Source organism: Balaenoptera physalus (assembly GCF_965194825.1).
Source record: "Balaenoptera physalus genome assembly, chromosome: 10".
NCBI classification, from domain to species: domain Eukaryota; kingdom Metazoa; phylum Chordata; class Mammalia; order Artiodactyla; family Balaenopteridae; genus Balaenoptera; species Balaenoptera physalus.
This window is the reverse complement of record NC_138889.1, coordinates 110,361,495-110,430,477: the sequence shown is the minus strand read 5'-3', so window position 1 is coordinate 110,430,477 and position 68,983 is coordinate 110,361,495. Positions and strand designations below refer to the sequence as shown.

Below are 68,983 nucleotides of genomic sequence, written 5' to 3'. Positions count from 1 at the left end.
CCGAGTGACCATCTCAGAAACAGCCGATTCAATAGCTTCTGTGTTGCGATTATAGAGAAGACCCATTTCCAGTGTAGAAAACGGAGGGAAAAGCAGAGACATATGCAAATAGAAATACAATGGGTGGATTATTTCTTTTAATGGACCTCGATGCATGTTCTTGTTCTTTTTTTTTTTTCCTTCTGGCTTTTACAGAAGCAGGATGTTGCTGTGCACCCAGCCGATGCCCTGCTCTGCGCACTCAGCATCCCACGGTGGCGATCTCAGCCGGGGGCTCCCTCGCTCACCTAACTGCTGCCTTAGCACTGAGCACGTAGCTTTCCCCACTGTTTCAGGCTCATGGATTCTCTCCCCAGGCCTCGCCTGCTACGGGAAGCCCAGGCCCAGCTTCCAGTCGTGGGGTTTGGCCTGGTGGGACTATGCCCGCGGTGTGCTGGGGCCAAGGGTGGAGGGGGTCTGGGGAGGGTGCATTTTGAACCTGCCAGGCCAGAGGGAAGCCAGGCCAATGAGCCCATGGGCCCCCAGGGTGCCTGGAGGGGAGCCCCTTAGTGAGCTAGTGTCGAGAAGCATCGCTGGCCCTCCGCCGGGACGATCAGCCCCCGGTCTTGGGGGCGTCTCTGCTGGCTCTCGCCATGTCTTCTCCAGCAGACCCCCTTGACCAACCCCCGCTGCACGCACACAGGTGTGTGTGTCCCCTGTCTCTGCTGGAGGACACTCTGAGACCAGCCACCCACTGCCTGTCTCTCGGGGCAAAGGAGGAGCCATCCCGGTTGGGTGGGACAGTTGGGACAGCATTGACCAAGGGGCCTGCCGATGGGCGGCTGAATGGTGTCCCCCAAGCGAATGTCCAGCTGGAAGCTGTGGATGTGAACTTACTTAGAAAAAGGGTCTTTGCAGATGTAATTAAAGATCTTGAAATGAGATCATCCTGGATTATCCAGGTGGGCGCTAAATCCAGGGACAAGTGTCCTTACAGGAGAGAGGCAGAGGGACATTTGAGACAGAGAAAAGAGGAGACAGAAGCCACGTGAGGACAAAGGCAGAGGCCGGAGAAAGGCGGCCACAGGCCCAGGGATGCCTGGAGCCCCCAAAGCTAGAAGAGGTAGGAAGGACCCTCCCTCAGACTCTCGGGAAGGAACCAGCCCTGCTCACATCTGGATCTGGGGCTTCTGGCCCCCAGACGGTGGGAGAACAGACTTGTGTGTGTAGGCCGCCCACTTTGTGGTCATTTGTTACGGGCGCCCCAGGACACTGATGCGGAGTCCCGGGCTGTTGCTTGGAAGTGGCATGGCCCCGGCAGGGATACCCGTGTCCTCGAGTAAGGGGTCTCGGTAGAGCCTGGCACGGCAGAGGTGCCTGGAAATGGCCGTTGGGGGCTGCAGCGACTTGTAGTCAAAGAGGACAGGAGGCCAAGGGCCACCCCTCGGAAACGTCTCGTGTGACCTGGTAGGAGGCAGGCTGCCGCTTAGCTGCATTCAGGTCCAGAGCAGCCCTGGACGGGGCTTTGGAAAAAGGCCCCTTCTTGTCGCAGCCTAAGTGCAGCAAAAGGTCGGGATTGGGGCCGACGGGACCAGCCCTCCAGACGTGCTCAGTGCCTGCATCCCGCCCTGGGGCCCTGGGAGCCACCAGCAGCCCCTCCGTTCTCACGCATCCACTGCAGCTGAGTCTTGTCCCATTTCCTAGATGGGGAAACCAGGTCCAGTGCTGGTCCCCAGCACACAGCGGGAGCCTTTGGAAGGAATCTCCAACCCCCTTGATCTGTGGTATGTGCAGCCAGAAACCCTAGCCAGAACTGAGCTGGGAGCATCTGTTTAAATGCCTCAAAACAGAAATACCTCTGGTCTCTGCTGACCTGCCAGAAAGGCAGCGCTGGAGGCCTGGGAGCTGAGGACGCCGCTCTCATCCGTCCTCCTCCTCACCCGCCTCCCTCTCTCCTCTTTCACTTAACAGACGTTTATCAGGCCAGGTACATGCCAGGGCTATGCTGGGCCCTGGGGGTACGGTACTGACCAAGATCTCCACAGCCCCGCCATGGAGCTTATAGACACTGGACAAAGGGAAATACAGAACCAATGGCAGAAACCATCATTTGATGACGATTATGGTAAGTTCTGTAAAGGAGGCAAGGGTCCTTTCTGAGCTTCATTTCCTCGGCTGTGAATGGGGATGGCACCCTCAGGGCTGCCATGGCCAGAGCCATAGGCCACAGGCGCACGCCCACACGAGCACATGCACACGCTCACACACGAGCACGCACACTCATGCACACACACACACACGTGCACGTTCACGGGTACGCACATGGCGCATGCATGCACACAGCGCCTGACCCAGAGCTGGCACTCCGCTCCACGGTGACTACCATCAGTAGTAAACGGTGCAGAATGCTCTGGAACGCTCGGCCCAAGTTGGACTTCTCACCATCTTCTGATTCCTAAAACGGCTGTTCCCTGTGCCCTGGGCTCGGGTTTGCTTCTCAGGTAACCCTTCAAAGAGGAGGCTGACACCCCCATATGGAACGAGACCCAGCCCCCAAGTTTGTAAACATGATCTCCCACTTTTAAAAACGGCATTGCTCATGACCGAAAGGAAGCTACCGATCGAAGAGAGAACTGAGCCACTGTCTGCTGGCAGGGAGGGGGTGGGGGAAGAGCTTCGGAGGGACTGGAGAGCTTTTGGGGTCATTCCCTAGGGAACGGCTGCCTCGGAAAATATATCCTGTGACATCAGGGAGACAACGTGACTCCCGTTTATCCAGGAGACACGCCCCTGGAAGGCCCAAAATAGCCCGACTTCTCTACGCCCTACTTGGTGCTGCGCTGTGGCACCGTGGGTCGGCCCCATGGCCTCCCGGGCCTCAGTTTCCTGCTCTGGAAAATGTGGTGATGACAGCGATCTTGATGAACCCACGGTGCTCTTGCTGTGCTTCAACAGGAACAAATCTGGGAACCTGGTTTGGGGCTGGAAATCCCTCCCGATGCACCAGCCACTGGCTCTACAATAAGCCACGAGTGGGTACCAGGCAGGTGGGTGGGGCTTTCTCCTCTATTTTTTTTTTTGCATTTTATTTTATTTATTTTTTATACAGCAGGTTCTTATTAGTTATCTATTTTATACATATTAGTGTATATGTGTCTATTTTTTATTTTGAAAAATTCCAAACCTCCAGAGAAGTTTCCAGAACAGCATAAGAAACCCCCATACTCCCTTCCCCCGCATCACCAACATTTGCCATGTTTGCATCCTTACTCTCTCCTACATACATGTTTTTCTGAATCATTTGAAAGTTGTGGATATGACAGTTTTATTTCTAAATACTTCACAAGCAAGGACATTTTCTACAGAACCACGAGACAAGGAGAAACCCAGGAAATTTAACCACCACAGACTGTTAACCAGCAGACAGTCTGCATTTACATTTCTCCAAGGGTTCCGGTAATGTCCTTTATAGTGGTTTACTTTCTCTTGACATTTTTTTTTAAGATTTAAAAAATTTTTTTTATTTCTAAAAAACTTTTATTTTCTATTGGAGTATAGTTGACTTGCAATGTTGTGTTAGCTTCAGGTGTACAGCAAAGTGATTTATTTATACATATACGTATATCCATTCTTTTTCAGATTCTTTTCCCATGTAGCTTATTACAGAGTATTGAGTAGAGTTCCCTGTGCTATACAGTAGGTCCTTGACGATCATCTATTTGATCAATACATATAGTAGTGTGTATCTGTTAATCCCAAACTCCTAATTTATACCCCCCCTTTCCCCTTTGGTAACCATCAGTTTGTTTTCTAAATCTGTGAGTCTTTTGTAAATAAGTTCATTTGTATCTTTTTTTTTTTTTGGCTGTGCAGCGCAGCTTGCAGGATTTTAGTTCCCTGATCAGGGATTGAACCCGGGCCCTGGAAGTGAAAGCGCTGAGCCCTAACCCCTGGACCACCAGGGAATTCCCTCATTTGTATCATTTTTTAGATTCTACATATAAGTGATATATGATATTTGTCTTTCTCTTTCTGACTTACTTCGCTTAGTATGATAAACTCTAGGTCCATCCGTGTTGCTGCAAATGTCATTATTTCATGTTTCATGGCTGAGTAATATTCCATTGTGTATATATAATATATACCACATCTTCTTTATCCATTCATCTGTCGATGGACACTTAGGTTGCTTCCATGTCCTGGCTATTGTAAATCGTGCTGCTATGAACATTGGGGTGCATGTATCTTTTCGAAGTATGGTTTTCTCTGAATATATGATTGGGCAGGTGTTTTTAATAAGGGACCTTCAGAGTGTAGGGGGGTTTCTTTTTCAAAAGACTTTATCACAAATCCAATGTTGTACTGGAGTGTGTGTGTGTGTGCGTGTGTGTGTGTTTTGGGACGGAAGGAATGTCGTTACAATAGAGTGTGTTCCTGTCCCCTCTCTGCTGCCCACAGGCTGGATGTCTTTGGGCCCATCCTTTCCCCTCCCTGGTTCTTATTTTGTTCATTTAGGCATGAGGGGTTTCTAGGAAATCGTCTTTGCAGGTCCTGTCCAGCCCCAGAATTCTGAGCCCATCCATTCCAAATGAGCTGGAACAGCGCGTTCAGTGTCCATAGAAGCTTAGCCTCGGGGAACATCTACCTGTCCTTCCTGACGGTCTCTGCCCGGGCCAGGTGGGAGGAGACCGCCCCTGAGCCCTGCTCCCTGGGTGACCTCATTCGGTTCCTTTCCCAGAAGCTGCTCGCTGTTCCCTTACGCATCAGCGGGTCTCTACTGCCAGCCTGGCTTTGAGCCTCAGTCTCTCATCTGTCAAATGGGTCAACAGCTGGCTCTCAGTGCTGCTGCAGGAATTCTGTGTGATAACGGCCTTGACTGCAGAGCAGAGACGAGGTCTTACACGTGAGCTGAGGCAAAGGAACCGGATCTGATCGTGGGTGAAAGTCGCTGCCCCTCCTCCCCCAATGCTGGTGGGTTTCTCTCTTTATCAACTTCACTCCAAGAGGAATTCCAGCATTCCGAGGGTCACGATGAAAATGACAGCGGGCATCTCAGAGTCCAGCAGTGCTCCCTGAAATGTAATTACGGTACAGGGGGCTATCGTTCCAGACTTCTGGAGAAGTTCTCATTTATGCTACCTGGCTGGCCCAAAGCATCCTGCAACTGAAATGCCAACCACACCTGCGTGGGGCCTCCCTGCCTGCATCTCTGGATGCCTCAAGTACACCCCCCAGCTGCGGGCGAGGAGCCCTGCTTCTGGGGAACCATAGGGCAGGCAGAGGCTCTGGCACATGAGGTCTGACCCATCAGAAGTGCTCAGAAAGGTTGGCAGATCAACAAAAAATCAATACGGTAATGAAAGCCAGGGAAGGGTGGAAGGAAGGATGGATGGAATGAACAAGGAAAGGATAGACAAACCGTCGAACCCAGTGAATTTGCGGCCACATCAACACCTCCTGGTTCCTTTAAATGATTCACGCAATATTTCTTGACCACCCACTACGTGTCAGGATCTGCACGAGGCGCTGAGGGCTCGGCTGTCAACTGTGCAGATGCATCCCCCACCTCTGCGGAGATGTGTCCAGGAGGAGACAGATGACAGAGCAATAATGGCACCAAGAAATAACAGCCAGGTGTGACTGAACCAGGGCTGCTCTGAAGGGGGCGGAGGAACCTCTCTTGCTGTATTATAGGGAATCAACCCAGGGGCTCAGATGACCACTCTAGGAAAATACCCAGGCAGGTGATGGGGCTGAGAAATCGGAAGGCAGGGTCCTGGCCCCGGCTGAGCCTCTGAATTTGGGCAGGCCTCTCAACTTTCTGAGAGAGTCTGTTTTGGTTTTCCCTTCTTTCCTTCTTCTTCTTCTTCTTCTTTTTTTTAATATAGTGCAATAATTAAGAGTTTTATGACTTGAATTCAGACAGAACTGGATTCAAACCCAAATTTTGCTTTTATTAGCTTTGTGCCTCTGGGCAGAGTACAGTTTCTGAGCCTCACTTTCTGCATCTTTAAAATGGGTGCTGGGACTTCCTTGGCGGTCCACTGGTTAGGACTCCGCACTTCCACTGCAGGGGGAGTGGGTATGATCCCTGGTCAGGGAACTAAGATCCCGCATGCCCCAAGGCACAGACAAATAAATAAATAAAAATAAAATAAAATAAAATGGGTGCTGTGTATTCACAAACGCCAAGACATGGAAGCGACCTAAGTGTCAATTGACAGATAAATGGGTAAAGAAGATGTGAGATATATATATTATATATACACATTGGAATATTACTCAGCCATGAAAAATGACAGAATGCCATTTGCAGCAACATGGATGGACCTAGAGATTATCATACTAAGTGAAGTAAGTCAGAAAGAGAAAGACAAATATCATATGATATCACTGATATGCGGAATCTAAAAAAATGATACAAATGAACTTGTTAACAAAACAGAAACAGACTTACAGGCATAGAAAAGAAACTTATGGTTAGTTTGGGGAGGAGGTGGGAGGTAGGGATAAATTAGGAGTTTGGGATTAACATATACACACTACTATATATAAAATAGATAAATCAATAAGGACCTACTGCATAGCACAGGGAACTCTATTCAGTACTCTGTAATAACCTATATGGGAAAAGAATCTGAAAAAGAATGGATATATGTATAACTGAATCACTTTGCTGTATACCTGAAACTAACACAACATTGTAAATCAACTACACTTCAATAAAAATATAATCGGTGCCGTGAAAATTAAATGTAAAAACATAAAATGCCTAGCACACTTCTTGGCACGTACTAAGGGCTTAACAAATGTCAGCCATCCCCATCCCCATGCCCATGCCCATGCCCATGCCCATCCCCATCCTCACCCCCATCATCATCATCATGACCAGCACAGCGTCTGGTATATAGCAGGCATACAGCAAACTGAGCCCACTTTGTGTATGAAGTTTGAAGAAGAGTCAATTGGTGGAGGCTGGGTTGGCAATTATAGGTCTGGGGTCCCAGTACTTTCCAACTTCAATATTTTAATTTTATCTGAAGGACATCACTACCAGCACAGTTAATGTTTTCTCATCAAGCTACCTTTTGTTTTCTTTCGCTGGGTCACATTTACGCCACTGCTGCATTCTTACATCGCTACACTGATGGGTCCAAATCTTTTCCGCTGGAACATATTTCTGTTTTGATGATGGAGGCAGTGGGAAAACAGAATTCATGGGCAGGAATCAATCCCAGGAAAAACGTGCCAGTTCCTATCATCACAAATGACAAAAGTCAGGCACAACCACACCCAGGCCCCGCCCGATGGGGGTGCGGGAGGAGCTGGCCAACTGCGGGGGTGGGGGGGGTCCTCAGGCCCTGGGGGAGTCGGTGGGGTGGGTGTCTGAATCAACAGCAAGAGAGGCTGCCGGTCCCAGCTGCTGTGCCACCTGGGTGATGGCTGGTGGTGGCCGTGACTTAAACATCACGTCAGACTCGCCCGATGATGTGTGGAGGAAGCTGTACCTCCCTCAGTGTAGACAGGACAGGGTAGTTCCCGAATTCCAGGAGAACACCGCTCCAGCCTGCCCTGATCTAGTGGCCTCACGCTGATGGAACGCACATGGGAAGAGAGACCACGGGCCCAGTAACTCCCCTTCTGAGAGTGGGCAGGTGTGAGATGTGCCTCCACAGATGTCCTCCCCTGGTTGATGTGGATGGGGAAATTGGAAACAAGATAAATATACAGCAACAGGGGACAGACTGCACACCCCAGGGTACACCACTCGGATCTGCTGGCACCGAGAGAGGCCGCCTGCAGGATATTTAATGCCACGGGAAATGTTTACAGTAAGTGGGGCAACAGGAGGATACAATTCAAATACTTAAAAAAATATATATGAACACACTTTCAAAAGTCTGAGGAAGAAATTCACCCAAATAGAAACAGCGACTTATGATGCAGTCATGATATTCCAGGTCTCAGAATTGTCCTTTGTGCTTTCCTGTATTTTCCAAATTTTCAACCAGGAACAAGGACGACTTTTGCACTGAAAGTGTTCAAAATCAACTTTATTGAGGCATAATTTACAATAAAATGCCGCCTAATTTCAAGGGCACCGTTCAAGGAGTTTGGACAAATGTCATTGCCTGTTATTCACAGCAATCAAGAAAAAGAACATTCCTATCATCCCAGAAAGCATCCTCTGGGCCTTTCCAGTAGACCCCCACCCCCTCTCCCGCCTTGGGCAACCACCGGCCAGGTTTTGTCACTGTAGGTTAGACTGGTCTTTTCTTTAATGTTACCATTATATTTTTTTTTGGATTTTTAAAATAATATTTTAATTTCAATTCTTCAATACCATTACATTTTAAAATAAATAACAGGGACTTCCCTGGTGGCGCAATGGTTAAGAATCCGCCTGCCAATTCAGGGGACACGGGTTCAATCCCTGGTCGGGGAAGATCTAAGCCCGTGCGCCACAACTACCGAGCCCATGCGCCACAACTACCGAGCCCGTGCACCACAACTACCGAGCCCATGTGCCACAACTCCTGAAGCCCACGCACCTAGAGCCCGTGCTCCGCAACAAGAGAAGCCACCACGATGATCAGCCCACGCACCGCAACGAAGAGCAGCCCCCGCTCGCCGCAACTAGAGAAAGCCCGCGTGCATCAGCGAAGACCCAACACAGTCCCCCAAAATAATTAATTAATTAATTTAAAAATAAAAATAAAATAAAATAAATAATAAATGTAGCAAATATAGCCCGTCTGTTATACACCTACATTTGCCAGGCAGTCTCTGTGTAAATATGGATCCCGTGTTTGATAGAGATATCTTTTATCTCTAATGTGAGTTAATTCTCACATGAACTCTTTTGGAGTTTAAAAACTTTCCTTTTTCTGTTTCACAAATAAGAAAACTGAGGCTCAGAGAAGACTTCCCTTTTCTAGGCTAGCAGGATGCCCTGTTTTTAGAATAATGATGTTAATAGGGGAAAAAAAGGGCTTTGGTGAAGCAGAACGCTTTGGGGGAAAGGATGCATGTTCTAGTAGATTCTAGCAAAAATACGAGGCTGAGACTCAGGTGCCCCCCTCCCACCCTGAGTTCCAGTCTCGGAGAGGCCAAGAACTCGCTGTGTGGCTTGTCCCCCACCCCTGCCACCCCCATCCAAGTCTTCAGCATCCTTTCTGCCCCCAAAGTTCTTATTTTTTTCTGATGAAGGTTTTTACCAACACCCAGAAGTTTCTGTAATTACAAAGTACTTCTCAACTAAGGGGCGGGGGCGGGGATTTGGGATGGGCACAGAGAAGTGCTTGTGTATTTAAGAAGGCACTTTTGACATTGTAACGTAAATTTCTAACTGTAAAGTGAAAAGAAAAGGGATTACTTCCACAATGCAAAGCCTGGAAGTCAAGCTAAAGAGATTTTCTTAGCTGTTGGGATGTGGGTTTAGAAACAATGGAAACTGACCACGATCAGAACACCACCACCAAGCTCAGATGCAGGAGGGAGACCCCAGGAGAAGGGTTTAGGGCAGTTAAAAAAGATCCCAGCTAACATCAGATCCAGAACAAAGCCTCCACGCCAAGCCCTTCTGGCCATCTGGGCCTGAGACCCCTGGGGCCCTGCGTGGGTTGAGAGAGTGTGGGGATGATTGGACCTTGCTTGCATTGCCCGCTCCCCTCACCAGGGTGAGTCACATGGCTCAGCCACCTGGACCAAATCAAATGCAGCCCGAACGCTGGAAATCAGCCCCACCCAGCACACTGGGGGTTGCAGGGGTCGGGGTGTGCCCTGAGCAGCTCGGGAGCTGGCTGGTCCTCACCTCCTGGGCCATCACGGCTCTCACCTGGAGAGCCCCACCGTTAGCGGCAGCGCCCCCTGCTGGCCAGCGCCGCCTCTCCTCGGCCCTTTTTGGCTTCCTGCCACCACACGGACCCAGGGTACCAGCGAACCAGCCCAGACTCTGGGCCCCACCGCCTGGGTGCAAACCCTGGCTGGCGGTCTGGCCGAGTCTGTAAGCCTCAGTTTCCTCACGTGTAGCACAGATTAACCACCGAAACTCGCAGACCATTGCTCTGACCATGAAATGTCACGTACCCAGCAGCTCCTAAGGCGATGGCTGTCCGTCTCCATGAACTATGTCCCAGGCACTATCTGTCCACTCTCCCGTACGACCCAGGACAAGGCTGAAAGCAGGCAGGAGGAGGCAAGAGGCCCAGCAGGTTCATGACCTGCCCAGGGAGCAGCGGGGCGTGATCTGTGCTGCAGAGGGTCTGACCCTGGGACCCGCGGCCCTGCTAGGAGGCCACACTGTCTCCCTGAAATGCAGCTTGGCCTAGATTTACAAGCCCGACGGCCTGGGTTCAAATTCCAGGTTCACCACTTGCAGGCTGTGCAGCCCTGGGTCACTGTGACACTTTTCTGGGGCCCCCTCCCTGTTCAGTGGGGGAGGGCAGAATACCGTGGGGGGAGAGGACCCATCCCTCGCTTAGAACAGGGCCTGGGCGTAGGAAGCTGCCACTTTCCCAGCTTCCGGAGCTCCTGGATCACGGTGGCCTCTCTTTTCCCACCATGGCCTTAGGAGGGGCACCGGAGGGGTGCGGGTGGAACCAGAGGCCGCCCCGTCCTCCCCCAGCCCAATTTGGGGCACGGCCCCCAGTGCAGCCTCTGTCATCCTCCTCAATGCCCTGCATTTATCCAGGATCTTTAAAACGAAAGCTGCAGGGGAGGGTAATTAAGTTTAATAGGAGCCGCTGTCGATTTAAAGCCACAGGGGGGAAGTAATTAGATTTAACAGAAGCCCCGGCTTTCTGAACCAAGACACTCAGCGTGGGGGTCCCCGGCCTATAAAGCTTTCGAGATGATGTCTTTTTGTAAAGACTTTCCTGGTGACATTTTCTGCACGCTCCGTCATTAACGCCAGTCACCGACTGGGGTATGAACATGGCCTTTGCTCATTGAAATTCATTAGGCCTGGCATTGCTTTCTCCCTTGTCTCCCCTGTTTGCCCTCCCGTCGCCCCTGAGCTCAGCCAGTGTGGCTTTTCCCCAAAACCAGCCTCCTGGGGCCCCTCACCCAGAGTTGGGGGCGGAGGGGTTGGAGGAACAATGAGAAAGAATCAGTGTTGAGCCAAAAGCCCCCTATGAGGACCCCTCTTTTTCCCGCCGGGCATGCTCTGGACGCGGTCTCCTTTTTCCGAGCCTCATAGAACAGCCATCCAGTTTGCGGGAGTCACTGCATTGAGTGGCCCCAATTTCCCCAGCTTGTGCCTGTCCCCACCCCCGCAAACAGCGCATCCTGGCACTGCAGAAGCGCTCAGGGATCCAAGGACCGGACCTACGGCAAAAGGCCCCTCCGAAATAAAGGAGCCTCCCTGCGCCGTGCACCCTGGAAAGTCAGTTTCCCAATCCGCAGCTTGCGAGCCCACCCTGCCCCCCGAAAGGCGCCTTCACCACGACGGCCCTTCCAGGCTCCATCTCCGGGGACTGCCGGGCCGGGCGGAGGCGGGACGGCGACGGGGCGCAGAGCCAAGCCGGGCCGAAACCGGGGCTGAAGCGCCATCTAGCGCTCGCCCGCGCGACCCCATTGTTCCTCCGAGAGTGGAGGTCGCGCCCGGTCCCCAGTCGGGGGACAATTTACTGGGGTAAAACCGGGGTGGGGGGGGTGTCGGTGCGGGCAGGGATCGCGAGAACAGAAAGCCGGAGAACGTGAGAGGGTCTGAGCTGCAGGGAAAATTCTAGTGGACGGCTTTAGGTCTGGAGCTTTGAGGGTGGGGACCATGGCGGGAGGGAGTGGATGTGGACTTTTCGGGGAGAGGACCCCAAAGCCGAGGCGAGGCTTTTCCGACCGGGATTAAAGGACGGAAAGCTCAGCGCCATCCCCCGCGCCCCCCGATCTTTGATCCCGGGATTCCTGCTCCGCGCCCCTCCTAGCGCCCCGCGACCGGCGCATTCCCCGGGGAGCCCGTGGCCTGGGGGCTGGGCTCCGTTGTCTCCTTGATTTCTTTGCAAAACCAACGTCGCCCAGCCGAGAGCGACCTGGCCGCAGGCCTCGCCCCCGCGCCGCGGGGAGGAGCTCCCCCCAAGTCTCCGGCAAAGCGGGGCCTCCTCCTCCCCCAGATCTGGGCGGCCTGGGCGGGGTCACCCGGGCGGGGCCCAGGGAGAGGCTGAGTCGGGGGCGGGGTGTGAGTGGGTGTGTGTGGGGGGCGGAGGGCTGATGCAATCCCGATAAGAAATGCTCGGTGTCGCGGGTGAGACGCGCTATATAAGGTCGCCGGCCTCGAGCCGCCGCGCCGTCGGAGCTGGGGAGCCGAACGCCCAGGTGCCCGGAGCACACGGCTGCCTCCTGTCTCGAGGGCCGCGGCCACCCCGCCTCCGCACGCTCAGCTCCGCAGGCCCTCCCGGCTGCCGCCCAGCCTCTCGCACCCTCACCGCCCGATCTGCGCCCAGAGCCCCGAGCCCGAGGGAGGTGCCATGCGGAGCGCTCCGAGCCGGTGCGCCGTGGCCCGCGCCCTGGTCCTGGCCGGCCTCTGGCTGGCTGCAGCCGGGCGCCCCCTAGCCTTCTCGGATGCCGGGCCGCACGTGCACTACGGCTGGGGCGAGTCCGTCCGCCTGCGGCACCTGTACACCGCGGGCCCCCAGGGCCTCTCCAGCTGCTTCCTGCGCATCCACTCAGACGGCGCCGTGGACTGCGCGCCGGTTCAGAGCGCGCACAGTGAGTGCCCGCCGGGTCCCCCACCCGTCACATCCCCCCTTCTTCCCTTTACCTCCTTCGGCTCCCGCGAGCTCCCCACTCCCGGCAACCCCAGGTCTTGGCACTTCGGCGCTCCACTCCCTCCCCGGACTCCTCGACAGCGGGAGGAGCTGGCGGAGGGGTTAATGGGTGCATGGACCTACTGCACCCACGCGTTACCCTCCCCTTCCCCCCTCCGGCTCCTGCGGACCCCACCACCACTCCCGGGAACCCCAGGTCTTGGCACCTCGGCATTCTACTCCCTTCCCGGGCCCCCAGACATCGAGAGGAACTGGGGGATGGGGGGACACGGGCCCGCGCACCCCCCAACCATTTCCACGTGTTGTGGGCCCCGCGGGCTCCGGCTGCAGTTTTGTGCTGTCTTCCCGCCCAGGTTTGATGGAGATCAGGGCAGTCGCTCTGAGTACCGTGGCCATCAAGGGCGAGCGCAGCGTCCTGTACCTCTGCATGGGCGCCGACGGCAAAATGCAAGGGCTGGTAGGTGTCTCCACCCGGCAGGACGCGCTGGGGCGCGGGCCTGCGGGCGAGGGGGGCGCGCTGGATCGGAGACAGGGTTTCCTTGCTTCCTCCGCCGGGGTCCCCGTGGAGCTCGGAGGGGAAGGCTGCAAGGGCCGGACTAAGCTAATGTCCGACTTTCTAATATGGAAGTTTATGGCTGGAGAATGCTTGAGACCCGCCTTTGCATTTCCACTTGAACCACAAGCGGGTCCAGTCGGACGAAGGAAACCCATTTCTCGGCTCTTTGACGTTAAACGGGGAAAACCCCCCTCGGGCCTTTTCCGCTTCTGCCTGTGTGGTGCTCGGCCCCCCTCCGCCTCTCCCTGCGGTATTTTAAAAGAAGGGGGTGGGGAGGAAAGAAAGAAGGGTATATCCACAACTTGGGTTTTTTTTTTTTTTTTTTTTAAGTCAACCTTCAAATAAGTCAGAAGAAAAACCGCATTTGGGATTGAAGAGTTTTTTTTACAATGAATTTTTATCCACTAGAAAAACTGATTTTTGCAGCCGCGTTAGGGTAATATTGCAGTGGCCGTGCTCGTCCTCCTGTCGGGCTCACCTGAACTGCAAATGCTTTTTTGGGAGGCGGGGGGCAGGCTGGGAAGGCCCAGGTAACCATAGAGGTCTCAGGCCAGGAAGTGAGCAGATGCCGGGTCTCTGGTCGCCGGAACAAAGGCGGGGAGAGTTCAAAGGGAGCCCGCGCCCCCGGGCGCGCAGAGGAGGCTGTGTGAGGTCCGGACCTGGCGCGGAGCCTCAATGCAGCCCTGCTGGGCCGGGGGCTGGGATGGAGGGGCAGGGGCCAGGGGGTAGGGAGGGGACCGCGCCTCAAGGGATGCCCCACCATCCGGAAAAGATGGACGCAGATGCCCGCCTTTCCGCAGCGCAAATCTTTTTTGTGTCCCCAAATTTTGTGGTTCTGGTGCCCGTTTATTGTTTATCCATAGATAAATGAACCTGCCTGTTGCAGGCTTTATGGCAGTCCTGCGTGAAAGGACAAGAATGGAGGCAAAGAAAGCTGATACCCAAAGCCACTCCAAAACCGCAGTTGCCACTTTTGTGACGTTTACTTATGGGGGTGGGGTGAGGGCGCCAGTGGAGGGATCGCCGGCAGGGGCGGATGGGTCTAACCCACCATTCTAGTCCAAACTGGGGGGTGAGGGTCTCCTCACCTAAAATCCTGTTTTGCCTCTAGATCCCGTGGTCACGATTTAGCAAAACTTGAGGATTTTTTTTTTTTTAAACAAATTCCACATTCTTCTAGAAACTCGAAATCATTTCATTTCCTCTATGGCAAATGAGATGCTAATTTCTCCCAAAGAACCAGCAGGGTGAAGTAGCCGCTCCATTTGGTTTTAATTCCCTTGTTTACCAATTTGCATTTCCCCGGCGGTCTGGTGGCCTCATCCCCGCACGGGTTGCTTCATTAGATGCAGGCCTTATCAGGGCCTTATCTAAGCACGACGCTCACCCACCTGCAGTTCAGCGACCTTTGTAGGCTTGGGCAGAAATGAGACTGGGTGCCTCCCAGTGTAGTTTATGGCCCAGCCCTCCTGGCTCCCCGCCTTTGGCTGTCCTCTGTGTCCCCAAGACGTAATGACCCTCTCCAGTTTGGGACACGACTTGCTCATTCTCTGTGTTCTGGAACCAGGGACTGCTTTCCGTCCTTCTGGCCACCCACGGGGTGGCGGCTTCTTCCTGGCCTGGGGGGAGGGGGCTGCCTTTATCTCCCCGATCCTGGCAGGCTGCCTGGAGGGCCCCAGCTACTGAATAAAGGAGCCAGAGGGGTTGAGGTTTCTCTTACCAGGGCACCAGACAAAAAGGCTCAGAACCACAGTCATTTGGGCCTAAATGGGGAATAGGTTCTTTCATCTGGGGCCCGGATTGGATTACTCCTGATTCTTAATTAAAAGACTGATCCAAAAAGGATAACCTAGCTTAGCAATGTCTCCCAAAGTGCCAGTGGAATACAAGGGACTTTTTCATGGCAATAATTATATAGTCAATGTAAGGGGAAGGGAAACGTGTGCCTATCGTGGCTGTGATTTTATGGATATTGCTCGGAAGAAGACTAAGTTTAAAAAGTGACATGATTTAGTGAAAAATATAAAGGATTTATGTAAGGTATATATAGATATTGAGAATATACATAAAACACATGAAGTATGTGTGTATAGTTGAAGGTTACAAAGTATAAAGGTATATAAGGTACATATATATGTATAATATAGGTTTAGTATATAGGTTTAATGTTATATTTAACATTTATTTAATATGATATAATTTATTAAATATTAACCTATTAATACAATGTGATATATGTTTAATGAGTATATTAATATAACAAAAAGCTTTCTACTTCATATATGTGTATATAACATTATACTAAATATATATAAGTACCTATATATTTATATATAAAGTATATGTTTAGTATATATGTTTAATGTTATATTTAACACGCATTTAATGTTATATAATTATATTTATATACTAATACAAAGTAATATGGTTAATGAGTGTATTAATATAACACATGCTATATACTTTATATAAGTATATATACAACATTATACTAAATACATATAAGCATATATATATAAATATGTGCTTTATACACCTTCATAGTTTATAGCTTTATATAACCTTTAACTCTGTACACACACACACACACACACACACACACACACACACACACGGCTAATGGTGTGGACCCAAGGGGCGGTATGTAGCACGCATGCTCACCTGGCTCTGGTCTCTCTACTACCTCTGCCGGTGTCACACCCTGGTGGGCACCCACTAATGCTCACAAGCTGCCTCTTTGCTCTGCAGAGCCAGTACTCGGCCGAGGATTGTGCTTTTGAGGAGGAAATCCGTCCAGACGGCTACAACGTGTACTGGTCCAAGAAACACCATCTCCCGGTCTCCCTGAGCAGCGCCAGGCAGAGGCAGCTGTTCAAAAGCAGGGGCTTTCTGCCGCTGTCTCACTTCCTCCCCATGCTGTCCACCATCCCAACAGAGCCCGATGAAATCCAGGACCACTTGAAGCCCGATTTGTTTGCTTTGCCCCTGAAAACAGATAGCATGGACCCGTTTGGGCTCGCCACCAATCTGGGAGTGGTGAAGAGTCCCAGCTTCTATAAGTAACTAGAGGCTCTGTCCTCCCCCCACCCCCCACCCCTGGAGACCAGGACCCCAGGCCTGTGGTGCTTGCGGACTGGGTTTTCTACAAGTATGATCCTGAGTCCAGGTTCTATTTAGCTTTAGGAAGAAACATTTAGAACTTGTACATAGACAAAGTTTTGCATTGGCTGTGCCAGTTTCTAGTGGATAGACTTGTATGATCATAAAATTGTAAGCCTTCCATCCTACCCGTCCAGCTGCTACCTACCCCAGTCCCCCAACCCTGCTGGACAAGTCGCTGTGCTGCCCTGGTTCTGCTTGAATACCTCCACTGGTGGGGAGCTCACTACCTTTGGCAAAGATCTTATGCCAAGCTGACATTCTCTGCAGTTCTCTCCCATCCTTTCTAGCAGGGGCAGCCAGAGGAAAAGCAGTCATTTTAAATTCATGTACAGGTGATCACCTTGCTGAAACCTCAGGTCAATTTGACTCTACTGCATGTGGAAATTGTTCCAGATCTCAACTCCAAGGAGGCCCACTGGCCCTCCCCAAGCCCCTCCGGCAGAGAAGTAACTGGGTGCAGGCACTGCCCACCAGGCTTCAGGAGCAGGGAGAGCGCAGAGGCCCCCTCCAGCCTGGGTGTAAATCTTGAGAACTCCCTGCCATGGCTGGTTCTGGGATGGGGAATCTCCACGGGACCCCTTCGCACCCTGCCCAGGGCAGATAAGGCAGTCTACCCACCTCCTTCCCTACCCCCTAAAGTGCCGGTCCCAGCAGCCCGTCCCTGTCACAGCCGCTGGGGTTTCCAGGGAATGGGATCTCTGGTTGTGTGGATTTCACTTGAGGCCCCCTAGAGATGGAACCCCACTGCCCCCCCCCACCACCCCCCTCCTTGCTCTCACCTCACTTTGGGGGCTGACTCCCTCCTTACACGCTGGGATGTTGTCCTGAAAAGGGCAAAACGCTGTCTTCCGGCAGCTGCTTCCCTTTTTCCAGCCCGTGGCCCCTGGTGTGGGGTCATTCTGTGAATCGGGGCTCAGCAGCCTCCCGCCTTAGGTAAACCCAAACATTTCATCCCAAAGCCAGAAAAAGGAAGATCTGAAAGCCCCCCATCTCTCCAGTAACTTGTAAAAGCCGCATGGAGATCAGGTCCCTTCCCCAGCACTTGGTTTCCACTGTGATATTTATGAGTAATTTATTGTGTTTGATATGTACATCTCTTTATTTTCTTACTTTATTTATACCCCCAAATGGTATTTATGTATGTACACGAGGGTTTTTTTCTACATTAAAGCAGACTTTGTATCAAAAATTGTTTGGAGTATTTGTGGAACTGGGATATTTGGGAGGAAGCCGGGGGAGGGGAGGAAGCACTTGCTGTGTGTTTGCCGTGTCTGGGACTCTGATATTTGGGGGCACGTGTTCCGGAATGTTCTAGGATGAGGAGCGGCATCCCCATCCTCTACTCAACAACACATCAGTAACCTCCCCTACCCCCCCATCGTGACAACCAGAAATGTCCAAAAGTTGCTACGTGTCCTTGGGCGACAAAATCACCCCCTGATTGGGAACCACTGGCCTACACATACAGGGTTTCTTTTGTCCAGTTACAAAGCAGGTGGTGATGTCTATTCAGGGCCCAGCAATAACCCAGGCTGTTTTCTGTGACCCTCATGGTGTCTCTGTCATGTGGCTTTGTGGTCTCAGCGTGGCTGTGTGCCTTCAGCTGAAACTTTTGTCTGTTCTCCAGCCGGGCACAAGGACTCATTGCTGCCTTGGCCTCTCATCTGCAAAGCCAAAGCTTTCTTAGAAATTTCCAGCAGATTCCACTTACATCCCAGGGCCACCCCCAGCTACAGGGCAGGCTGGGAAAGCAGGTGTTAGGTGGGGCACACTGCCATTCTGATCAAACGGGGCGGGGGAAGGTGTCTGTTAGCAAGGAAGAAGGGGGATGGGGGACGGTCTCCATGGGGCGACTAATTCAGGACCTACCTCCTAAATGCAAGTATAGATACATGGATTCAGCTGCTGAAATGTGCATTAAAAGTCAAGACTGACGGGCTGCCAGGGGTTAGGAGTGGTGTGAATGTAAAGGTGGTGCTGAGACAGCTTTTTATCTCCCTATCTCCCTGATGGTGGCATCAAATCTACACTCATGATAAAATGCCAGAACTACACTCACCTTTGACTGACCTCAATTCCCTGCTTTTGATGTAGCACCGAGGTTACTTAAGATGCAGCCGCTGGGGGAGGCTGGGCAATGGGGACACAGGACCTCTTTGTAACGACTTTGCAGTTTATGGTGAATCTATAATTATTTCAAAATAAAAAATAAAGCCCCCTCACCAACTGCCAAGCAAAAACAACCTGTTCTCTGACAACATAAAAACCACAAATGTTTGCTCCTCAAGCTGCCCAGGTCACAAATGCAGCGTGGATAAATTTGAAGGCGGGGCAACAGACTGCTGGGGGACAGACACTGGCTGTTCGTTCTTAGCTGAGCCTCAATGTCCTCATCTGTAAAATGGGCCGAGGGTGGGATGAGAATGGAGCTGCAGCACACTGCTTGGAGTGGGCAAGTGTCTGCTTCACTCGCTCAGCAGGGGATTACTGGGTGCTTAGGTGGGGCCCTTAGGATGATTGAGATCACTGTTAAAGTCTATGAAAACCATTTTACCGGGCACCTCCCACCCCACCAGCAAGGGGGCCCCACCCTCTAAACCACCTTTCACACAGATGACACGCCCAAGTCACTCAGAATTGACCCATGCCATTTGCACATCAAGAGGCCCCCTCACTGTTTAACGCCCCAGCCATCGTGGGCAGGCAGAACTGCATGATGCTTGCTGACACAGCATCCTCTAGCCCTGTTTTACAGATGAGGGAGTGCAAGACCAGAGAGGGCAAGGCACTCGTCCAAAGTTGCACAGCCCAGAGGCAGTCTGGTGGAAGGGCTATGGGGTCAGGCCAACCCGGCAAGGAATCCTCAGGCCGTTAACCTGCTGCGTGACCTGTAGCCTCTCTGAGTCTGCACCCTGGCGCGGACGGTGAGATGAACAATGTCTGCCTTGCAGAACTGTTGGGGAAATCCAATAGAATTTTGTCTGCAAGACCCTGTTACATGGTGGGCTGCCAGTGACAGCAGCCCTCACCAGGGCTAGAACTCTCCACCCTGAACCATTATTTCCACTGGTTCTCAGATTTGGCTGTGGATCAAAAATATCATCTGCCATATCAGTAAACAAAGGATGTTGCCGCCATCAAGCCCTCAGACACTGCAGCCGCCAACACCCCCCCCGCCCCCCACCCCCGCCAGACTGTGCACCCTAAGGGGATTCAGGATGGAGAAAAGCGGGATGCTGGCCCTAGATAGCTAAGGTGCATATCAAAGGAATGATTTCAATCAGCCCAGACTCTTCCATCTCCCCGTACAGAGAAATGTTGCACTAAATTCATTAACTTGAGATGTCTGGTTTTTCTTTAAGTAACAGTAATATTTTGATGTCTAAGTCTTTGATGTGACTACCTGGCTTTTGTTTTTTTGGGGATTTTTTGGGGGGCCGGTTTGTTTTATTTTGGGGGGTGGGTGTTTGGAGCAGTCCCTCAAAGATCTCTGAGAGGCTCAAGTCCTCAGAAAGGCCGCGGAATAAAACATAATTCTCAACTTTAAGGTAGTGCATTTTTTCAGTTGACAGGATGCACATTGGAGTCCCCTGGGGTATAACTAGACCCCAGCCCTGGAGATCCTCGTTGAATTGGAATGAGTGTGGCCTGGACATAGGGATTTTTTTTTTTTAATTGAAGTATAGCTGATTTACAATGTTGTGTTCATTTCTGCCGTACAGCAAGTGGAATTTTTTAAATATTCTTTTCCATTATGGTTTACCATAGGATACTGAACATAGTTCCCTGTGCTATACAGTAGGACCTTGTTGTTTATCCATCCTGTATATAATAGCTTACATCTGCTAACTCTAAACTCCCACCCCACCCCTCCCCCAAGCCCCTCCCCCTTGGCAACCACCAGTCTGTTCTCATGGACAGAGGGATTTTTTAAAGCTCCCCTGTGGTTCTCCTCTGCAGCCCAGGTTGAGGACCACAGGGAAACAAGGAAAATGAAAAGCCTCCCTCCCTGGAACCTCCTCCCTACAGCACAGCTGGCAATGAGTAAATGCACAACCTTGTAAACTAATTCACACTAGAGTGTTGATGGTTGATATGCTTTCCCTCCAGGTCACATTTTCACTTGACCTGGTGGCCAAAGAGTCATGATGACTGTCTCTGTGGATGATGTGGGCACTCGGGCAGGAGATAGGGAAGAATATTTTTTTGGGTCTGTCTCTTAGCATCCACCCGCCTGCCCTACCTCCTAAGAAGGTAGCCTTGCCCTCTTGCTGTCTTTCCCTTCCTGCCTTAGATACTGTTGTCAAATTTAGCAAATAAAATTCAGCATGCCCAGTTAAATTTGAATCTCAGATAAGCAACGCTTTGGTTTTTTTAGTATAAGTATGTCCCGTGCAATATTTGAGACATACTAAAAAACTATTCATTGTTCATCTGAAATTCACATGTGACTGGTGTCCTGTATTTTATCTGGCAGCCCTTGCTTTAGCTCCACACCATTGACATGGGGGTCAAATAAGGAGGGAGGACCAGGGGCAGAAAATGGCTCATTTGGACGAGCCTGTCCAGTGGTCAGAGCCCAGAAGCAGAATTCGAAAGACCCCAAGGGCAGGGAAGCCTTGAGAGAATCCCACTCTTTCTTTGGGTTGGTTCCTGTCTGTAAAGTGAGAATCGTTGCACCCCCTCAAGGCCTGTGGCACGCTGGGTCTGGGCCCAGACACAGCATCAGGTGTCAGCGTCTCTGTGCGTCTCTGTCTGTTTCCAGGCACTTTCCTGTTCGTGATGACAAGACGGTCCCCAGCAGCTTCGGCTTCTCTTCCGTCCTCCTGCAGCCTCGGCTGGGGTGACACACAGTTCTCTCCTACCAACAGTTCCAGCAGGAGTCCTAGAATCAGGTCTGGCGGACCCTTATCCTGTCCCATCTTCATTCCGCACCAGGTGTCCACAGCTGGGGCCAGGATGCTCTGACTCGTCAGCTCCATGTCACTTCCTCCAGCACCTGGAAGAGTCAGCCCCGCGAAGCTCTGGGATGCAGGGGGGTTGGTTCCCTAGAGGAAAACCCAGGGGGAGAAGAATTCCCTCTAAATGCCTACATTCACCATTTAGGGATAGATTGGGTGAGCTTCCCTCTCCTGGATCAGGACATGCCACCCAGAAAGGATCCAAAAGACCGGGAGGTCTAAGGGGTGGGTGAGCATAGGGCCACCCAGGATGCAGAAACTGCTCACCCAGTTAGTTACAGAGGACAGGCCAACCTACCTGAGCTATCAGCCTGCCCTCCCCCACTATCGAGGCACCAGAAAGGAGGCTCAACTTCGGGAATGGGGAGGAGAGGTGTATCTTTTGCAACTGGGGGGAGAGACAAAGACAGAGAAAGGTGGAGAGACACGAGAAGGGGAGGGAGAGGTGGGGGAGGGGAGAGAGAGAGGGGAGGGAGAGGTGGGGGAGGGGAGAGAGAGAGGGGAGGGAGAGGTGGGGGAGGGGAGAGAGAGAGGGGAGGGAGAGGTGGGGGAGGGGAGAGAGAGAGGGGAGAGAGGGGAACTGGGGGACAGAGAGTTTTCTTAGCGGCTGTGCTCTGGGTGTCCCAGCACACACACCCAAGTCCTCACTGCCTGCTGATACCAGACCCTTAACACTCTGAGTGAAGGGGAGGAACCTTCCTTGTACTTCCATCTTTTGCTCCCCCACCCACTTTCCAAGTAAAATCGTCTTACGTCTTTCCTCTGCAAACGTTGAGTCCCACGTCAGATGTTACTGTTTTTGATTCACCAAATAGGATCTTAAAAAACGCATGATAAATATAGTCTCGTGTATTTAGCCCTGGTGTGACCAGTCCAATGCGCTTTCCTCTCTGCAGTTCCAAGCCTTCTTCTAATTTCGTTCTCTTCAGAGAACTTCCTTTAGCCATTCTTTATTGGTAGGGTTGTTGTCAACAAATTCTCTTAGTTTTCCTTCATCTGAGAATGTCTATTTCTCCTTCATTCTGGAGCCACCTGGTCTTTGAAATTCTGTTATATGGCAGCCCTGCTGGACTAAGACAGAACTCAGTCTTTCCTCTTCCTCCCCCTCCTCTTCCTTCCTTCCTTCCTTCCATCCATCCAGCCATCCATCTATACAAACTTCCTTCCCTCCTTCCTTCCATCCTCCCTCTTAACTTCCTTAATAACTTTAAGTTTCCTGCTTGCTTTCTCTTCCTCCCATCTAGAGTTTAAGGCAAATGTCACCAACTGCCATCCTTCCCAGAGGCTTATGTGTGCAGGGGACATCTCTGGAAGGAAGTACAGGGAGCACAAAACTGTAGGATATATATATCCTGTACATATATCTGTGTGTGTTATAGACTGAATTGCATTCCCCCAAATCAGATGTTGACACCCTAACCCCCAGTATATCTCAGAATGTGACTGTATTTGGACATAGAGTCTTTAAAGAGTTTAATCCAGTTAAAATGAGTTCATTAGGGTGGGTCATTCATCCAACATGACTGACGTCCTTAAAAGAAGAGGAAGAGACATGAGGGACGTTTGTGCACACAGAGAAAATGCCACACGAGGAAATGGGAGACGCCGGCTGCCAGCCAGGGAGAGAGGCCTCAGGAGGAACCAAACCTTGGACCTGCAGCCTCCAGAACAGAGACAATTGGTTTCTGTTGTTTAAGCCTCCCATCTGTGGTTTTTAAAATTTTTATTGAAATATAGTTGATTTACAATGTTGTGCTAGTTTCAGGTGTACAGCAAAGTGATTCAGTTATACATACCTATATAGCTATCTATTCATTTTTCGATTCTTTTCCATTATAGGTTATTACAAGATGTTGAGTATAGTGCCCTGTGCTATACAGTAGGTCCTTGCTGTTTACCTATTTTATATATAGTAGTGTGTGTATGTTAATCCCGAACTCCTAATTAATCCCCCTTTTCCCCTTTGGTAATCATAAGTTTGTTTTCTATGTCTGTGAGACTATTTCTGGTTTGTAAAGTTCATTTGTATCATATTTTAGATACCAGATATAAGTGATATCATATGGTATTTGGCTTTTTCTTTCCGACTTACTTTGCTTAGTATGAAAATCTCTAGGTCCACCCACGTTGCTGCAAATGGCATGATTTCATTTTCTTATGGCCGAATATAATAATATTCCATCATCATAATATATATACCACATCTTCCTTATCCATTCATCTGTTGATGGACACTTAGGTTGCTTCCATGTCTTGGCTATTGTGAATAGTGCTGCTGTGAACATTGGGGTGCATGTATCTTTTCAAATTAGAGTTTTCTCCAAATACATGCCCAGGAGTGGGATCGCTGGGATCATTTTATTATGGCACACTTAGCAAACTAATAAATATCTCCACATATGTTGCTGAGAATGAAGTCCAGATGAGAGAATTTAACCTGGACTTAGCCCATTTTCTTAGCACCTAAGCCCCATGAGGCAGGTTTTAATGTTCATTTCCCGCTGTACCCCCAGCCCCAGGACACCCACAGACTCACTGATATGATGTCAGCCTGTACCACTCACAGAACCACAGGCTATGGACCAGGAGCTCCTGGGGAGGCAGGATCCAGGTCTCACCCAGCATCTTGCATCCTGGAGGCGCTTGCTCGTGGGTGATGGAGGGAAAACCTAGGTGAGGAGGGGTCCTTTTGGCCAAAGGAAGAAGTATAACTTGGAGGGTGAGTCACGGGGTGGGGGGGGGGATTCAGAGCCCTGGGGTCCTGCAGGCCCTGGGAAGCTCCATCTGCCTTGCGGTGCAGAAGAGAATGCGGGGGACATCATTGCAGGAGTGCTGTCCACCAAACACGCACCCCCTCCAGGCCAGGTGGGTGGGGGGCTGATGGACAACTGCGGGAGTGGGGAGCCTGGTGAGGGGTCCTCACTGGCCGCAGCTATGACACCAGCAGCAGAGCTTGGTCCTTTCTGGGCCTCCACCTTCCCACCTGTAAAATGGGGAATCAGACTTGGGTCCCTGGATTCCACATGAGATTCCTTTTAAAAAGGTGTGTATTTAATTACACTAATAAAGATGCATGAGATATTCTTGTGAAAAAGCAAATTCTATGGGCAAAGAAGAAGTCTATCTTCCTCCCCAATCCCCCCACCCCGGCTCACTCTCCCACCCATCCCGGGCTGTGTGCATTGCTACATCCGTTGTTGGTACCACCGCGGTCCCAAGCCCTGTAATCCCCTGCCGCACTGCTCTCCTCTCCCTGCCCTCACCTCCCCCCTCTCTCCATCCCACTCCATCCCTCTACCAGCCTCTCTGGCCTCCTGACGGCTCCTCCAACCTGACCACTCACCCTTAGGCTCTGCCTGGAGTGATTGCGCCCTCTCACTTTATTGCAGACCTTCCTGACCACGACAACTAAACTAGCCTACTTCGTCCTACACAGGATTCCGTCCTACACGTGGACCGCTCTCGGCACCATGGACTGTGGAGGCACACGGATGCTGAGATGCTTTCCTCTTATCAGCAGTACTCTAGAAACATCCTTGAACATGTCTCTCCGTGCTCATCAGCAAGCATTTTCCAGGATGCTGTGTTCATTTCCTAGAGCTGCCATAACAAATGACCACAAGCCAGGAGATTAAAACAATACAGATTTGTCCTCTCCCAGTTCTGGAGGCCAGAGGTCTGAGATCAAGGTGCCGGCAGAGCCCCCCTTCCTCCTGAGCTCTGGGGGAGGATCCTTCTTGCCTCTTCCAGCTTCTGGGGGCTTCAGGTGTCCCTGGGCTTGTGGCCGCATCCCTCCAGCCTCTGCCTCATCTTCTCCTCTGTGTGTCTCCTCTTCTGTGTCACAATATGACACTTGTCATTGGATTTAGGGCCATGTGGGTAATCCAGGCTGTTCTCACCTCAAGATTCTTATATCTGCAAAGACACTTTTTCCAACTAAGGTCACATTCACAAGTTCTGGGGTTAGGACTTAAACATATCTTCTTGGGGCCATCATTCAACCCACGACAGATGGACAGACACACGTGGAATTGCATGAAAGGGCAGGCACATTACAAACATTTCCAGAGGCTGCCAGACTGCATTCTCAATGTATCTACCCAGGGGCAATTTTAACACACACTTGGGCACAGACTCAGACTCAACAGCACCTCCGACCTCAATTTACTTTAGGGGAGACTGAGAAGGGGTGGTGACAGTGCCACGCCCACGGCGTGGCAGACACCAACCAGCCTGGGCTTCCCCCTACATGAGGGCTGGTGGGGTCACCTCTTTGTCAGCTGTTCTGCCCACAGCCCCTGGGCCCCAGGTGGAGCGACTGATGCTGAAGCCTGGACCCCCCATGAGGAGTCTGAGACCTTGGCGGGTAGCTGGGCCCAGACTCAAGCCGCCTGGCGGGGCAAAGCTCCAGGACATGAGTGCACCCCTGGGGGGCCTGGAAGGCGGGACTCCGTAACCTCGCTTCTCCCATCAGAACTGGGTAACCTGTCGCTTGGCCCACATTTTCTCCCATATGTGATCCGAGGGCTCCGAGCCGACAGGGGCGGTGGACCAAGGCCCCCTGATCAGTCCCCGGTGGGGGATGGGTAGGCAGGGGCTGAATCGGGTTGTAACAGAGGTGTCTGCCCGGGGACCGGGCTGTGACATTTGCCTCTTAGAAGCCGCGTACCCTTCCAGAGCCTCTGTGAGTTATGCTGATAAAGTCCATCTCCAAGGCTGCTTTTAAGAATGACAGTGATGACCTACGAAGAGGGTCTGACACACAGTGGGTCCTTATCGTCGTTATGGTGTCCCGGCTGGGGAAATGGAAGCTCCGGAGAAGAATGTTCCAGAACCCGAAGGAGGGCAGAGAGGAGGGGGTGCCTGAGCCCTGGCTGCGGGGCGGCGGCGGCCCGAGTGGGGAGGGAGCCGGTCCGAAGCGCAATGGCGCCCCCCGGTGGCGGGTGTGCGAATTGCCCCGCGCGGGCTCGAGACCCGGAGGAGCGTGTCCGCGGCTCCCGCCCGCCCCATCCTCTATCTCATCCTGTGGTTGGCTGATCAGCCACCGCCCACCCGCCCTCCTTCGCAGACAACCCCCATGGGAGGCGGGAGAACCTCGGATCGTGGACGCGGGGAGAGTGCGAAAGGTAAGGAAGTCTCCATCCCTTCTGCAACCCGACACTTTAAATGTATTATATTTATAATATTTATGAATTTATTCTATTGCCCGCGTGCCAGATACTCATCTTCTTATCAGCCCTGCGAGGTGGGTATCAGTATTCCTCCCATTTTACAGATTGGCAAACTGAGGCATGGCCAGGGCAATTCCACCAATGCCCAGTGGGTGAGACTGCATTTCAGATGCTGCAAAAGCTGGTTTCCTGGACCAGAACCAGCCACCAAGCAAAGGAGGGAAGGGAAGGCTGTTGAGGGGACTGCCCACCCTTTGTTGCCCAAGACCGCACTCTGGGCCTGACTGGGGTCCTTCCGGATGCCGCCCTCCAGCTGGGGAGGAATGGGGCGGGGGTGCGTGGAGGGGGAAGGGCTGCTGGCGCAGTAGAGGAAAAGTCCAGAGAGGGGTCCCCGGCCAGGGGGACCACAGCCCTTGGAGGCAGACACTGGAGGCTCAGAGCTGAGGCCCCTTTGAAGAAAGGAAGGGGTGTCAGCCCTGTGGAGACCTTCAAGAGCCTCCACAGGGGAGTCATGTGTCTTTTTTTTTTTTTTTAATTGTATTTTTTATACAGCAGGTTCTTATTAGTTATCTATTTTATACATATTAGTGTATATATGTCAATCCCAATCTCCCAATTCACCACCCCCTTCCCCCCTTGGTGTCCATACGTTTGTTCTTTACATCTGTGTCTCTATTTCTGCCCTGCAAACCGGTTCATCTGTACCATTTTTCTAGGTTCCACATATATGCGTTAATATACGATATTTGTTTTTCTCTTTCTGACTTACTTCACTCTGTATGACAATCTCTAGATCCATCCACGTCTCTACAAATGAGGGGGGGGTGTCATGAGTCTTACACGCCCCCTACGCTAGGGGACAGAGCAGAGCTGGCTAGTGCCTTCACCCATCACGTGGCCTCGGCCGGACCCCTCCCTCTCTGGAAGACCATGCCAGGCCTGGACCGGTCATGGCTTGGTCTGGGGCTCTACTTCCTCAGCTACAGGTGTAGTATAGCTCTGAAGGGCTGGCTCCCATCCTGGTAAAAGATCTTTGAGCTCTGATAAAGAAAACCCTTTATCTCTTTCGGAATGACCCTGCAGGCCATGGACAAGCACAGCCATGGTGGCCTCTGGCCCCTCCTCCCTCCAAAGCTGAGGGGGTTACCTCTCAGCCGCCCGCGTCCCCTCACTTATTTATTCAACAGCCATCTGTTGGGCATCTACTCTGTGCTAGACCCTGTGCAAAGTAAGCTCTGCAGTTTTGGTATCTGCTAACACCCAAACGTTCCTATTGTCTTTTCAAACTTTATTTACTTTGAAAATCACGGTTTTGGAGAAACCGCTGCCTGGCCCATACTGGAGTCTGCGTAAGTGGGAAATAACCCTTCCCGGGTTAAGCCACAGCAACGGCAGGGTTTCTTTGTTTTCGCAGCCCAGCCTAGCCCAGCCTGACTAACACAAAGGTCAAGAGTGAAAAGTAAGTCTCCTCTTAGACTTCCACGCCCCCCTCACTGGAGGGCTTGTTGTCACATCTTTGTGCTACTTTCCCCAAATCTCTCTGCTTCTCTAGCAGCATGTGACTCCCCTGAGACTGGCCCGGGGTTTAAGGAGGCAGGGAGTCTGGCCCTGCCTGCTCGGAGGACTCTCCTTTCAAGAAAGGAAGTGGCAGCCACCACCGTTTCTTCTTCCTGCATTGGGAAGCGATGGCTCTGTCCCTGTGGATCCCGGAGCCGAGCCAGAAAGACGGGTGATTAGGAGCTGGGAGGCTGGGGTCACACAGTATGGCCCGCATCTCAGAGCTTGTCCTGCACAGCACTGGCCTATGCCGTTCAGCCACCCAGGGGTCCCTGCTGCTTTGGGGGTGGCGGGGCCAGGACCCTTCTGTAGCAGGTGGGTGTTCAGAGGACCCCTGCTCACGGTCACTGGTCACAGCTCAGGCCCCCACCCCTACCCCAGGTCTTCTGCTTTGTGGCTGCTGAGGGTTCCTGGGGAGGCAGGTGGAAAATGGCCCTTGCAGGCAGGCTCCAGAGCGCCTCCTGCAGGGAAGGAGCAGAAGAGAATCCAACAGAAAGCCTGAAAGGGACTCAACCCTTGGATTCTGTGCCCCCTGCCCCAGGGGGTCAAACTTGGATGAAAGCCCGAAGCACGCCTCTTTTTCCAACTGTGTTCTCACTTATGTATGATGAATAGAGAACAAGACGGAGGTTTGTTTCCTGGAAGTGAGTTGTTATTTAATGACTTCCTTTTAAGAAATTGAAATCCTTTTTTTCTCCTGATTATGAAAAGCGATATTACTTTGTGATTAAAAAAAACCTCATAAAAACATATACATGAGAAAATAAAGATTACTAATAATCTCATCAATCCTACCCCCCAGAGAGGGGCTCTGTAACTCTAGGACTTGGATAGAGTTAATCTACACTAGGAAAGGGACCCTGTTCCTGCAGATTATTATTATTTTTTAAAGTAGTTCTTAATTTATTTTCTTTACTTATTTTTGGCCCCGCGAGGCATGCAGGATCTTAGTTCTCTGATCAGGGATCGAACCTGTGCCCTCTGCAGTGGAAGCACAGAGTCCTAACCACTGGACCACCAAGGACGTCCCTCCTGCAGATTATTTTTGAACATATAATAAAACCAGTCAGTATGCTTGCAGGGGACTTCTCTGGCGGCGCAGTGGTTAAGAATCCGCTTGCCAATGCAGGGGACACGGGTTCGAGCCCTGGTCCGGGAAGATCCCACATGCTGCAGAACAACTAAGCCAGTGTGCCACAACTACTGAAGCCCGTGTGCCACAACTACTGAAGCCCGTGTGCCTAGAACCTGTGCTCTGCAACAAGAGAAGCCATCGCAATGAGAAGCCCGCGTACCACAACGAAGAGTAGCCCTCGCTCGCCACAACTAGAGAAAGCCCACACGCAGCAACGAAGACCCAACACGGCCAAAAATAAATAAATAAATTTATATTAAAAAAATATGCTTGCAGGTTTCTTCTTCAACCACCATAGGAGCAAATGACACATTTTGTTTTTAACTTGCTTTTTTTGTCCTAATAAAATGGATGTGTTTCCAGGTTAACCACTGTACAGCTACAGATCAGTTTTTGTTTGGTTAGTTTTGGAGGCTGCCTAGTATTTCATGTGAATATAAAATTAAAAAAAAATCAATTCCAATAAGTCAGCACTTTCCAATAAGCTTTGATGATGTTTGTTTTTCATTTTAGTTATATCCACCTGGTTCTCTTTGAACTTGAACAAGAATACGCAAACATTTCTATTTTTTAAAAAATTTTATTGAAGTATAGTTGATTTACAATATTGTGTTAATTTCTCCTGTACATCAAAGTGACTCAGTTATACATATATTTTTTTCATATTCTTTTCCATTAAAAACATTTCTATTTTTTAAAAATTAATTAATTAATTAATTAATTAATTTTTGGCTGTGTTGGGTCCAAATTAACACAATATTGTGTTTAAAAAAATTTTTTAGTTCATATATATTTCAAAATTTATTTATCATTATTTATTTTTGGCTGTGTTGGGTCTTCGTTGCGGTGCACAGGCTTCTCATTGTGGTGGCTTCTCTTGCTGCAGAGCATGGGCTCTGGGTGCGTGCACTTCAGAAGTTGTGGCACGCAGGCTCAGTAGTTGTGGCACACGGGCTTAGTTGCTCCGCGGCATGTGGGATCTTCCTGGACCAGGGATCGAACCCGTGTCCCCTGCATTGGCAGGCGGATTCTTAACAACTGTGCCACCAGGAAGTCCCCTGCCTACTTTTTATGGGTTCAGTTGCTAACATGGGCACCAAATTTGAAACTTACTTAAGGCTTTTGAAATAAATTATATTTGAACTTTAAAACTTTGCCTTTTTCTACCTTCAAGGCCCTAGTTTTAAAGTCTGACCCTTATTGCAAAAGGAAGCAATTTTTGAATACAATATTGAAAATCCAAGATAATGTAATCAAACTCTTATCCTTCAATGTTAAGACAATCTGTGTTAAAAACAATATTTTAGGAACACAGCCGGGGAACTCTCTAAAGCTTTAATTTTCAAACTAATAGTGTGAAATGAATAATGTTGATATTTGTAACGTATATAATCTTTCAAAGCTTTGCACACTTTTTTAAAAAGCTTGAGATTGACTCATGGTCTTCTGTACAAATCTTTATACCCACGAATTTTATCTTGTGATTGGTCTCTTTTTTTTTTTTTCTCATCACGTATCTGTTTCCCTATGCCAAAAGATATAGCTTGTTTTATTTTCTTTCAGCTGATAAGGTTTATGGTCAGGACATGTATTTTATGTATGTCGTAATAAGAGAACAGTTCCCTTACTTGGGACATGTTTGTAATACAGTGTGAAGTGGGTATGGGAAGGATATAAAGTTGTATATATATGAAGATTATTTTTGTGTGGAAATTCAAAGGGAAAAATGTAACAAAATTAGCAAAAATGAATCGGTGGCCAGAGTGGTGGGAGAGTGGATTTGTTTGCTTTCTTGTTTGGCTCTTTTTCCTACAACCCAAATGTTTTGTGATTTGATTTGCTTACAAAAAAAAAAAAAAAAGCTAAAAATGAAAAGACATTTAAAGGACAAATAATACAAAGTCTATTTCATTTCATCTTCCCCAAATATATTTTTTTGGACGTTTTTATTCTTATAGAACTCACTCGTGTTCACTGTGTGAACATGGAGTACTTAGAAAAAATATAAAAGGAAATTTAAAAATTACTGTAATTCCAAAATCTAGATATAATCACCGTTAACATTTTGGTGTGCTTACTTTAGTCTTTTTAAAAGCATAATTGTTTAATGTCGATGGAATTGGAGTATATGTAGAGTTTTTTCTTTTTTTCCCCCTTTTGTTTCTATTTTTTAATTTTAATTTTTTTATTGAAGTATAGTTGATTTACAGTATCGTGTTAGTTTCAGGTGTACCAGAGTTTTTTTCTCTTTCCTTAAACATCACGAGCATTCTCTGTGACATTACTCTTGTTTCACGTATTATTTTTGGCGGTTGCTGAAGAGTCTTCCGTATGAACATCCTACCATACATGTCTCATCATCTTCCCTTTTGTCATCATAAGCTGGTTTCTCTTTCTGGCTTTTACAGATCATGCTATCATGCTGCAATGGACAGCGCTGTACAAAAAAATTTTCACTTTTCTCTGTTTATTTCCTTGAGCAGAAGTCCTAGAAGTGAAATTACTAGGTGGAAGGGTAAAAAACATTTTAAATGCCCTTCCTATCTTTTCAAACTGCTGGACCAAAAGGTATTTTTAACTTAGGCATCCATGGGCATTGAGAGTATCTTCATTCTAAAAAAGATGATTTTTTTTTTTTTTTTTACAATTTTAAAAAGGTAAAAAATTCAACTTTTTCTTTCGATTCTTATTCTTTTACTACTAGTAAGTCTGTCTTTGCTATACTTTTGTTTGCCAGTCAGCTGTTGTTCTTTTCTGTGAATTATATATTCAAGTCCTCGGCCCATTTTTTCCCATTAAGATGCATTTATTTCTTATGCATTTGAATAAGTTCTTTATAAACCAGAAATATTATTCCTTTAGTTATAAAATTTATGACCGATATATCCCCAGATTGTTCTTTAGTTTTTAATTTTGTTCATTACCACATTTGCATTGGTTTTTCCTTCGTGATGTCCTCCGTGGCTTTTCATGTGTTAAAAATGCATCTCCAGGGCTTCCCTGGTGGCGCAGTGGTTGAGAGTCTGCCTGCCAATGCAGGGGACACGGGTTCGAGCCCTGGTCTGGGAAGATCCCACATGCCGCGGAGCAACTAAGCCCGTGAGCCACAACTACTGAGCCTGTGCGTCTGGAGCCTGTGCTCCGCAACAAGAGAGGCCGCGATAGTGAGAGGCCCGCGCACCGCGATGAAGAGTGGCTCCCGCTTGCCGCAACTAGAGAAAGCCCTCGCACAGAAACGAAAACCCAACACAGCCAAAAAGAAAGAAAGAAAGAAAGAACCAGTTGACTGAAAGGGTCAGTTGAGCCCTAAGAGCTGGGTAGCATTCCTTCTTTAAAAAAAAAAAAAAAAAAAATTGCATCTCCAGGGACTTCCCTGGTGGTGCAAAGGATAAGACTCCACGCTCCCAATGCAGGGGGCCCGGGTTTGGTCCCTGGTCAGGGAGCTAGATCCCACACGCATGCCGCAACTAAGAGTTCACATGACGCAACTAAGGAGCCCACCTGCTGCAACTAAGACCCGGCACAACCAAATAAATATTTTTAAAAAAATGCATCTCCGCGCTTACCTGAATGTTCCACCTAAATTTTTAAATGTCTTTTTAAAAAAGTCTTTAATTCATTTGGAACTATTTTGATGAACGGGATGAGATCTAACTGGAACGTGACTTTTCCCAAACCACAAATTTTCCCATTTTAGTGATTGATGCATATCCCCTTTCCTCATTAATTTGTGGTGCTTTTTATCATGTGCAAAGGTTTTACATTTCCTAGAGTCTCCTTCCAGGCCATTCCATCTTATTTCATTCATCTGTCTATTCTTGAACCAATATGCTACAATATTTTTACGGAGACTTCTATCTTTTCAAATCTGGTACGGCAAGCCCTCCATATCATTCTCTCTTTCAAAAACATCTTAGTTATTCTTATCAATTTATTCATCCAGATGAAATTTAGAATTTGACACATTCTCCCCAGATCTTGTGGAAACTGATTGGTATTGCATTTCTTCCCATCCAGGGTGGTGGTATAGCTGTAGTTTCCTTTGTATAGGTCCTGCTCAAATCTTGTTATTTCTAAGAAATTTACGGTGACCTTGGTAAAGTGGATTTCCCCAGTCATCCTTGCTCAGGCTACTACCAATTAGTGTTAGAATAATAGAAAGCAAGTGATTTTTTTGGCGATTCATCATGTACATAGCTACTTGCTGAACTCTATTACAAATTCTGAGTGTCTTAAATGCTTATTTGGGGATTTCTAGATGGACCATCACACCTACAAATAACAGTAGTTTGTTGGATTTTTTTTTTTTTGGATAGACTTTTTGCTCAATTTTACTGCGTTGGTTAGGCCTCCTAGATGCGTTCAATGGGCACGTGATAAAGGCATTCTCGTTTAACTCCCGATTTTAATGGGAATGCTTTTGGTATTTCATACCTATGTTCTATTGTGGCTGATAGTTTGAAGTACCTTTTAAAAATCGTGTTCAGGAAGTACCTGTCATGGCAATGACAAATGGGAGGACTAAAGCCAGAAGCTATTTTTTTCAAGAGGCAGGGATGCCTCCGGCTGGAGTGAGGGCACCGGTGGCTGTTAACCATGAACCCTTCTGTGCTGATTCTTGACTCTCTACGTGAATTATGAATTACCCTGCTTTTGCTTTACAATCAAACAACTGCAAGAATAAAAACACAAAAACTTTTATTTCCAGTTTTCAAAAAACTATAGAGTTTCAATCAAGTTTCAACATGTACAATGCCTTTCCCAGCGAGTGTTAAGACGACCAGGCTGTTTCTCTGTCACCTGCTGCTGTTTCACTTTCCCTGGGGTCGGGTCAGCCCTGCGTTTCTTGGACAAAGGCGTGCAGTCCCTGGATTACTGTTAACATGGATTTAATGGCATTGTAGGCGGGGTCTCAAGTCTGACGTCGTCCTGGAAGGTGGCCCCTGGCTTTGGGTCGGGGTCGGTGGGGGACCGGGCCACTCTCCTCTGGGTCGTGTCTCCAACCCGGGAATTGCCCTTCCTGGAACTTTTCCCCTCAAGACCCCACTGGCAGAGCCTCCGGAGGCGTTGGCTCTTTGGTAACTTTTCCAGTTTTTTCCCCTGATTCCTTCCAAGCCGCTTTTGGCAGTTCGGTTGCATCTGCCTGGTTTTGTGACGGTGAGGTCACGGGTCACCCCCACCCCCGGGTCCCCCCCAACCCCCCCCGGGTCAACCTCCCACCCCGGGTCACCCTCCACCCCCCCCATCCCCCCTCGCAGCCAGGTGGATGCTGCAGCCGGGGAGCAGCTGACCCCTGGCGGGAGCCGGGGAACGGGGCGAAGAGGCCTCGGGGCGGGGCCGCGTCCTGGCCCAGCTCCGCCCAGCGCCGCCGCCGCGCACGCGGCTTGGCCCCGCGCCGGCGCGAGCTGAGCCCTCCCGCGTGCCGTCCTTACCCGGTCTGCCCCGCGCGGCCGCCCCCGGAAGTGGACTTCGCCTCCTCAGAAGCGGTGCGTCAGTGACCGAGGCTCGTGTGTCTGCGGTCGCAGCGCTTGGCGCCGGAGCTCGAGGGGCGGGCCGGTTGCCGCCATGGCCGGGAGTCAGGACATGTTCGAAGCCATCGTGATGGCGGATGAGAGGTGGGTAGCGGGGCTGGGCCGGGCCCCCACCCGGGCAGGTCTGCTCTCAGCCGCTGGGCTGCGGCGGCCGCCCGGGCCCTGGGGGAACGCGCTGTGGCTCAGAAGGCGGCTGGCGCGGGAGGGCCCGAGATGCTGCTGCTTCTCTTTTGCTCATCGGCCTCTCGGGCGAGCGCCACGTGCCCAGTTGCCCCTCTAGACCCGCCTCCCCCGTCCGGGGCTGCCTCACGCATCTGCTCGGCCTGGTGACTGCCTCCCTCCAGGGACGCCCCTTCCCCGGGTGGGACGGGCCTTTGCCATCTGGGTGCTGCCCGTTTTTCTTGTTCCTCAGCGGTAGGACATACGGCAGCGTTCACGGACACGCTCTTAAAGGTGTCAGGCGTCATCCTTTTCCCTCCTGAGCCCCCGGGGAGCGCCTAGGGCTGTGACGGGGGGGGGGGAGCTGTTGGTTGCTTTGTGGCTGTCTTCCAGTGCCCTGCCCACTTGAGACATCAGTAGATGTCAGTTAAGTAAGAGAGTGAACAGTAAACAGTCGCTGACGTTTATTTGGAGATGGCTGTAAATTGGACGCTGAGCTAAGCGTTGTATCCCGTTATTTATTTTAGCCCTACTTGTGAAGTGGATCCTGTCCTTCACCCTGTCTTTCAGAGGAGGAGGCAAGGTCACTCCCAGGGCCCCACAGCCAGTAAGTGGGAGCTATCCCCTCGGCCTCACTGGGCGCTCCCGCACACGCCTTTCGCTTTGGTGACTGCAGGTTATGATGGTGCCAATTACACTGCTGGGCCTTCAGAGTCAGAGCCTTTATTCTACTGCAGGCGCCACGGTCACGGTACATTTTGTGATCATCTGATGGCGTTTCTCCTTGCTAGTCTCCTGAGATGTGATGGAAAGCCCGGTACATGTTGCAGAGTTTTTTGTTTTTTTTTTTTGTTTGTTTTTTGAAGCGCTTGACCAAGCAGTCTAGCTTACAGACTCAGAACTGGGGCTCGAGGACCTGGCTGCAGACGAATTACCGGGCAGATTTTGAAAAGCAGATTCCCGGGCCTTACTCCAGACTTAACTGAATACGAGGGGTGAGGCCCCTGAATTTGTATCTTTGAAATTTTCCTGTGTGTTTCTGATATTCTGCCAGGTTTGGGAATCACCGATTTGGCCCACCTTCCTCTTTGTAGAAGAGGTAAATGGGGCTTCCAGAATTACAGCGACTTGCCAGACGGAGAGACTTAGGCAGGGGTGGAGCTGAGATTGGAACTTAAGTTTTCTGGCTTAAATTTTTTTCTTTTTCTACAGTACTAGGTCTTGTCTTGCTGGGTCTGGGTGATGTGGAAGAGGAAAGTTTTTGCAGGAAGAATGCGCCTTCTTCTGTTTATTTGCTCACGCTTCCTCTCCTCTGTTGCAGGTTTCACGGGGAAGGTTATCAGGAAGGCTATGAAAAAGGAAGTAGCTTGGGCATGATTGAAGGAAGACAGTATGGCACGTTACATGGAGCTAAAATCGGATCCGAGGTAAGTGGGACCCCCGCACTTAGAAAGGAATCCTTTTCTCTGACCATTGACAATTTGCCTTGATGATCAGTGTGATCGAGCCACCACTTCAGGCCTCTTCCCATGGCAGTAGGCTAGATAGAACGTTGACGGAGAAATCGTCTCAGAAGGGAACCCGCAGAGGGTGTTGCTGTGTGGAGATGATGAAGTCGGGTGGGCTGGAGAAAGAGAAAACAAGGCCCCCCTCACCTCAGTCGACGTCCAGTGTCATGATGCTGGCCTGTGTCTTAAGCCAGCTGAATCCTCCCCCAGAGACTGAGCGCCCTGTGTCATGTGAAAACATGCCGTTTATATTTCTGTTGGAGTTCCATAAAGTCCCTGATTTTCCTTTTCTCCGGCCCTTCGACCTAGATTGGCCCTCACTTAACGGAGATAACTGGCCCTAAGCAGTAACGTCTGAGGCCGTCAGGACTGTATCACGTGTCTGTGGCTGCAGAACGAATCCGCACCAGACACGTGGGCTTAAGACAAGCAGTGTTGATCGTCTCACACGGATTCTGAGGGTCTGTGGTCCAGGAGCGGCTGAGCCGGCCGGTTCCGGCTCGGGCTCTCTGGATGCCGGAGTTGAGAGTCAGCCAGCCTGCAGTCAGCCGAGAGCTCGCTGGGGCGGGAGGAGCCGCTTCTCACGTGGCCGCTCCCGCGGCTGTCCTCCCTGCGTGGCCCTCCCCACGGGGCTGCTTGAGTGTCCTCGTGACACTGTGCGGGTGACCCACGTCGGCAGGGCACAGGTGACACTGTCTGCTAGTGGCTAGGTTCAGAGGTCGTGTGCTGCCTCTTCCTGTGTGTTCTCCTGCTGAGCAAGGTCACCCCGATCCAGTCAGGGGACCGCACAGGGCAGGAATACCCGGGGGTGGGGAGGTGGGGTCCAGTGGGGCCACCTTGGAGGCCGGCTGCCCCGCTGGTGACTTGACCTCCAACTTCTGTAGCCTGGTGCCCAATGGGTGCTTCCAGAACAGCAAGAGAAGAAGCACTACTGCCCCCTGGCCCCCACCCCCCGCCTTTTTGATTTGAGAGTTTGATATTTAGATCAAGTATAGCTGTTGGTTAGTCATTTCACTCTTGAATGTTTCGTAAATTCACAGATCGGGTGCTACCAAGGTTTTGCTTTTGCTTGGAGATGTCTCCTGCACGGCTGCACCACTGAGAAGGACAGGTAAAGCGGAGCCTTCTTTCTTCTTCGGTGTCTGGACGGGAAGTTCCGGTTTCATAGCTCACTCTGACCTTGGGCGGTTAGTGTCTCAGTCTCATCATCTGTAAAATGGGGAAATAACCAGGCTGAACCTGAAATGTTGTCATGAGGTTTACAGGAAATAGTAACTAGAAAGCGCCGGGCGCATTTCTGGTGTTGGGTGAACATCCGTTGTTATTACTTCCCAGGGGTCCTCGGATCCCCCTGCCTTTTCCCGGGAGACCTTAGGGCGCTAAGTGGCTTTTAGTTACCCTGCTCGTCAAACCACGATGAAAATGATACTATCTTCTCATTCATCTTTCCTCTGAGCTTCTAGCAAACAGAGCAGAACAGTCTTGGTATGATCAGGGCTCAGAAATGGTGACTCCCTTGTCACTGGGTTTTTTAATGTAGCTGAAAGGTCTGCTAATGAGTGACCCATTTCATGTGGTTCACAGGTGTCAGGTACCTGGAAGCACTAAGTAACCACGAGCTGTTATTTGTAGTGTTTGTAGCCTTTTTTAAATTTTTAACTTATTTATTTATTTTTGGCTGCATCGGGTCTTCGTTGCTGCACGCGGGCTTTCTCTAGTTGCTGCGAGCAGGGGCTACTCTTCGTTGCGGTGCGCGGGCTTCTCATTGCAGTGGCTCCTCTTGTTGTGGAGCACGGGCTCTAGGCATGCGGGCTTCAGTAGTTGTGGCACACGGGCCCAGCAGTTGTGGCTCGCGGGCTCCAGAGCGCAGGCTCAGCTGCTGCGGAGCACGGGCTTAGTTGCTCCGTGGCGTGTGGGATCTTCCCGGACCAGGGCTCGAACCCGTGTCCCCTGCATTGGCAGGCGGATTTTCAACCACTGCGCCACGAGGGAAGCCCGTCTGTAGCCTTTGGAGCGTGCTCTTGCTGGGTGCTGCTTCCTGAAGCCCCGGGACCCTGTCCCCACCCCCGGTCTTCACTCTTAAGCTGGAAACGCACCCTTATGTGAAAGGCCATCCTGCCACTCATGGGAGCCGACACTGGGCTTCGGCGGCTGCTGTGCATCATCTTGATGTCTGGTGGCTTTGCCTGGCCTGGGAGGGGTGCCAGGAGAGTGGATGACAGAGCAGGGAAGCTGGCATTCCCCCGTCCACGTGACCTGTCATCTTATTTGGAATATTTTGAATTTGTAGAACTTGGGCCACAGCCATATTGAAATGTCAGAGCAGGGATGCTCAAGACAGAGTCTGGGTGATTGTGGGGTCGCCTGCTCTCTGACTTGTCCCGTCACTGAGCAAGTGGGAGTTGACCGGATTCGTCCATCAGCCGAGGGCCATCTTGGGGAGATTTTCCTCTGAAGATTCAGTGGGAGTGGGCGGGTAGCTGGCGCTCAGGTTGGGACAGTGGTTGGCAGCCCCGGGCGCCACTGGGCGGCGGTCGGAGCGGAGCGTGCCTCCCCACTCCCGGCCCACGAAGGCGGGGTGGGGCGCACGGACTTGGAATGCTCCGGCAGCCTCCCCTTCTCCCCGCACCGGGATCTGCGGCTCACGGAGGGCCCTGCACTGGGTGTGAAGGGTCTCGCACCCGGGGGCTGCCAACCCACACCCCAGGGCAGGGATTCCCTCCCTTCCTAAAGCCGCGCCCCCGGTCTGTGCATCAGAGGGCCCGTGGCCCGCCGCCCAGCCATCCCCACCCCACCAGCAGAGCCCGGGGAGCCCTTTGAAACACAGCCTAAGACCCTTTATCTTAGAGCAATGGTTTTTGGATTTTCTAAGTCTGTACAGTTTTTTAAAAAATGGTAGAAGGCGGGCAGAGGATCTGCTTCGTTATGTTTCAAGTAAGGATGTTAAAAGAGAAACACCTGCCATGTGTGTTATCATTCAGTGAGCTAAGGGAATTTTCACACCAGAGAAGCTGTGTGGAGAGCCGTATCTCAGCCTGAAGGATGGCGACCTTTCTTCAGGTGACTGTAGCTTTCTGACCCAGCCTGAGACGCTCCTCTGCCCCTTCCGCAGCCTGGTGAAGGCGCTTTCCCTTACACCAGCCGTGAGCGGGTCACACCCTCCTGACGTGCACTGGCTTTGACCGTGCGACGGGCTGGGTGTGTCTAGAGTAGTTTCACTGGCCCGGGAAGGCAGGAACGACCCGTCGCGCTTGCAGAGTTGGGAGTGGGCGGTAGTCGTCGTATCGTGGCAGGTGCAGCCATTTCCCGTTTCCCGCATGTCGGCATCTGCCTTCCAACTCCCTGGAAACCAAGTGCTTTGTTGCTTTAATTAACTCCCTCTGACCTTTTGCGGTTTTGTGTTTTCTCCAAGAGGTGGCCATCATAGTTCTTCTGAACTGGTTTAAAAACCGCAGATGTGAGCAGGTCCTGGTCACGTTGAGTGGTTGTTGCTGCATCCTAAGGACGAGTCCTTCGAGATTGCCAGGGATCACATATCTCGCATGCTCCTGACACCTGGGGATCAGATGTGGCCAGGGGGAGGCGGCTCGGCAGGATCGCTTGCCCGCGACCCAGAGGGCACCCCCCTCCCAAATGAAGCGAGGAGACTGACGTTTATCGAGCCCCTACTCTGTAGCACGTTCTGGGCTTATCCTCCTGAGAGCCTGGGAGGTGGCCGTTGAGGCCCCATTTTACAGATGTGGACGCTGAGGCTCGGAGATGTGAAATACCTGAGTGCCTTGGGGCGGTTGTCTAGGCCGCCCACCAGCTGAGCTCCTCGTCTTCCTGGGAAAGGGAGACGAACTCAAACACCAGCCCCTGGTTTCTGCCCTATGGGTGGAGGGGGCTTGCCGGTTTACCTGGAAAATCCCCAGGTCCGGAGCAGGCAAGGCCACGCCCGGCACTCTTTCCCGTCCGCTTCTGTCTGCTCTGGGGTCAGGCCTGGGGACCGGCGGTTGGCGTGCTGGTCGGTGTTGCCTTGGCCACTGGGTCCGGATGGAGCCGTCCCTGTAAGGTCAGTTCGCTCTTGATGTCGGGACGCGGTTGTGGGCGGGCTCACATTGCCAGGTGAGTAAAGGTTGTTTAGTGTGATGACAGTCAGTCACCAGCGCCTGCCTGAGGCCAGACACGCTCAGCACCACCACCTTAAAGCGGAGTCGCTGTTACGCAAGCTGAGCCTGTGTGCGAAGGGCTAAAAGGATTTATTTCTGTGTTTTACAGCAAAAAGATGAAGGTCTTAGAATCGTTGATTGGAATGATTCAGAAATTCCCTTATGATGATCCTACTTACGATAAACTTCACGAAGACTTAGACAGAATTAGAGGGAAATTTAAGCAGGTTTGTGTCCTGTGTGCATCTTTTTGATCGGGGGGCCTTTCTCAGATGTAGCTGGGGCAGCCCTGGGGGCTCACTTTGCTAATGGTTTTGGGGCCACCGGTAGCATATAAATGGTCAGTAAAGCAAATCCTTGTGTATGTCGATGTAAGGAAACCGAGGACCGTCTAGGGAACCGGTGTGAGAACTTCTTGAAGGGTGGTGACCTAGACAAGTAGAGCTGCAGCTAGAGAGCGAGAGTTCTGCTCTAATTTAAAAAAACATTTGTTTTCTTTTGTGTTTTCAGCTTTGTTCATTACTAAACGTCCATCCCGACTTTAAAGTTAGTGCAGAAGGTTCCGGACTTTCATTTTGAGGATGACAGACGCACAAAGACGAAACATCAGGGAACAGATGTTCGTATGTTAAGTGTTTAAAAATGTGATTAAAGGCAAAACAATGATGGGGGATTCATTGTTTTGCAGGGAGGGTTCCAGCTTGGCCGCTGAAAGGGCTTCCTTCCCCCGAGGTCTGCCGGGTGGCCTCGGTGCCCCCCACGGGGCCCCTCCACATAGGCCCGGCCTTTGTTGGACCCTGTCTGCTCTGCAGCATGAACGCAGCCCTGGCAGAGCCCTCACCGGGCTGCTCTTCTCTGGTCCAGGGTCCAGGCCCCTGGCTCACGGGTTCTCGTCACCTGGCAGGCCTGGCTGGATCTAGATTCGGGTTGGCTCTGGATAGGATAAACCTCCCCTTTACCCCCTGGGCTTTGGTCAGCGCTCAGAGGGACAGTTTTTTAAAAAATGAGAGCCACAGGGTTGACACGAAGCAGATTAATGGAAGGAGTGATGGGTACTGTGACATTTATTGACCCTTGAGATGTGCCAGTGCTGTGACCTGCTTCTCATGTTTTATTTAGTCCCTTCAGGAGCCCATGAGGTAGGTGTTATTCCCATTTTATAGACGAGGAAACTGAGGCCCAAGAGACTGCCTGGTCCAAGGGCAGTGGGCGGCAGAGCTGGGACTCCAGCCCTGTCTCCTGGTGCCCGCTCTGGAATGCACTTTCGCACCCACAGTCTCGGGGTCCCTGCCCGCAGGTCCCCGCTATGCCCCGTGGAGCCCTGGGGCATCTCATGTGGCCATGGCCGTGGGTGTCTGGCTGAGAGGAGCAGAGGCCAACCCTGTCCCCAGGAAGCCGGGACGTGCTCTTCCTGTGTCCCTGGGTGGGTGGGGCTCTGCAGCATCAGAAATGGTCACGGGGAGGAGACTTTAAGGCCACCGTTCTATGTGCAGAAACTTCTCAGCCTTACTGCAGCCTGCCTTCTAGTGTGAGTTCTCTGTCTTCCGCCCAGACTTAAAAGGCATCATCTGTACACGGTGCACGGCCCCAGGTGCGCCTTCGTCACAGACACCAGCAGCACTTCTCTCTGGCTGGTGGGATGGAGGGGCTTTTGTTGTCATTTTCCTGGGTGGATTTTTGTGCTTCCTAAGCAATCTGTTTGGATAATGTATTATTTTTATAATTGAAAATAAAAAGGGTATATTTTAAAGCAAAAGGCCGTCTGGGACCATTTTTGATGCGACATCTAGCGAATTCATTCCTGTCTCCGTGATATTTGGGGTTGAGGTACCAGGGTCGCACCGAACAGCCTTATGTTGTGTTTGTGTCTGCGTGTTTCATTAATATGCATGGAGGCAGCTGCCGCGACAGGACGGCGCCCCGTGATGCTCAGGAAGGGGTCGGGTCCTGCTGCCCCTGGCCAGCCACCGCGTGTGTTTATCACTGACCTCTCCTGCCCCAAACCTCACTCCCCCCCACCCCTTCCGTCTCTCTCCTCTCGGCCTCTCCCACGCCAGGTGTCAGCCAGAGCAGCCGGCCGCCACTTCCTCTCCCCCATCCCGCGGGGCCGAGCTGCCTCATCGATCATCTTCAGGGCCCCTGGACACCGGACTTGACCTGTGCCAGCCTGGCTCCTTCTTGGAGGATGAGACCCAGTTTCCAGGACCCCTTGGTCACCCAAGACAGATGTTCTGGATTCCAGTACAGACAGAGCCCCTGTTCGCGTCACAACCACTCTGCTCCTGTGATGCCACCTCCAGCGATGGGGTCCGGGGAGCTTGCTCTTCTGGCTGATGAGACGGTGGAGGACACCCGAGGGCTTCTGGGAAAGGTCACATCACTCTTGAGAGAGATGGTATCTCTTTTGGAAGTTGTGCTGTGGGGATGCGACACCTGGAATTATGACAGGCAGCTTGCAAGCAGCTACGGATGAAGCCAGACCTGGGCATGGCAGAGCCCAGCCAGAGAGGGCCCAGCCCGAGGACATTGCCGAGCAGCTGTGCTGACTGACCCCCGAGAGGCGCTCTGCTTGCCAGCCTCGGTTATAGGAGCTGATGAACGCCCTGGTTCAAGGCCACTTCGGTAGGGCTTCCAGTGTTAGCAGGCGAAGCGATCCTGCTTGCCCTCCCCCCACCCCACCCCACCCCACCCCTTCCTGTGCACGTACGCCTGGTCCTGCTGGATATTAACCCTTGTTGGATTTCACCCCTTTCCAGGGGCTCGTAGATTTCCCACGGCTCTGGCCTACTTGCTCTGCCCTGTCGGAAATTCCCAGCATATTTTGTGCCACATTATTAGTCAGCCGGGGCTGCCATAGGGAATGCCGCACAGTGGGTGCCTTAAACAACAGGCATTCACTGTCTCCCAGTCCTGGAGGCTGGAATCTGAGACCCAGGTGTGGGCAGGGCCGGTTCCTCCCGAGGCCTCTCTCCTCGGCGTGTAGACGGCCGTCTTCTCCCTGTGTCCTCACACAGTCGTCCCTGTGTGTGTCGGTGTTGCTTTAAGGACTCCAGCCCTGTTGGATTGGGGCCCACCTTGATGACCTCCTTAAAGGCCCCATCTCCAAATAGAGTCACATTCTAGGTTCTGAGGGGCAGGACTCCAACATGACTTTTGGTGGGGACATAGTTCAGCCATAGGGTGAATGCAGGGTGGCCTGTAATAGCCACCCTGCCTGGCTGCCTGGACGGACTTAACTTGGGAGAGGAGAAGGCCATTTCACTTAAAAGCTGAAGTTACTTTGGGACTCCCCTCGTGGCGCAGTGGTTGAGAATCCACCTGCCAATGCAGGGGACACGGGTTCGAGCCCTGGTCCGGGAAGATCCCACATGCCGCGGAGCAACGAAGCCCGTGTGCCACAGCTACTGAGCCTGCGCTCTAGAGCGCACGAGCCACAACTACTGAGCCCACGAGCCACAACTACTGAGCCCGCGTGCCTAGAGCCCGTGCTCCGCAACAAGAGAAGCCACGGCAATGAGAAGCCTGCGCACCGCAACGAAGACCCAACGCAGCCAAAAATAAATAGATAAATAAATAAATTTTATTAAAAAAAAAGTTGAAGTTACTTCATTTCATTTTTTAGAACATTAGTAATTGGGAATAAGCAGGCTAATCCATCCTCCCCCTGAACTTACCACGTTGGAACTCTACTCTCAGAGGCACCGTGGTGGGTGGTGGGAAACACCCACCCGCAGGCCAGATCCCAGCCCCGGACGCTTACTTGTACTTCACGTTCAGCTTGTTTTTCTCTACCCAGGGGTGAGAAAAGAATGAAGTGATTTGGAGGAAGGGATAAGAAGTCTTATTTACCGAGTGGCTGCTCGTGGCCGCCTTGACCTTCCTTGGGTCACTGAAGTGTCCACAAAGCCTATGAGGTGGGGTCGCTGCCTGGCCCCCTCACCCCGGCAGATGGGGGCCTGGGGCTCCCAGTTGAGCTGAGTGATGTGCCAGCGGTCGCAGTAAGTGGCTGACCTCAGGCCTAAGCACAGCGGGGGTCAAGGGGTTTGCTTAAATTATTCTTAGCCAGAACAGACTCTCATTTTCCCGATAATTCACAGCCTGTCTGACCAGTCTTGCATCTAGCTGATCGCGGCAGAGACAGTCGGCTTTACGGGAACGGACCCGTGCTGGCTGCAATAGGAGAGGCAGGGACCGCGTGGGCCATCAGCTGCCCTCGACCCTCTGAGCATGGCTCACTAAGGGACGGATGGGGAGCCTGGAGGTGGGGTGGGGGGCGTTCAGCTCTGCCTGGGGGATAAGGGAGTGGGAAGGTGGGCAGGAAGCCTTCCTGGAGGAGGTGACCTTGGCATGACTCGCTTTGTGAGCTTTCATTTGAGCTCAGCACCGTGGAGAATGTCTCTTCCAGCCTACCTGAAAACACAACGTAATTTGGAGAGATCAAAACCTGTAAGTAACTGGTGAGGTCGTCCCAAGTCCACAGTTATTCCATTCCTTAGTGAGTGAAGTGAGGAACCGGTCTGCAGCCCAGGAAACGTGTCCCCAAGCGAGTATGATCCATCAGAGAAAAGCGGGCACTGCGTTCAGTTCCCACAGGACACGAGAGTCGTGCAGGTGCTGGGCCAGGCCCCCAGAGGGACGGGCCTATCCAAGCCACCAGGACTTAGGGGCTCAGGGGGGCTTCAGTGTCCCAAGAAGGACAGTCGCTCCTTGCACGTGAACTTCTCCATAGCTCTGATGGCTGATTAAACTCCTCACCTGACATGGAGGCCCTTGCTGGTGTGTCCCTTGGGGGCCCCCGTGGAGACAGCGCTTCGGCCCCATCCCCCTGGTGCCCTTTACCAGATCAGCTGGGCCTTGGGTCCCTAGGGTTGGAGCGATACCTGAATATGATCCTGTTTCTACCCACTCAGGAGTGTGATGGGCCAGGGGACCCCACGCCCCAAGTAAACGGCCATGGAACTGAAGACTTAGGGGCGGGCTGTCTGCATCCTTTCAGCAAGGATTTATTGAACTTCCATTATTTTTGGTGGGCATGCGCCCCTGAAATCCCAGGGTGCTCCACGAACAGGTTCCCTAGCTCTGAGAGCTCAGACACATCTGTTGAGTTGAACCATGTCCCCTAAAAGATAGGACCAAGTCCCAGCCCCTGGTACCTGTGAATGTGACCTTCTTTGGAAATAGGGTTTTTGCAGCTGTGACTCGGGTGTACGTTATGGTGGCTTGTACTAGAGTAGGGGGCCCTACGTCTCACATGACCGTGTCCTTGAAGAGGAGAATGCCATGTGAAGAGAGACACATGGAGGAGAGAGAGCCGTGCGAGAGCAGAGACTGAGAACGGAGTGAGGCGGCTATAAGCCAAGGGACGCCGGGGGTTTCCAGCAGCCACGAGACCTGGCGGAGGGAGCACGGCCCCGGCCTCCAGGACTGTGAGAGAATAAATTTCTGCTGATGTAACCACCCACCCTGTGATGGCTTGTTACAGCAGGCCCAGGACACTGATAACGGGGTCTGGGCTGTCGTTTGGCCGTCTGCTGAGTGGAGAGGCAGGACGCGGTGATGTCCAGACCCTTCTTCCTGGCCTGACGTGTGGGGAGCTTCCTCCTTACGGCATTTGCCTCGGCTCCCTGGTCTCAGCTGCTCTGAGGAGCAGGTGGTACCTACACCCCAGAAAGACGCTGTTATCTCAAGGCACAGGAGCCCCCTGGCTCCCTCCCCCGAGAGGCTGCTGCCTTTGGGGGGCCCCGCTGGCTCTGTACAGGGGCCGAGACAGGGTCTGCCAGTGAAGGCTGGCTCGAAGCTCTCCCCTGGGTCTCAGCCCCTGTTGTTTATATCAGTAATACATGTTACATCTAGAGAAGGTAGAAAACACACATACGGTGTGATAGTTAAGAAGCTTTGAAAATGCTGGGAAACTCGTATCAAATGGACTCAAACAGTAACGGGCAGTGATGGGCAGCCTGCAGCAGCTCGTCTGGAGACCTGGTCCCCCTCTTGCGCTCCTGCACGACCGGCTTCACGCTCGGGCTCCATCCTGCGGCCGCGGCACCACGGGCGCCCCTGTCAGGGCAGAAGGGCTGTGCCAGCCCCCAGGAGTCCTAAGGAACAGGGTGGAGTGCTCTCTTTTCCAGAAGCTCCAGAAAATGTCGCCCTGAGTCTCGCTGGCTGTTAGATTTCACATCCACCCTTGAACCTGCCACTCGTCCTGGGGGGCAGATGTGCTGTTGGCTTTGAGCCCATTGGCGCCTGTCCTGGAGCTGGGGATGGGGTCAGTCCTACCTGAGCCACAGAGCTGAGAACGGTGGTTCCCACCGACTGAAATCTGTGTGCTGTCAACACCAGGTGTGGGGGGGGGGCTCAGTGTGGGCACAAAGACCAAGAACTGCCAGAGGAGGGAAATAAGGATGGCCTCGACCACCCCTCGGGGACCAGCGGGGCCTCCTTGCACACCTGGACGATGCACGAGATGGTGGTGGTCACACTGACAGTATGGTGACGTTTACTGAGTGATGCCTGTGCACCAGGCACTGTGCTCAATGCTTCATGGACGTCGAGCCATTGGTCCTCGCGTCACCCCAGGAGGCGGTCACTGAACAGATTGACTGAGCCCCGCTTCCGTGCTGGGTGTGTCACAGATGCTAGGATGCCCTCTCAGGAGCCACCCTTCTTATAGACGTGACTATCCCCATTTTATGAGTGAGAAAGTTGAGGCCCAGAAGGCGAAGCCGCACAGCCTGAAAGTTGCAGAGCTGAGATCCAACTCCTGGGTCTTTTCCTCTAAAACGTGCTCATGTGTGAGAGAGTGTTTTTCAAACAACGACTGACCACGTCAGATGCCACTGCCAGCATGCCTGGCCACCCTTCTCCATTCCAGCTGACCAAGACACTGCCCTGACTGCAGGGACCGCTGACTTGAAGTCTTGGACGTGGGTGGACCTGACCTCGACCCCTGGGCCTCCTGGCAAAGCAGGGCCGCCCCGAGTGCACGCACTGACCGTTGGGTGAAAATACTCAGATGAAGACTTCGTGCGTTTTCTTCAAGCCCATTTTTGAAGACCTCGTTCTCAGCAAGGCAGCCAAGCTGACTGCCAGGGGCGCAGGCCCCAGAGACACAAACTCGGCCACTGGCCTGGCTCGGTCAGTTCCCCGCTGTGTGATCCTGGCTCGGTTACTTCACCTCTCTGGGCCCCGGTTTACTCGTCCCCAACAGGAGTCGGCTCGCTCCCACCCTCAGCCCAGATCCCGCCTGGCTGTGCTCGTCGCCGTACTGTCCTCCGCGGCTGCCTGCTCCACGCGGTGGAGTCGAGGAGCTGGCTGGAGACCGTGGCCAGCAAAGCCCCAAACACTCACTGTCTGGCCCTTTGTGGAGAAGCCTGCCCACCCTTGACCCGGAAGATGGGAATACTTGTACCTGCGAGAGGAACGTGGGCTCCACAGGGCCCCCTCGCCAGTGTGTCCCCTGCCTGTCACCAACCCCTGGGGGCTATTTCAAGATTTAGGGAGAGGACTTCCCCGGCCTTCCAGTGGTTAAGACTCTGCACTCCCAATGCAGGGGACGCGTGTTCGATCCCTGGTCAGGGAACTAAGATTCCGCACGCCCTGCGGCACGGCCGTAAAAAAAAACCAAAACGACAACAACAACAGCAAAAAGATGTAGGGAGAAATGGTGTGTTTGGCCCTTAGCACAATGCCTGGCCCCCAGTACGTGCTGGGTGAACTTGAGCTATTGTCCTCCTGCGATGGGACCAGGGAAGGAACACCGCCTGGTGTGCTCGGCGGGCTTGGGGTCCAGAATGCGGGGCGACCCTCCAGCTAGACGGGTCTGCGCTAGAGGGACCGCCCTGGGGAGGCTATCTCGCTGCTAGTTGGAACTTGAAAAGATTAACAGACGCTGCCGTCTTTGATAGGCTCCGGGCCGACGGCAGCCCTTGAGCCAAGAGCTTCCCCATCCTCCTGTGCGCCCTGTGAGTGGCGGTGACAGTGCCCCCGGATGTGGGCCTCCGGCCCTCGTCCCCAGCGCTGCCCGCCCACCGGCCTCGGCTATTGTCTGCTGGGCCGAGGTGTGGTTCAGGGCAGGGGCCGGCGGGCAGGGGGACTGTGGGAACGGATTAGAGGCTGGGGGCTTGCGTCCCCTCTGCATAAACTCCTGATCAAAGACATTCCTGGGCTGACAGAGCCCTGTGCACGGTGGAGGCCAGCCCAGCGTGCGGGACACACGCCCCACGTGGCCGCCCCCCGGAGTTGGGATTGGCCTCGTGGTGGGACAGCCGAGCCCCGCTGCTGCCGGGCTTCCAGGAGGGATGGGCTCAGAGGGAAGGTGGGGAGCCTGGCGCCCAGGGTCCCAGCAGTACCCACCTCTGCAAACACGCCTGCCCTGGGGCCCCTCGAATCTGGGGCCCTGGCAGGCAACTGACTCGCCTTAGTGCCCAGGCTGTGTCCCGGGGCCTTTTCAGGGTGACGAGGTGCTCCCGGCCCCTGGGGAGGCCCCCAGCCCCCGACTCCTCACAACTCGGGGTCTGCCCACCGCACCCGGGTCAGGCAGGGCCCAGCCCTCGGCAGCTCACAAAGCCCGCAGCCCGCGCGCGGCCCTACTGCTCAGCACCCGCTGAGTGCAGGCGGGGGGCAGGGCGTGGGCAGAGAAGGACCAGCCAGACAGCTGTCCTCAAGGGCTCACAGCCCGGAGGGGAAACACCACGTGTAATGGTTCCTGGACCACCCAGAGCCACCTGTCTGGGGCAGGGTGGAGAACACCGCAGAGAGTCTTATGTGAGCCTGGGGGAGAGCAGGGGGTGGGCACTCCAGCACAAACCTGGAGGCCGGAAGTAGTCTGGTGTGTCCTGCAGTCCCCTGGGCAGAAACTTCGGGGAATGAGGAGTCTGAGGCTGGGGGGAGACGGGGGTGAGGCTGGGAGAATACGGGGGTGAGGCTGGGGGGACATCGGGTGAGGCTGGGGGGAGATGGGGGGGTGAGGCTGGAGAGATGGGCCAGGTCCCAGGACCCCGGATGGAGCTAGAAGCCTCAGGGGGTTCTGGCAGAGGGTGGTGGGCCCGCCTGGGGCAGGGAGACTGGCTAGGAGGCAGGGAGGCCCCAGGTGAGTGGCCGTGGGCCGGAGTGAGAGCAGGCGTTCGGGCTTCTGGGAGGGGGCAGCGGAGTGGACACGGGAAGGTTTTGTCTCCAAAGGCCAGTTTTTGTTTTCCTGATACGCACAGGGCAGCCAGACCCCCACGGGGGGGGGGTCCCCACGAGGGGATGCCCGAGCTGATGCGGGTGGTTGGAGAGGTCTGGGCCCGCGGCATAACTGAGAGGAGGCCGCTGCCCGTCCTCCGGGGGCCTCACGGCTGGGGAGACGGCCCTGGGGCGCTCCGGGCCCCTCCTCGCTTGGTCCAAACCCTCTGTGTACTTTGGGTCCCATCTGCGCCCCTGCCCTTGCCTCCCCTCCTCCCCCTGTGCCTCACGAGGGCACCCCCGTCATGCCCTCTTCCTTTCCACTGTCCGACCTGTCAGCCCACAGATAGATTTTCCACCTGAAACATTAGAAACCGTCAAACAGCCCCGCAGGTCTGGCGTCCTGGGTGTCCACCTCCCTGTGGCGTGCGGCGGCCCCCCGGCTTCCTCCGCCCGGATTCTCGCTGGAACTTAACGCAATCAGAGTGCTGCCCCTGTTCCTCAAGATAACCCGAGGTCCTCGCGGCGTCGGAGCCTCGCTTGGGCCCCTCTATACACCCATGGTCGTCGATGTCATTGGGCCCCGGTGCTGACACAGACCAGCGGGTCCCCGGGGCTGAGCCACCGCGGTGGTGCAGAGCAGGCCCTGGGCTTCAGGGCACCTCCCGAGGCTCTGGCCGTCCCTCGGTCCCCTGCTGTACGGGACCCCCTTTCAGAGCACCCTGTAGGGCCCGGGGGCGGGGGCCTTGCCTCACGTACCCACCCAGCCAGCGAGGGGGGAGGCAGCAGTTCCGGCGCCTGCACATTCCACCTCCTTCCAGAAGCTACAGGCCCCACCGACCCCGTGGGCACCCCCCAGGCAGGCTGGCACACGGCAGGCGCTTCATTAGGGCTGCGGTGAACTGACCTGGCAAGTAGTGCCATCCTTGGCGCGTGACCCAGGCCTCCTCCTGGCTCTGGAGCGCTCGCTGAATGCTCAGCTGGGGGGTGAGGGCACCTTGGGGACCCCCAGGCTCTGGGAAGAGGCCCCGGCCCCGCAGAGCTGGGACCAACATTCACTTCCCACCTCCACCGGCGTTGGGAACGTGGCCAGTTCGCAGGCATCTGGAGCCCAAAGGTGGACGTCACAGGTGTCCACCAGGCCTCCCAGGTCGCCGGGTCCGTGTGAAAGGCCACTGGACCGCTGCCCGGACACTGGCGTTGTTACCCCCCCGCCCCGAGCTCAGGGCACCTTGGGGCCATGATTCACCCAGAGCAAACAGCAGTTTGCGCCAGAAGAGGGTTAACGCATTTATTTACTTTCCTATCTGCAAATGACCTAGGAGGGCGAACTGGCCAGACGTGGGCTGGGAGGCGGCTGATCAATCGGGGGTCATGTCACCAGGGCCAGAGCCGTAGTCTGAGGTGGTTGGGGCCGCCCGCAAGCCCGTCCTCAAACTCTGGGGGGTCCACGCGGCCCTCTCCCACTACAGACCCCTGGTCCGGATTTCCTCCCGGCTGGGAGGGCATCACACTTTCCTTCTGCATCACCAGGGGACCGCTGGCCAAGTCTGGAGGCATTTTTGTTGTCACGACCGGGGTCAGTCCTGTCCTCTAGCGGGTGGAGACTGGGGATAAAGCCCAACAGCCCACAGTGCCCAGGGCAGCCCCCCATGACAGATGATGGCCTGGCCCCGGTGTCCGCAGGGCCGAGGCGGGCCCCCTACCCGCCTACCACCCCCATCCAAGGAAATTGGGGCACACGGCCCTGGCTCCCTGCCCGCCCCAGGAAACAGACAAGCGGGCACTGCACTGGGGTTTTACCAATTTTATTTCTAGACTTTTCACGTTTGTCTTGTTTCCTGCTGGAAACGTGCCGGTTACATGTCTGTGCTGGGAAACACCGTGGTGTGCAACCAAAAACACACACAGACCCCCAAGTGCCTGCCCGCCCAGACCCTCAGACTTGCGGGTCACGGGGCAGACTCCCTGCGCTCCCAGACCTGCCACTGGCCTCTGGCCTTAGAGCGCACACATCTCACCCCCCACCACGGACAGACCGTCCCTCATGGACCCCGTTTGGTTCAGACAGAGACGCCGCGGCCAGAATGGTTGAGGTAAGCGGAAGCAGTGTTCCTGCAGGGGTGGGGTGGGGCGGGTTTGCACCTGCCAATGGCCTTGAAGCGCACGGGCTGCCCCACCTGGGGCCGCCGCGGACGGTGCAAATCCAAATCCTTTTGGTTCGGCAGCGTGTTAGGCGGCTCTTGGGCACACAGCACTGTTGGCTGGCTTCATTGAGATTTGAAGTCTCTTTAAAGGAGCATTTTTGCTACAATGACCAGAACAACAAACAGAACACTAATAACAGATACAACACACCCCAAACTGTGACACAGGCCAGAAGCGATTCCAATCATGCCAAATGACCGAGTCCTACAGCACAGCACCACAGTGGCACATTAAGACATACTTGTTACAATAATAATAATAATAATAATAATGCAACTTTCATAGCTATACGCAAAGAACGATATGGGCTGTAAAAACTACGATGATGGTAAATCCCAGGTCAGATGGAGAGTCCAGCATAACAGGCGCAGGGCAAAGGAAACGGACATGGCCTGTCTCCAGAGACACCCGGGGGTCCTTGTGAACGCGGCCCGGCGGGGTGGGGATCCCCACCAGGTCCTTTTTGGGATCTCGTCCGCGTGTCTGTCTGCCGAAGCAGCAGACAGAGCCTGACCACCTGGTCTGCAAATGGCTAAGTGAAGCTTGAGGTATTGTGAAACAGGAACCTTTTTGGAATAGAGCAGTAATCACATTAAGTCAAAATTGATAACATAAAAAAAAAAAAAAAACCAAAAACCAAAAAAAACCCAACAACACTACCAAAAAAAAAAAGGCATCCGTAATACATTTTTTCTATGAGAAAATTCAAACTAGAACATGGCAGTATATGACATTGTAAAACAAAAAAAAACTGATTCTCCAATAGCAGCAAAACAATGTGAAAGAATAGAGAAGCGATATGCATCTGTTTCCAAACTGTACTGGGAAGTCATCGGTAGCAGCGAATAAAGAAAATGGAGCCGCAGCCTGTCCCTCGCGTGGTCCCCGCCCACCTCCCCTCCGCACACTTCCTCCCTCACCTCCTCGCTCCCTTCAACACTCCCTACAGAATAATTACAAAAAGGTACATAGCCAAGATGTGCAAATTATCTAGCGGTTGCTAAATTTCTTTTTTGAAAGGAGGGTTCGGGGATGAGATCGTATTGGAACTGAACTTGGAACTGAACTTGTTTCCAGCATCCTAATTGTGCTTATAACTCTGACACCTCTCCAGTTGGATCACTCTGTGAAAAGCCAATCAGGCCAAATTAGCCAAATCCATGTCTTTGTGTTTTTTTCTCGGGATTTTTTTCCCTCTTTTATAAAAGGACCTAACTTTAACAAACTGTCCTACACCTGCAACATCTAAGGCAGAAAAGTGTGTGTGTGTGTGTGTGTAAATCAAGGGGAGATTGCATTACTTTATAAATCATACTGGCCTTACGAACATCCTCTGCAATAAATATTCTTTTTAGCCTTAACTATAAATTATATATTTTAGTGTTTAAAAACCTTCCGTTGCAAAACATCTAAAGATAACTCTGAAACTGCTGGTTCTCTAGGTAAACCTTTAAGGCCCCTACTTTCAAACACCAGTTGGCACTGAAGGATCCCTAAACTTCAACTTCTCTACAGAAAAGGAAAGGAACACATCATCCTGGCAGTGTGAGAATGAATGCACATTTTCTTCTCCTGGACCGGAACCTAGCCCTCCAAAATATCATCTCCCTTTCGCTAACACCATATTGACAAGCACCTGCCTCGCCATCCTGTCTGCACCCAAGTACTGGAATATTCCCAAACCATTCCATTAAGAAACCGTTCCCCGCCCCCTCCACACACAGCATACACAGAGATGTCACCTAGAGACTGAAAGTGCTTTGAAATGGAATGGTTTTGGAATATTGAGAAGGAACAAAAAAACAAAAACAATAAACAAAAAAAACAGCTGTAGATTTCACCTGGATGTGAGCAGGCTGCAGATCTGTTGGGTGAAAAACCAGCACCTCATAAACAGGTAACTACAAAAATATGAAGATTATAAAAATAGAATATATTAGGTCACTATTGCGGTTTCTCTTTCTAGTAGCGGACGCTAGGAGTCGGAGGTGGCCTTCCGTCACCGAGGCGCAGGCTGGCGCCCGACAAACCCCTCAGGTGGTTGGTCCACACGCAGAAAGAGGATCAGACCTTGAAAATGCCGAACTCTATGCTACCCTAGCCGAGAGGTTACATCAGCCATGGACAAGGTCAAGGTTACATGCCTACCTACGAAATAAAATAAACAAATGACTTATAAAGTGACTACATGCATAAGCGAGATACAGGATGCCTAGAACCGCATTAAAGCTGTGCCCTTAGGAAAAGCACACGGGTAGAGTTCTATCTAAAACCCTCTTCTACTTTAAAAATGGGTTGTGGACTTTTTCCTATTTTTTTTTTTTAACGTTTTCATGCTTTTTGTTTGTTTGTTTGTTTGAAACACATAAAGAATCAAATCTAATCCTCCCCTGCAGACTCGCTCCTTGTGTTAACGCCTATCCTTATAACACAGAGACACAAACACATGAATATAAAAACTAGTTGATTACGGGCTATAACATCCTCTATTTTTGTAGCACAACCCTCCTCCCCCCTCCAGCTCAGGGTTATGCAAATTCTATTTTTTCCTCTCCTTTTTTTTTTTTTTTTTCTTTTTCTTAAACATAGGTTTTTCGGGGACGTTTCTTTTCTTTTGCTTAACTCAGAGACAGAAGGGAGAAAGGGCAAAGGAAAACACCAGGACACTGAGGAGCGGGCTGCCTTCCGACGGCGGCCGGGCCTGGGCGGCTCTGTCCGCGGAGCCCGGGCCGGCCCCTCCCCCGCCGCGGCGCCCTCAAATGTCCACGTCACGCACGTCGGTGGGCGTGCAGGCCAGGTCCACCTCCTCCTCCTCCTCCTCCTCCTCCGCGGCCTTGGGGTCCAAGTTCTGCTGCTGGGCCTGGCGCAGGCTGGACTCCAGGAGGGCTTCGATCTGCTCCTGGCAGGCGCGGAGGCAGTCCTGCACCAGACGGGTCCTCAGAAGGGGGGTCCGCAGCGAGGGGCCCCTTCCCAACGCTCACCTAAAACGCCGCCTCCCCCGAACCCGGGAAGCCGCTGCCCAGACCCCAGGATCGACAAGTGTGCACCCTGTTTGCCCACCAGCTGCCCTCCCGGCCTGAAAAGCCCATGCCAACCAGGCCATGGTGACCCACTCAGGACCCAAGGGCTCCGGCGGACACAGACGCTCCTGCCCACCTGCCCCGAGTCCCCTGCCTGCCCGGCCCCTTGCTGCAACTCCTCGCCAGGGCTCTCATCTCCGGCCCCAGGTTCCCACCAGCCCCACCGCTGCCCTCAGCGAATTCAGCGCCATCTGATCCAGCATGGGGAGGCCCTCTGAGCCCCGCTTTTCGGACTTAACCTCTGCCGCGTCAGCCCTCGCAGTGAACCCAGCATTCCGTGATGAATGGCCGTCAAAAGCGTTAGGCCGTGCTTGACCGAGGATGAATGCTGGGCGGCCCTGGGGCCTTTATCCCTGTCCTCTCCCGTTCGGGCCTGCGTCCTGGGAGACGCTCCGGCCGCACACAGCTCCCGGCAGCGACCACCCCGCATGTTCAATGGAGAAGAGGAACCCCGGAGGCCGGGGGCCTCTCCTGGTCCCACCGCGGGCAAGTCTCCCAGCAGCTCGAAGGCGCCGCCCGCAGCCGGGCGGCCACGGCTCCCGGATCTGAACAGAGAGGCTGTCCCAACTCCTGGGATGCCACACGGGGCTTCTGTTCTAGAACCAGGGAAAGGCTCCAGGGCAGCTTGGGAAATAGACCCATGCCTTTCCCACAGGAACGAGGTTCAGCATGGGGAAGGCGCTGCTAACTTCCTCCTAGATGGGGCTGGAAACGGTGTACCCCGCCCCAAAGAAGTGAAGCCGGGCCAAGAGGGCTTCTGAGTGAATCCCTGGAGATCTCCCAAGGGCACAGGGCTTATGGGGCGGGGGGGCTTTCCTACCCACCCTTTCAGTATTCATCACGGCAAAGGAGGAGGCAGGGAAGGTGCAAAAGGCCCCATTTTACAGAGGAGGAAACTGAGGCCCAAGACTCCTGACGGCCCCCTCAGGCTCTGATCCAAACACCCACCACGGCCTACTGAGGCCCGAGAGCCTCCACCCACCCACTGAAGGCAGCCCCCCGGGGGCGGCTCCCTGGCCCCTGCAACTTGGGGGGCCGCGCGGTGGAGCGGAGAGCACAGGGATGCAGGAGGGGCCTCCCCTCTGTGCAGGCCCCGGCGCACCCTCCAGCTCCACGGCCCACGCTCCCTCCTCCCAGCAGCCTGCTTGGCGCTGCAGCCTCACCCTGTGAGAGCAGACTGTGACCACGGGGGCAGCTCTAGGGAAGGGCACACTCAGCCACGCCCCGGGGCCTCCACAGCCCAGAATTTTCTGCGTCCGAGCTCAGCGACGTTTGTCACCCGGTCACCAGACTAACGAATTTCAGCCTCAACTGATTCCTCCCACCATCCCTCAGCCGTAAAGCATTTTGCTTCAGATCTAATTAAAATAATCTCTCTTCAGATAAGGGATCACGCAGCGATTTCCTACCGCTGTCTGTAGACAGCACTGTTTGTGGCGTTTCTAGCTGGGGGGTGGCGCTGGTCCTGGCAGCCAGACGAGGATGACTCCCCCTTCCAGGGGGCCACCGGGCTGCCCGCGCCTACAAACAAGGCGGCACCCCCCCCCACCCTCTGGGGGTCACGCAGGCTGGCGGCCAAGCACCGTTGGCAGAGGACAGGCAGGCATCCACCTCACACCCAGCTTTCCTCCTCGAGCCTCCTGGGCGCTCGAGGGTGGACCACCAGTAGCGGCCAGAGCCGGACCTGGACCGGGGATCAGGGTCAAGGCGGTCACCTGCTCCTACTTGGGACACTAGTGGGCCTGGCAGTGACCCCCGCCACCAACCTCGCTGGTCTAATTTGGTGAAGCCCCAAACCCTTGTAATTGTTATTTTAATTCTTTGAGAAAAGAAAAGAAAAGAATGGGGAATAAGACAATGGCATTTTTAAGTAAAAAGATACAATGGACTCAGGCTTCCAAAGCAGCAGCCTCTCAAAGGGGGTCATAAAAACAAGTTGTCTGTACCAGGCCCATTGTGGACGGGAGACCTCACAGGGGCCCTTGTAAAGCGGCCATTTATCGGGCGTCCACGCTGTCGCCCAGACAAAGCTCGACCGGGCCTCACCCCACACACCATTAGGGCACGGGTCACTGACCCGGCCTGCCGTGTGGCCCCTCTTCCTGACGGCCCCCCGCCACGACCCCAGGAGGAGTTTAGGCTCCTGGGCGCCCCTGGCACCACCAGAAGCCTGGGAGGACCCTCCCGCCCATTGGCAAGCTCTGGGAGGTGTTTCTCCTCCCAAAGGAGCCCCCCAGGAGACGGCGAGGAGCGGCCCCCAGGCAGCGTGTGCCAGGGCCACGGCCAGGTCCTGTGCCTCTGGACGCAGGTGGCCGCCTGTCCCCCACGTGGCCCCAGCCCCTGCCACTTCCCACCAGACGACTGCAGCTCGGGACCCCCAGGCCCTGGATGCTTCTAGCACCCGGCGCCGGCCAGGCCCCCCAGCCGGCGCCGGAGCGGTCACTCACCGGGTCACACCGGATCACCTTGGAGAGGAACCGTGTCAGGCGGTGATAGGACAGGAAGCTGTTGGCGCTTCCCAGGTGCAGGCCTTGCACTGCGGCCACCACGCTCCCGGCAGCCACCATGGAGGGCGGGTTGGAAATGAACTTCACATCTGCGGAGAGGGAGGGAGGCAAAGGGGTTGTGAGTGGGGACGCAGCAGGACCCCTGTGACCTGGACCCCCCCGGGCCCCTGTCCCGCAGATGGCTGATCTTGAGGGTGTGGTCAGGAAGTGGGCGCCAGCGAGAGCAGAAGCCGGGCCGGACTCTCTGATCACGAGCTTGTGACGCTCATTTCAAAACAGCACAGGGGCTTCCCCGGTGGTGCAGTGGTTAAGCCTCCGCGCTCCCAGTGCAGGGGGCCCGGGTTCCATCCCTGGTCAGGGAACTAGATCCCACAGGCGTGCTGCAACTAAGAGTCTGCATGCCACAACTAAGGAGCCCAAGTGCTGCAACTAAGACCCAGTGCAACCAAATAAATAATGTTAAAAAAACAAAAAACCTCCCCAACACCTTCCCCCCACCCGGCCGCCAACAGCAGAAATGCTAACCAAGAGAACAGCTGCTGGAAGAGACAACGCGGCGGGGGAGGAGGCACCGTGGCCTCTGCAGAGGGGTCATCGCTCACTCCCTTCTCTTAGCACGTGAGCCTGTGAATGTATCACTTATTCACAAAAGCCTGACGAAAGGAGAGGCGGGGAGGACCCGCCAGGAAGCAGACACGTCCCCTACAACACGAACCCCAAGTACCTGCGCTGCCAGGTCCCAGGGGGAGTGGCCGTCTTGCACATGGGAAGATGGGCCCAGGGAAGCCCCCCACTGCCCTCAGATGCTTCTCCCCACTTCATCTACCTCCAGGGACATGGCAGGGCTATAGCGTTACTTCATCTGCCCGTCCTCGGCAGCTCTCCGCAAACTGCTGGGAAACCCTGCACCTCTGGGCAGGTGGGCTCCAGGGTCACCTCCTGGCAGCTCACTGACATGGGAACTTCTGGTTTCCCCCCTGGCGGCACACTCGTCATGGGCGTAAGGGCACTGAAGAGGGGACCCAGCGCCTGTGGGCTGCCTTTCTATCGCTCCCAACGAGAAAATCCTGGCAGGGGAGGCCGCTGATTGCAGCGTCTGAACCAGGGGGCCTCTCAGCGTGGAGCCGGGCCCTGGAAGGTCAGCCCCTGTCACCTCATCCTGTGCCCAAGAACTGGACGGTGAGCTGAGTGGGAGGGGACTGGGCACAAAGGGAGTGCGGCCCCCGGGGGCTGGGGCACCCCCCGCCCCCCCACTGGCCCGAGACTTCAGCCCTGAGAATAAACAGGCAGGGCCCCTCATTCAATGGAGCGGGAGCCAGTGGAGGGGTGGGAAGGAAGAAGGGCAGCCTCACCGAAGGGGCGACAAAGCTGCTGCTGGGCGCTCCGACCACTTAAAAGAAAGCCCCTCACAAGGCGCGCCCTGTCTCCCCTTTAAACGGGAGCAGTTCCACCCAGTCTGAGAGCCAGGAGCCAGCGATGAGAGGTTTTCATGGAGGCCAGTCAGGACCGCACAGAAATCGCTGAGGCCAGAACACAGGTTCTGACTGGCTGCAGCTCGAGACCCCGGTCCAACAGGGAAGGAATAACTAAACACAGGCTGTGTGTGTGTGCGCACACACACGTGTGCGCGCACCTTGGCGGGTTTATGGGCTTAGATGAGAAGCCTGCATATTTCAGCTTGGAAGCTCCAATAGCTGTTCCTCTTCACTGCCCGGCTGCAAAGAGCCCAGCGGGCCACGGCCAGGGTGGGCATTGGAGCTGCACTGCTCCGCTGACCCTGCTCAGGCCCATTCATTCAGCTCAGTTACGTGCCAACCTCAAAGAGGTAACTCACCGGCCGCAGCCCAAGAAACGCTCTACTGCGTGCACACATCCGTACACGTTAAAAGCAGAGCAAAACCCAACTCTGTGCGTGGGTGACGTGCCCCCTCCCACCCCCATGCACACCCGGGAACCCAGGTCTGCAGGGCGCACGGACCAGGGAGAGCAGAGGCCACCCTCCCCCCGCCGGCCCCCGGAACCTTTAAAAGGGACCCTTGCTACGCGGAGAGCAAAATATCTCCCGGGACTTTTACTCAGGCCTCCACTTCACAAATCTGTTTGTTTTTAGGCTGTAATAGGTCGCTCTCATCCTGAGAGGCTCCCTTGTGACTAAGGACAAGGCTGCGTGTCAGTTAGGTTCCAACGGACCAGGACCCGGTCGTGGTGGGGTGCCGCTCCCCTCCCTCCCCTGGCCTGCCTGTCCCCCACCGGGGCCCACCGAAGCTAACGCATGTGAAAAGCTGGGTCTCCCCCGGCCATCCCTCCACCTTCACCCGAGGTGTGCCCAGGCCGGGGGTGCCGGCTGGGCACAGTCTCAGTAGCTGCACCAAGCACATTCACAGACTCTGCGCCGGGCTTCTGCGCTGCCAGCACCCCACGCAAGCTACACACCCCGCTTCCTGGGGTCCTGGGAGAGGGGGAGGTCCAGGCTGCCCCAGCCATCCTGGGGGGAGGGCATGCAGGAAGTGTTCTTTGCATTATCTGCGGGAGACTTTGCCGTTTCTCTGAACCACTTTCAGCTCCATAAAAGGCTGCCTGGAAGTCCCTGGAGGCTTCTCTTCTCAGAGGCGTCCCAGCCAGAGAATGCCTCCCTGCCTGCTTGCTGCGCTCGCCCCTGGAGGCTGAGGGGACACGGGTGAGAGCCTCCTCATCCCCGCCCAAGGGCGGGTGCTCCGGGGCAGGGATGCCTGGCGAGGGGGCGCCCTGACCCCTCAGATTCATCTGGGCCTCTCGTCTGCCCCCCACCCCATGGCTCGCTTGGAAGGACTCAGAAGAGGGGTTCACGCCTTGAGCAGGCAAAGGAAGGTGGGGAGGCCAGCAGAACCTTCCCAGCTCTCCTAACCCAGAACTCCCAGCCACCAGAGCGCCCAGACATCAGGAGAGTGACACGAGGTGGCTGGCTGGGGGGGGGCTCCACCCCTTCCGGGGAGGGGGTGAAGGATGCCAACTCCCCCCTTTGGTGCCCTGTCGCCCTCAGGTCGTTCCGAGTGAGCCCCAAACAGATGTGATGGCTGAGGCCTGGCCAGGGGTAGAGGTGGCCCACAGCAGAGCTGGGCAGGATGGGGGCAAGGGTCCTCCGATCGGGGTTTCCAGGGGTCCTGGGCCCAGCTCATGGGACCGGAGGGGAGGAAGAGGTCGCAGGGGCTCAGGGGCAGGGCTGGGACAAGCAGAAGGCAGCACCGTGTGTCTCACTGGGTTCTGAGTGACTGGCCGCCTGGGGGCTGGGGAGAGGGCTGTGCCAGGGAGGGGCCCCCAGGGACGGTCCAGAGCGGTGCCGGGGGAGGGACGGAGGGCCTGCTGCTGCCGCCAACCACAGCAGCCCAAGCCCAGGCCGCTCCGAAGCCACTCCCAGGGCAGTGAGCTGAGCCGGCCTGCGGCGCCCCTGGCGGGGCCTCAGGCGGCCAAGCGCCTCTGTTGGCCGCCCCCGCACGAGGGCCGCTGCTGGCCGCCCAGAGCACGTGGTCCAGGCACTGCCGGCCGGCACTCCCCACCCCTGTAGGCGCTCCTGGCAGGTGGCCCAGCCCGGGAGAGGCCAGGAGGGGGCCCCCGCAGCTCAGGCTCCTTGAGGACACGGGAAGGACTGGGGAGCGGGGGGAGGAGGCAGGCTGGACAGCCAAAGTCAACCCTTTTCAGCATGTAGTGACCCCCGCCTGGCGTGGGGAGAAGAAGCCACATCAGCCGGACACAGGCAGGCTGCCGCCCAGCCTCAGCTGCCCGGGCCCGGGAGCCCACACCCCCTCCCTGGAGCCCCAACAAGAAGCCCAGCCCTCTGTTCCCCGGAACAGGGAAAGAGGAAAGCTTCTGAAAGCGAGGGAACCTGGGGACCATCTCCTTGGATGGGGAAACCGAGGCAGAGGGCAAGAAGCTCCTCCAGGGGCACCCAGAGGCCCGGCCAGCACCCTACCTGTGGCACAGAGGGCAACGAAGGTCTGCGCGTGTTTGCGGATGATCTGTTTGTTCTCCTCGACCACCGGCATTTTGGAGAGGAAGTGTTCAATGAAGTCGTGCGGGGTCGTGGCAGCCAGGTTCCATTTGAGTTTGTTCACCAAGACCAGCTCCATTTGCTGCGTAAATGGAGGCACATGTGCGTAAAGAGAGGCGCAGGCGCGGACCCCAATGGAACAGGAGGCGAGAAGAAATGGGGCATGCTGGAGGGTCCGGGAGGTTAGGGGGACAACGCGCAACCCCACATCCAAACAGAGAAGGTGCCGCTCACAAAGTCTCCCGTTCTTGATTAAGCCCACCCTCCGCGGGTGGAGACCAGAAGCCCGCGACACCTGGAACGCGAGGTCTGGTCGTTCGCGCGGGCCCCTCGCCGCCTCCGCCGCTAGAGGGCGCGCGCCGCCCACTTTTCGCGGCGCTAGGGGCGCCGAGGCGGTGGGAGTCGGAGGGAAAGTGTGAGGTGGGGCGGCGGGGGACCCGTCCGCTCCTCGAGAGCGGCCCCACCGGTGTGGCCGCCCTCCCTGGGGGCAGAGGGTCTCTCAGCGGCCCGCAGGGGCCCCTGGCTCTCTGCACCTCCCCCACCCCCGGGGTCCCACGGCTAACGGGGCATCCGGGGGCGGTGGGGGTCCCAGGGTTACCAGCAGCTCGTCGGGCCGGATGGAGTTGTCAGTGTAGATGCACAGCTTCTCGGCCGTCAGGGGGATGGTCTCCTTCATCTTCGAGGCGACGAACATGCAGGTGGCCCCCAGCAGCTGCAGGCGGCTCTTTTTCACGGGCTCCAGCGACAGGAAGCGGTCCAGGTAGTTCATGGCCAGCGGGAAGACCTCCTCCTCGCACTTCTGCTCCTCGCAGACCTGCCGGGGCACCGGGGGCCGTGACCGCCGCCACCGGGAGCGCCCGGCCCCCTCTGCGGAGACCTCGCGCCCCCCACCCGGCTCGCGCCAGGGCTGCGGGGCCCCGAGCGCGAGGAGGGTCAGGGCAGGGGGCGGCAGAAGCTGCCGCCGCCGCGCCCCCTTCCCCGAGAGTCCCCCGAACCCACCCACCCGAAACTGAAAGGGAAAGTCCCGGCAAGGCTGGCACAGTGGGGGCGGGAGCTGGCACGGCTGGCCGGCGTGTGCCGCGCGCGGGCAGCGGACCCCGGCCCGCGTGGGTGCTTCGGGACCCTCCAGGCCTGGGGTCGGCACCAAATGGGGTGCAGGGCCGCGGGGCGGGCCGCGGGGATGGGCGCCGCGCTCGCAGCGCCTGCGAGACACAAAGGTGGCGTCCCAGGCCGCCGCGCCGCATTTCCCCAGACGTCATCTTTTCAAAAAATATTTAAAAATATAAAAAAATTAACTGGGTACATAAAAAACCCCTGAAAATGACCCTCAGGCGGTCCTTTACCCAGGCCGGGGGTCGGGAGCTCGTTTCAGGCTCAAGGGAGAGCCCCAGGAATTCAAATTCGGGGGCCCCCCTTCCCCCTGGGCGCGGGCGCTGTTTCCCTCTCGCAAGGGCACCACGCCGCACTTTCAAAAATTATTTTTAAATATTTGCGGTGCACTCAGGAGCCCACTGAAGGCCTGAAAACGTGCCCCTGGACCCCGGCTCGCTCCGGGCAGGTCCCCCAAGCTGAGACCCCTGCAGATGAGGGTCAATCCCCAGCGTCTTGGGGGCCACGCGACCTTGCAGCCCGGCGTGCTCTCCGGCCCAGGCTGGCCGTGCGGGGCGCCCCGGGACTCACTGCTTGAACAAAGGGGCCCCCTCTCCCGAGCAGGGTCCCCTCACAACTGCCCGAGCTCTGGCCCCTCGCCCCTCCCGCCGGTTCCCGGTGGCCGCACGGCCCCTCGCGGCGGCCCCAAGCGCCTCGCCGGCCGCTCCCCACCCCCACCCTGCCCCCAATTATTAATAAACACTTTTGCTTTGCAATAAAAGAACAAAGATGGCGCATAATACTGGCACGAGCGGCCCTTGCATACGTGTCCATGGATATTAATTTAAAAATCAAATCTATGCCCCCTCCCCCTGGAGCTGGCGGCTCAGCGGCCGCGCGGCCGGGAGAAGAGGCGCAGCGGGGCTCTGGCGCAGGCGGGGGCTGAGCAGTGGCGGTCCAGGCGGGGGCCGCAAAGGGCGCCCAGCCTGCGGGCCCCAACCCTGAAGCCAACTGGGGTGCCCCGGCCGTGGCTTTCCCCCAAGGCACCCCTCCTCGACCGCTCCCCCTCAAGGGAATATCTAATGACCCCACCCCCACCCCCTCCTTGTTCAAAAAATACCCAGAATATCTATATATTTCGGAACTACGATTCCTAGCAACACTCTGGCAAACTTCAAAAGTTGGGGTGGGAGGGAAGGGAGGGCGATGAGTGGCAAAGAAAAGTGGGTTTGCGCAACAAGTCGCAGGAAAGTGCTAACAGAGCCGCCCGGAGCCCCGCACCTCCAGCATCCAGGTGGCTACGATCTTCCGCATGGACGGCAGGATCTCCTTCTGCACACACTTGAAGTAGGACACCGAGGGCGCGCAGGTCTCCTCCGCCTTGAGCATGGCCCGCAGCACCCGGTCGTTGAGGAGGTTGGCATCGGGGTACGCCCGGCGGATGGTCTCCATCTCGCAGCACAGGAGCTGGTGTGCCATGGCTGGGGCTCTGCTAGGCGGCCTGGGGCGGCGGTGGGTCCGGGGCTGGGTCCGCGCTCGGCTCTAGCTCCTGCTGCCCCTCGCCGGAGCGCGCGGACGCTGCTGCTTGCTGCTACTGCGCCGACAGCCCTCTGGAGGCTCTAGGACTTTGCAACTTCCAACAAAACTCCCCTGTAGTCCGTGTGACGTTACTGTTGTTAAGCAGAGATCAAAGCCGGGCAGAGAATGGGAGCGGGAAGGAGGGGGGGGGGCGGGCGCAGGGGGAGGGGGCGCGGGCGCCGAGCGCCGGGGAGCGGCGAGGGGCAGAGCCCAAAAGCCATCCCGGAGGCGCCGCGCCGGCACCGCGCGGAGTTGCCCCCGAAGCCCGGTTTTCATAGAAATGCAAATCGTCCCGAGGCTGCCTTTCTCCCCGCCGGGGAAGAGGGGTGCAGGGGGGCCTGCCGTCCCCGAGTGGGTCCCTCAGGATTTGGGGGGTTGGGTGAAGGTGGCTCTGCAGAGGGGGACAGCTAGGAGGGCGGGCAGGCCACACGCAGCCTGGGGAGACCGCATGGAGGGGGACTCTGGAGTTCGCTGACACCCTATATCTGAGCCGGGAGAATGGGCGCATTTCCGAGAACGCCACGAGGGCACCCACGGGCGGAGAGGCAGCCTAGGAATCTTAGCGTCTACATCTTCTTTCATTTTCATTAACACGTGTAAATTTCAGGAACCATTTAACATTCAGGGAGTCAGGGCAGAGCCGGCAACACTGGTGGAGGCTTCATTCCCGCACACGGGGGGGGGGGGTCGTTGCAAATGCCCGAGGGGGTAACCCTAAATGTTAAAGGGCTTTCAGCCTAGCATGCGCTCGCTCAAAAAATAAAATAAAATAAAATAAATGCCCGAAAATTCCAGCAGCAGCCCAAGATGGTGGCCAGCATTTCCTTCATCCTGTCCTCCTCGCCTGGGGGAATCTGCGGGCTGTCCTTCCTACCTTAGCCAGTCCATTCTTGCGGGGGTCCCCAATCCCCCCCACCCCCGCCCTGTCCCGGCAGCTAGAAAAACACCCTGAAAGGAAGGCTGCAAAATAGTGGTCTCTGTCCTGTCTCATTTTTTAAAATTAAAAATTAAGTTACATCGCTGGAAATATTAGTCGCCTCTCCGCCTGGGACAAGACCACCGGAAGCTTCCTAATTGGTTTTGCTGGGGGTGTGGACGTCTCTTCACCTTTAGAACTTGCCCTGGGGCTGTATTCGTGAGCCTGAGGGGGATGGCGGGGGCTGGCAACAATCAGAGCAATTACAAGTTAAAGAAATGGGTGTATTGATCTGATGATTTTAAACAAAACCTATATATGTTCGTGGCTATAAGAGAGTCCCCCAATATTATCGCAAAGTTGTACGACATATAGAAGAATATATAAAGCTTCTTTTTGAATTAAAGATTCAGTCTCTTTGGTGCTTATTTTTAAAAGGACATTTTGCTCAATCTTAACATACCTTTTTTTACAGTTTTTACTCTACCTGCCCCAAATTAAGAAAACTGTTCATTAACTTCCCTCTGAATATAGTTTAGTGTCATCAAACCACCATATACCCTAATGTTAAAGGCTCAGAGAAAACGGATTAAAAAGCCCCCTTCCCTTCGCAAGGGCGCACGCCACAGGACGAGGACCCCCCCCCCCCTCCTTTTCAGGGCTGATCCTTCCCGCGCCCCCTCCCCCGCCGAGATTTAGGGTTACTAATATTCCGGGTCCAGGAGGGTAATTACCCCCGGCTCACGCCTCGGGAGCAGTGGGTGGCCCGACCAGGGAGCACCCACCGCCGTGTCCCCCTCCCTGGGCACCCACGCTCGCGTTGGCCCCCGGCACGCCGGAGCCTCGGAGCATCAGCCCGCGCACGAGGGCAGCCGGGCTGCTTTTTCATTCATAAAATCCCGACCGGGCGGCCGCCCGGATGATTTATGGGGCTGCGTGCTACCACCGGGCTGCTTCTGTCCCGGGGGGCGAGGGGAGCCGAGCCCCGCATGCGCCCGGGCCCGGCCCGAGGCAGGCTGGCGACGGCGAGGGGCATCGGGTCATAAAGAGGATCGCCCACTCCGGCAGAACGGGTTCTGGGTCCAGGAGGGAGCTTCCCCCTAACCCGGGAGAAAGACAGAGGAAACTGGAATTAGCATGAGCCAATGGGGGCGCGGCGCTGTTACTAGGCGGACCGGGCAGATCTCGACGAGGAACTCCGTTGATTTCCCCGCTCAGGGACGGGCGCAAAAGTGCAAGCCCGGCCGGCGAGCGTGAAGAGCCGTCCAGGAACCCGCGGGGGAGGCGCTGGAATTTGGGGCCCGGCGGGGAGCGCTAGCCGCCCAGCCCCCACCCCAGGGAGCCCAGATCTGCGTTCCCCGGAGACTCAGAGCGGGCCAATAGCCTCGGGGCCTTTGAGAGCTGCTGCTTCCAGGAGAGCGGGGGAAGAGTTTTGATTTTAATTATTTTTTTCAGAGAGAAAAGCAACTTTTAAAAACTTTACAGTTTAAGTTTTAATTTTGCACGGCCTTTAAAATACCGACCGCGAAGCAGGAACTGCACGTTCTGGGCTCATTTAAAGTGCTCTGCGCTATTTCTTGGGGACCCTGTGGAACAAAGGGCCAGTGGCCCAATCGGAAAGGAGACCACGCTGGTTGGAAAGAAAATCCAAAAGTAACTTATATCACCTTCCCACTTTCCTCGCCCCCTGGTCCCCCGCCGAGGTGACCGCGGCCGGGGAGGATCGCCGGCCCCGAGAGGGCGAATTCCGCGGCAGGCGCGTTTGCCACCGTCCCTGGCTGTGGGAACCTTCATTCAAGGCGGGGGAAGGGAGCGCGTTCATTCAGGAACCCGCGCGCCGCGGCGCCGACCTCGGGACGCACCGCGACTGCGCGCCGCCCGGCCGGGGGCTTTGGGGAGGGGGTGCGGGGCCCAGTGGAGACCTTCCATGGGCTTAGACCTCCGGCACCCGCCCTCCCCCGTGAGGGCTGGGCGGCGGGCGGGCGCGCGCATGCAGGTGGGGTCACCTGCAGCCGCATACCTGGCGGCGACTTGAAAGGACTTGGCTCAGGCTCCGCGAGTTTTCCATTGTTAAGCCCTTAAGTCGTTCTGGAAAACGCTTCCGAATGCGGACCGCGGGGTTCCGGGGGCGCTCGGGCTCCACTTCCCCCACACTGCTCGCTTTCGGGGGGCGTGTGGCAGCCCACGTACTGAGGTAGCTCCGCCCCGGCTACCCGGCGCGGCCCCCCGGCCCCCCAAAGCTGCGGAACGAGCCCGAGCAAACTCTGGCCCCGGGCCCACCAGGGACACTCACACGCTGGGAACAGAGGCAGCCGCATCTCCCACCGCCCCAAGCGCCGGACGTGCGTTTCCGCCTCTGATCAATTAATGTCAGCCACGCACAGACCCCTGCGCACCAGTCTTGGGTCGGGCAGGTTGCGAGGGTGGGACACCCATCCCCCAGCTCTTAAGGCCGTGGGCTAGGTGTGCGCGGGAGATGAAAGCAAACCCCAACAGGTGTGTGTGCGGAGGGGGGGGGGAGGGTGCTGGCTCCCGCAACGCCGCTGGGATCCCAAGGGAGAAGGTGCACTCTTGGGGATGAAAGAAGATTCTAACTCCTTGACCTCCGCCCCTCAAAACGCATCGCCTGCTGCCCTGAGCAATATGAAAGTCCACTAGGAATTGCCTGGCCTCTTGGCTCAGGCTCCTGCGCGGTCTCTAACTAAGGGCCGCGGAGTGGGCGCCCAGGCTCATTAGATAGATAACCACCTCCAACCAAGGCGAAGGAATCGGGCGGGAGGTGGGGATAATGACCTAGGAGGCCATACCCCTCCCGCGTCACCCGTGGCCAAGCCTACCCGTGGCTGAGCAGACCCCCCCCGCCCCCCGCCTCTGCCCCGGGAGCCGGGCGCCGCTGCGGAGGCCCGCGGGGCCTCGGAAAACTTCCGCGAGGAGGACCCTCGCTAAGACCCTCGTTGGGACCCGCTGCACCCACTCCGTCGCCTCCAGGACTTGTCACTGCCCCCCCTCCAGCCCCCATCCTCGCCCTTTTCCGGAGAGTGCCTGCGGGGAGGACCCCGAGTCCTCGTGCGTTCCAGCCCGCTTCTTGGTGCCTTTGAAATGCCCGAAAACGTTTCCATCCTTCGAACTGGCCTTGGGGATGGGTGCGGGGACGGCCGGGGTCTTAGTTACGGGCGGTCTATGAGTTCCAGGGTTCTCGACTCTTGCCCTGGGGGTCGGGGTGCGGTTCCAGGTGCGGGGAGAGGGGTTGCGTACTTAACGCCCTGCACGCCTTCCCTTGGTCCCTCGGCCTCGCGCCGTCGGGGCTGGTGTCGGGACACGGGTTTGGACTCGCTGGGGAGTTCTGGGCGTGCGGGGTGCTAGGGGCCCGATAGGCCGCGCTCTGTCCCCACGCCCCGCCGGGGTGCTCGAGCTAGGATCGCCTGCCCTGGGAGTCTGGGGACACGGGGTTGGGGACTGGGGTGCGGTCCCGCTGGGGAGAGAAGGGAGGCGAGAGCGCGCGCGCCGCGGGAACCTGAGCCTCGGCTCCGGAGCCGCGCCGCGCATTCCGCGCATTCCCGCCCGGCCTGGGTTCAGCCGCCACGTGGTCGCTCTGCGCGCCGCGCTTACCGTAAAGCTCAGAGGAGACGAGCACTCCCCAGCTTCGGAGCGCGTGCGGACCTCCCAGGGTGCGCCCGACCTGCCCACTCCTGGTGCACAGATAGAGGTTGCTCTTTTACGTAATAAGGAGAAGTACTGCTGGAGTAATGACACACTCATTTGTAAAGACAGGCAGGAAGGGTGCT

General features: G+C 54.6%; 3 protein-coding genes and 1 long non-coding RNA gene across 5 annotated transcripts; 2 read left to right on the top strand and 2 right to left on the bottom strand.

Annotated features, from left to right (window-relative positions):
• Positions 1-12,226: 12,226 nt before the first annotated feature.
• On the top strand, positions 12,227-19,615 carry FGF19 (fibroblast growth factor 19). The gene is made up of 3 exons (XM_082478280.1): positions 12,227-12,684; positions 13,097-13,200; positions 16,048-19,615. Exons 1-3 carry the CDS (start codon positions 12,444-12,446, stop codon positions 16,360-16,362), a joined length of 660 nt encoding a protein of 219 aa, XP_082334406.1. The 5' UTR covers positions 12,227-12,443; the 3' UTR covers positions 16,363-19,615.
• A 14,349-nt stretch (positions 19,616-33,964) lies between these two features.
• LOC309668190 lies at positions 33,965-34,788 on the bottom strand. The gene is made up of 2 exons (XR_014268106.1): positions 34,718-34,788; positions 33,965-34,428 (listed from the first exon to the last, which is right to left on the bottom strand). It is a non-coding gene; the product is annotated as an uncharacterized lncRNA (long non-coding RNA).
• LTO1 (LTO1 maturation factor of ABCE1) lies at positions 34,724-44,228 on the top strand. 2 transcript variants are annotated; one of them, XM_082477677.1, is made up of 6 exons: positions 34,724-34,900; positions 36,297-36,402; positions 37,524-37,594; positions 40,744-40,861; positions 41,145-41,257; positions 41,754-44,228. In XM_082477677.1, exons 1-5 carry the CDS (start codon positions 34,851-34,853, stop codon positions 41,211-41,213), a joined length of 414 nt encoding a protein of 137 aa, XP_082333803.1. In that variant the 5' UTR covers positions 34,724-34,850; the 3' UTR covers positions 41,214-41,257; positions 41,754-44,228. The 2 variants fall into 2 exon arrangements, with proteins under 2 accessions (XP_082333803.1, XP_082333802.1); XM_082477676.1 differs by lacking the exon at positions 41,754-44,228 and having other exon boundaries at positions 41,145-41,300.
• A 7,360-nt stretch (positions 44,229-51,588) lies between these two features.
• On the bottom strand, positions 51,589-64,316 carry CCND1 (cyclin D1). The gene is made up of 5 exons (XM_082477675.1): positions 63,986-64,316; positions 62,214-62,429; positions 61,538-61,697; positions 57,532-57,680; positions 51,589-54,924 (listed from the first exon to the last, which is right to left on the bottom strand). Exons 1-5 carry the CDS (start codon positions 64,181-64,183, stop codon positions 54,760-54,762), a joined length of 888 nt encoding a protein of 295 aa, XP_082333801.1. The 5' UTR covers positions 64,184-64,316; the 3' UTR covers positions 51,589-54,759.
• Between the last annotated feature and the right edge of the window lie 4,667 nt (positions 64,317-68,983).

Excerpts from the sequence above, each read along its gene's own strand:
- FGF19 (XM_082478280.1), top strand. The coding sequence starts at position 12,444 with ATGCGGAGCGCTCCGAGCCGGTGCGCCGTGGCCCGCGCCCTGGTCCTG. Across the intron at positions 12,685-13,096 it reads GCCGGTTCAGAGCGCGCACA|GTTTGATGGAGATCAGGGCA; the intron begins GTGAGTGCCCGC and ends CTTCCCGCCCAG. Across the intron at positions 13,201-16,047 it reads ACGGCAAAATGCAAGGGCTG|AGCCAGTACTCGGCCGAGGA; the intron begins GTAGGTGTCTCC and ends TTTGCTCTGCAG.
- LTO1 (XM_082477677.1), top strand. The coding sequence starts at position 34,851 with ATGGCCGGGAGTCAGGACATGTTCGAAGCCATCGTGATGGCGGATGAG. Across the intron at positions 36,403-37,523 it reads GAGCTAAAATCGGATCCGAG|ATCGGGTGCTACCAAGGTTT; the intron begins GTAAGTGGGACC and ends GTAAATTCACAG. Across the intron at positions 40,862-41,144 it reads TTAGAGGGAAATTTAAGCAG|CTTTGTTCATTACTAAACGT; the intron begins GTTTGTGTCCTG and ends TTGTGTTTTCAG.
- CCND1 (XM_082477675.1), bottom strand. The coding sequence starts at position 64,183 with ATGGCACACCAGCTCCTGTGCTGCGAGATGGAGACCATCCGCCGGGCG. Across the intron at positions 61,698-62,213 it reads TCCGGCCCGACGAGCTGCTG|CAAATGGAGCTGGTCTTGGT; the intron begins GTAACCCTGGGA and ends CCATTTACGCAG. Across the intron at positions 54,925-57,531 it reads AGGTGATCCGGTGTGACCCG|GACTGCCTCCGCGCCTGCCA; the intron begins GTGAGTGACCGC and ends CGTCTGGTGCAG.